At 40.7% G+C, this 72,089-nt stretch overlaps 1 long non-coding RNA gene across 1 annotated transcript; it reads right to left on the bottom strand.

Annotated features, from left to right (window-relative positions):
* Nucleotides 1-23,738: 23,738 nt before the first annotated feature.
* On the bottom strand, nt 23,739-24,273 carry LOC134203915 (uncharacterized). The gene is made up of 3 exons (XR_009977734.1): nt 24,165-24,273; nt 23,962-24,101; nt 23,739-23,852 (listed from the first exon to the last, which is right to left on the bottom strand). It is a non-coding gene; the product is annotated as an uncharacterized LOC134203915 (long non-coding RNA).
* Between the last annotated feature and the right edge of the window lie 47,816 nt (nt 24,274-72,089).

Here is a 72,089-nt window from a genome sequence, read left to right on the forward strand (position 1 = left end):
CAGCCAAATGTATAGGAAAATACACCTCCGTCACTCATTCGATCTGGAAATTGGTTCTGATTGCTCGCTTGACCTCAGAATTGCAAAAACGGCAGTTGGTATGCTACAGAACAATTTCACAGAACATTGCATGACGATTAAATGAACTTTTATATAATTTTCGGCTGGTTTGTTAGGAGCTGATTTGTGTATTTTTGGGTTTTTGATCGAATCGCATCAGCCGAAACCTATATAAAAGTTCATTTAATCATCATACAATGTTCTGTGAAATTGTTCTGTAGCATACCAACTGCCGTTTTTGCAATTCTGAGGTCAATCGAGCAATCAGAACCAATTTCCAGATCGAATGAGTGACGGAGGTGTATTTTCCTATACATTTTGGCTGAAATCCCCATACAAACTTCAAATCAAATGCGCCAGCTTATGCAACAAGCGATTGAGCTGAAATTTTCAGAGTTTGATTTTCTCACCCAAAGACACAATCCTGGGGGGTGCCCCGTGGAATTACACAACTTTTGTTTCCTGGGCCAGTCTAGTGTCCAATTTACCCCACCACCCTTAGGCCGTCTTCAGATCCTCGTACTTGACTCGAGTGCCAGTGTTGATATTTTTTTTTGTTTTTACCAGGGACAATGACTACTAAACTAAATCTCAACGGATTTATTCTGGCCACTTCGGTGAGAATACTGTGGAGAGGGAAAAGGTTTTTAAAAAAATGCCAGAAAAGCAATAAGGATTTTCCTTGAGACAATATGCCCTTTCTGTTTACCTCAGTTCACGAGAAACGCACAAAACTTGTTCTACCGTCAGATAAACGGGTAAAAATTCCGTTCCACCTCGGGTTCTGGATCCGATTGCCGGGTGTGTCACCAAAATCTTAAATCTCAATCGCTTATTTGCAAAACACACGATAATTCTTTCCTTTATTTTGTGAATTAAATTCAACTTCGCAAGGCGCAAAGAACCGGGTTGAGTAAACAACCAGCGGATAAAAAAAAAAGGTTGCTCATGAATTTTCGCGATTTTATTCTACATTTCGAACGGTCGGGTGTTTGTGACGGTGTGTTGGGAGAACCGCGAGACCTTAAAGATCCGAAAGGACAGATACGTCTTTGTCTCGCGTAGCCTTTCGCCATCCATCGCGGGGTCGAGCTGGCTGTCGGCGTTTAATCAAAGGGGACATTTTTCGAGGGTTTACATGTGTTCTTTCGCACTAATGTTTGGGGAAATAAACTTTCAAAAATGCTGCCTCCCGCTCAGAGGTGTTCCTCGCCACGCACGCTAATCCTGCCGGAGATTTTCACGGATACTTCAAGCGAACGGAGGGAGGTTCAGATTCGACGAGATAAATTAGAGCACCTCGAGCAGCTTCGGCCATGACGACGGAGGCACCAAGCGAGCTAGCCATTCGGGCAGCAGCGCGATGAGCGCGCTTCGGGAATTGAAAAGAATGGACAAATAATTGAATGCAATTTCCGATTGTTTCACATTGGGCCCGGAATGGGAACAGAAATAAAGTCGATTTGCTTGAGAATTGTGTCCTCGTGCGACGCATATCATGACTACATTAAAGAAGCCTCAACAAGTTCGGATTGTTCGGATTGTTCGGACAAGAATGCCAGATTGAACTAATTTTCCTGCAATTATTCGGAATGTTTATTCAGTACGAGTTGTGAACTGGAAGGTAACCGTGGAGAAGCGTTCTAGTGACAAACTATCTGAATCTATAAACAAATCTCAGAAACATGAAGTATGGAATGAATAAATTTCCAAAGAGCGGCGATGATAAATATAGGGTTACCGTTCCGTTTCTTCATCTCATAGCTCCCATATTCATCCTTTTAAAAAAGGAATGGAAGGTCATTTTATTTATTTCTTTTTTTCGTGATTTTTTCAGCAGTGACTACAAATGTTCGCCGAAAGAACGGATGAAATTGATGCTTAATTCCTCAGGACCTGGTTTGGGATGAGTTGAATTTGTCACAGTAAGATCGATAATGGAACGGTTCCTTTATTTTATTTTAATGGTGCAAAACATAAGTTCAAGTATATTGGATGGAACATCTCAGTTAGTTACGTTATCAGAAAGGCAGAGTGGCAAGAGAATTAGGATTTCAAGCAATTGATGGCCTAGAAAAATTCCAATATAAAAATCTTTACGAACTTCTTTCATCAATCAATAGGCTACTAGATTCAACTCTAGACCAACATTTGAAAAGGGCGGAATTCCATTAACATGAAACCGAGAAAATTGCTTGCCAAGTTTTGAGCTTATAAATCAATACCTGTTTATCAAATATTCAACAAAAAATATTAATCTATAATCGATGACGTTCATAAAAAAATTAAAGTTGTGTGTTGCTTCTATATTAAGATTGGTGCATCAAGGATGTTATTAGTTTTGATTCTTATTAGAAAAAACCCAGAGATGACCTCCCTGGAATATTGGAATAGTATCAATGAGCATCAAAGAATTTCTAACTCTGAGACAAAGAATAGAATAATTTTCAGTTATTTTTTTTTATTGTTCAACAAACTTTTTCCAAGCTTATTATATTCATTAGTTTGGATGCATAAAATGCTTGATGAGTCCCACTTTTGGCAGATAAACTCATTGCCTAAAAGTAATTTATTGGTTTTGATACATTTTTGAAAGGTATTAATTTAGAGCTTTTGATATCAAAGCCAATGGACAGAGTGTATATTGTATATTTTGTGGTAGAAGACAATTCGAAGCCTAAAACTTTTATCAACTAAGGTCTTCAATTTAAAATGTAGCATTGGTACAACAACTACATCCAATTCTTTTGATCCGAGCAATGCAGTCCTATTAAAAAGCAGCGATCATGAAAATCCACAAACCAAAGGTGATGCTTCTCCCGCTTTCCACCGTTCTCAATCCAACAGCATTCTCAAGCGCACCATACAACCAAAACCCTGAAGATTGCGCAAATGAGATATCATAATCGATATGCGCGCGGATTGTGTTTTATTTCACTCGTGCCTCAACGTCTCTTATCCCATTACTGGTGGATGCAGATCCCGCAAGCTCCACACTGTCTGTTCTCGCAGAACAGAAATCCCGGCCCCGTGGATCGTGAATGAATGAATCTGCTGCCAGCTAGTTTTCAAACCTCGGCCAAAGTCCCTGCCCGGCTGCTGACCGGACTGATGAATGGAATCCGGGAGGATGGAGCACAAGCGAAGACGACAAGACTCCAAACAAGCCGCAGCATGTTGCTCGAACGTTTGGCATTGGAAAGGAAAAGGATCGACCGGACCGCTGCACCACTCCCGGTTTCCATCAACCGGCACATGTGAGCCCTCCTCTTTGGAAGGGGGAGAATGTTTTCCAATAACAAAAATTAATTGCATAAATTTTATTTACTTTAACCGCGCCCGTGTACACTGGATCGTATCATAGCTGCAGGACAGGGCAAGCGAAGGGATGACGGTTCGGTGGCATTTCGGATCGTTCTGCTTTAGGGCACAGATTTTAGGTTTTGTAAGAACTGCAAGAGATATTTTACTTGAAGTAGTTTATTTAAATTGGGGCCCTCCTTAGCCGTGCGGTAAGACGCGCGGCTACAAAGCAAGACCATGCTGAGGGTGGCTGGGTTCGATTCCCGGTCCCGGTCTAGGCAATTTTCGGATTGGAAATTGTCTCGACTTCCCTAGGCATAAAAGTATCATCGTGCTAGCCTCATGATATACGAATGCAAAAATGGTAACCTGGCTTAGAAACCACGCAGTTAATAACTGTGGAAGTGCCTAATGAAGCTGTGAGGCGGCATTGTTCCAGTGGGGAATGTAATGCCAATAAAGAAGAATAAGAAGAAGAATGACAAACTCTCAGTACTTTTATCCGAATGTCTGCTTCATAACTAGTGTTGGTAGAATTATGCTCAAAACTCACTCACCAAAGCCTCATGCACGAGCTGACTCGCTTGCGATTCTGCATGGAGAGCATCGCGCATGAGTTTTTCACGCAGAATCGCATCGTCTCGCTCATTCGCTGAAAAATAATTTTGCTCCAAAAAGTGTTAAAACCCAATCGAAGCGTATTTTATGTTTTCGTATGGATTTATAATCTATTGTTTTAAGCAAATAAAGTTATTCCAAAGAATTTAACGAAGAAGAACACGCAAAATCCCGCAATGATGCAAATCGCGAGTCGAATCATGGACTCATGGCTGCTACTTCGTGTTTCCTCAAGTTTATCAAATTTTTGTGCAGGTGAACCATTGGGACTAATCTTATCTATATAAACATTCACAAATATAAGATTTAAAATAAGAAGAATCAATGTTAGATATCAAATCACCTCTCTACAGCTACGATAGGGAGAATTTTAGTTTGTTGGAAGGGGTAAGCAGTGGCACGATTCAGGATCCACCGTGGGGTATGTGATGCAGTCCATTTAATTATGAATTTTCAAATTAAGGCAAGAATGGCCTGCGCAATTGGTTACCTTTATTCAGCTCGCTCCATGCCTGAACATCGTCAACCACGCATCCCGCGAAGAATCAATTCTACCGAAATTTAACTACGTACAGCGTACTGCAGACGTTCAGCAATTCATGAAACAACAATTAGAAACATAGGCCGCCGGCAGTTTTTAGCATCATGCCGCCATCGACATTTTTGCATCGGCGCGGCTGTTCCACGCTGCTGATCTATGATTTTCCACGCCAGTTCAAATTCGCAGAAGTCTGTAGAATTTCCCGATTGACATCCCCCAAACATCCAGTTGAAATTTCGGGGATTTTTTGTGAATGTAAATACTTCTAAATTCCACGTCCACGTCCACGCTGGGTAGACACCTTTACGTGGTGTGTTACGGGGTAAGGTTTACCACGGTTACATTGCCAGCTACAGGCAAATCCTGACCCCACGAATACCTTCCTCATTATCCAACTCCGCTGCTCCGCCGGGGGCAGCAGGGACTATGTCCAAGGGCTTGACGATCCCTCCCCAGGCCGTCTGCGAGTTGTGGCGCCTGCCTAGGATATGATGGGGTTTGACAGTGGGCCCTGTTAAACCTCTATAAGCTGCATGAATCCGCAAGTAGGCTCCGCCAAAGCGACCGAGTGCCGCTCAAAGCGCACACGCCCAAGTCCCGGTGTTAGGTGGGACGCTAAACAGCCCTGACACGACGGCCCTCCGACGAAACAGGAGGTTTGCGCAGACTCAATAAGCCGCCTTTAAAAACAACCATTACGAACGATATAGAAGATAATACGAGTCGATACAATCGGCAACGACCTAGGCGACGAATAAAGGATCACGAATGGAAGCTTGGAACATGGAACTGCAAGTCGCTGGGCTTCGCAGGTTGCGACAGGATAAACTACGATGAATTACATCCCCGCAACTTCGACGTCGTAGTGCTGCAGGAAATCTGCTGGACATGACAGAAATATGGAAAAGCGGGCATTGAGCGGCTACCTTCTACCAAAGCTGTGGCACCACCAACGAGCTGGGAACCGGCTTCATAGTGCTGGGAAAGATGCGCCAACGCGTGATTGGGTGGTGCAAGCTGAGGATAAAAGGCCGTTTCTTCAACTATAGCATCATCAACGTGCACTGCCCACACGAAGGAAGATCCGACGACGAGAAAGAAGCGTTCTATGCGCAGCTGGAGCAGACATACGATGGATGCCCACTGTGGGACGTCAAAATCGTCATCGGTGACATGAATGCTCAGGTAGGAAGGGAGGAAATGTATAGGCCGGTCATCGGACCGGATAGTCTGCATACTGTATCGAACGACAACGGCCAACGATGCATAAACTTTGCAGCCTCCCGCGGAATGGTAGTCCGAAGCACTCTCTTCCCCCGCAAGAATATCCACAAGGCCACATGGAAATCACCTAATCAAGTAACGGAAAACCAAATCGACCACGTTCTAATTGACGATAAATTTTTCTCCGACATCACGAACGTATATTGAATCCGACCACTACCTCGTTGCAGTATGTCTGCGCTCAAAACTCTAGATATTCGATCCGCCATTGGAAGCACCGCAACTGCTGTACTAGGCACGGTGGCTCCGGATCAGAGAAACGACTGGTATGACGGCGAATGTGAGCAGTTAGTTGAGGAGAAGAATGCAGCATGGGCGAGATTGCTGCAACACCGCCAGCAGGAAGATCGAGACCGTGAAGAGACGGAGAAACTGTACCGCGCTAATAACGCACGAAAGTTCTATGAGAAGTTGAACCGTTCACCTAAGGGCCACGTGCCACAGACCGATATGTGTAAGGACATAAACGGGAACCTTCTTACAAACGAGCGTGAGGTGATCCAAAAAGGTGGCGGCAACACTACGAAGAGCACCTGAATGAAGATGTGGCAGACAACGATGTCGGTATGGTAATTAACCTAGGAGCATGCGCGCAGGACATGCGACTTCCGGCTCCGAATCTCCAGGAAATCCAGGAGGAGATTGGCCGGCTGAAAAACAACAAAGCCCCTGGAGTTGACCAACTATCAGGAGAGCTGTTTAAACACGGTGGAGAGGCACTGGCTAGAGCGCTGCACTGGGTGATTACCAAGATTTGGGAGGATGAGGTTCTGCCGCAGGAGGAGATGGAAGGTGTCGTGTGTCCCATCTACAAAAAGGGCGATAAGCTGGGTTGTAGCAACTGCCGCGCAATCACATTGCTGAACGCCGCCTACAAGGTACTCTCCCAAATTTTATGCCGCCGACTAACACCAATTGCAAGAGAGTTCGTGGGGCAGTACCAGGCGGGATTTATGGGTGAACGCTCTACCACAGACCAGGTGTTCGCCATACGTCAAGTATTGCAGAAATGCCGCGAATACAACGTGCCCACACATCATCTATTTATCGACTTCAAAGCCGCATATGATACAATCGATCGGGACCAGCTATGGCAGCTAATGCACGAAAACGGATTTCCGGATAAACTGATACGGTTGATCAAGGCGACGATGGATCGGGTGATGTGCGTAGTTAGAGTTTCAGGGGCACTCTCGAGTCCCTTCGAAACGCGTAGAGGGTTACGGCGAGGTGATGGTCTTTCGTGACTGCTATTCAACATCGCTTTGGAGGGAGTAATACGAAGGGCAGGGGTTGACACGAGTGGTACGATTTTCACGAAGTCCGTCCAGTTATTTGGTTTCGCCAACGACATTGATATCATGGCACGTAACTTTGAGAGGATGGAGGAAGCCTGATATCAGACTGAAAGGCGAAGCTAAACGGATTGGACTAGTCATCAACACGTCGAAGACGAAGTACATGATAGGAAGAGGCTCAAGAGAGGTCAATGTAAGCCACCCGCCACGAGTTTCTATCGGTGGTGACGAAATCGAGGTGGTTTAAGAATTCGTGTGCTTGGGCTCACTGGTGACCGCCGATAACGATACCAGCAGAGAAATTCGGAGACGCATAGTGGCTGGATATCGTACATACTTTGGACTCCGCAAGACGCTCCGATCGAATAGAGTTCGCCGCCGTGCCAAAATGATTATCTACAAAACGCTTATAAGACCGGTAGTTCTCTACGGACACGAGACCTGGACGATGCTCGTGGAGGACCAACGTGCACTGGGAGTTTTCGCAAGGAAAGTGTTGCGCATCATCTATGGTGGGATGCAGATGGCGGACGGTACGTGGAAGAGGCGAATGAACCACGAGTTGCGTCAGCTGTTGAGAGAACCATCCATCGTTCACACCGCGAAAATCGGACGACTGCGGTGGGCCGGGCACGTAGCCAGAATGTTGGACAGTAATCCGGTGCAAATGGTTCTCGACAACGATCCGACGGGAACAAGAAGGCGAGGTGCACAGCGGGCAAGGTGGATCGATCAGGTGGAGGACGATTTGCGGACCCTCCGCAGACTGCGTGGTTGGCGAAGTGCAGCCATGGACCGAGCTGAATGGAGAAGACTTTTATGTGCAGCACAGGCCATTCCGGCCTTAGTCTGGTAATAAATAAAAAAAATATCCAACTCCGTGGTACTTATGAGGGTGTTCCTAAGTCGGTGGCCTCTCGTTAAGTAAGTACAACATCATAACTGCCTTTCTCTCCTTAGTTACGGTGAAGATGGGCTTGGCCAGGAGTAGTAATCCTCATGCTTTTGTTATTTTTGTTTAAGGCTGGAAGCAAGGACCAACACCCTTCTTGATTTCTGAAAGCATTCTAGATAAGGATCTTAACAGTAAAACATGAGTATCACTAGTTTCCAATCTACGAATTACACCGTGACAATGCTAATGCTGATGCTAAAATAACGCCGAGTGCTAAACGAAATTAGTTACTAAAACGTGGTTACCGACCGGCACCTGTCACCGCTGTTGCAATGACTTCCACCTGAAACGATGAAATTGTAACTCGCTATTAAGTGCTTTTACACAGAAATGCTGCTATTTTTTGTTTTGGAGCTAAGACCTTTACTCCTCGTCGCCACTTTAAAAGACTTGTCTTAACCCCTTAACTTATTATATGGACTATTGATAAGTAGAGCGTGATGCTTCTTCAGATGGATTAGATTAAGTGTGTACGTCTGATAGGTTTAGACTGTCCCAAAACAAACTAACTTATTTTTCTTTTCTTCTCATTATTAGGTAAACGACTTCGTGCTGATCAACGGCACTTATTATTATTATCATTATTAGTTTTATAGAGTTTTGGCACTTCCTCAGCAAAAATGCTGGGAATTTTTACCTACCCCGGGCAATCTAAATGCCAAAGGTGATTAGGTTCAGTGGATCTCATTCGCCGGTTGACTTAAGGTGATTTTAGAATGAAGCCAGAAATCAGCCATTTTGTAAACCACGTGCTTCTCCAATATTTTTTTTCAAGAGCACGAGATGAAAAAACCATAACACGTATGAGGCTGAAATAATGGTTTCAGCGAAATAATGAGTTTCGGCACTGGACGAAAACTATTACGCCAGATTTGGGCTTTATGAAATGTATGTATATAAACGAGTGGTGAATTTGAATTTCATGGGCTTCACGGGCTTGAGGTGATTCAGGAACCTTCTCACGATGCTGCAAGTTCCAAGACCCGCTGTTTTTTGGATGCTATGGAGGTTATGAGATAGTTCCAACTCTCCTAAAGATCTCAGAATAGAGAATTCGGAACGATTCCGGATGCTGAGATAACAACAGGATTTTTAGGCACGTCCTCCAGGTGCCACATCTTTCTTGCCGGACAGTAAGGGTTAGATTGAAGATACACATACATACACACACACACGTCCTCCAGGGGCCACATCTGCTTCAACTTCTCCCCCAAGTCGTGGAACTTCGTTATCTTGTTGAAGAATGTTGTTTGGACATTATGATCTAGCGGTACAGCAATGTCGATGAGGGTTACCTGCTTCATCCTTTTGTCGTAGACCACAATATCGGGCCAATTGGCACGAATGAAGACATCCGTTACGATCTCGCGATCCCAGTATAGCTTCACGAAACAATTTTCCAGAACCGGGGGGTTGTTAGGCACATATTTGTAGTAGGCGGCAAACTGGTTAACCAAGTTGTGCTTTAATGCAAGCCGTTGGTGCACAATCTTGACGGCTTCGTTATGGCGAACGAAATAGGCTGAATCAGCTAAGGCTAAACACCCGGACACGATATGGTCGACCGTCTCTCCTACTGAATTGGACTTTCTGCAACGGTACTCCACGTGTTCGTGCCATATGTAGAGCCGATAGTAGTTCATCGCTAATACCCGTTCCTGGATGGCTACCACGAATCCCTCTGTTTCCGAGAAGAATTCACCCCGCACTAGCCACGTATTCGACGCCGCTTTGTCGATATATTCCAGCTCCAGTTGATGGGGGTGCGTCCCATGTAACTCCTTCTGGTTCCACGATGCGATCATCTCGTCGACAGATTTGATGTCGCAATTCAGCTGATAGTCCTCCTGCGCCAGATGCAGGGCACTGAATCCGTGGTCAGCTTCACACACAGCGCGATAGATTTCGTGGCGGTTCTGGTATTCCATACATGATGTACATCATGTATGATAGCTGCTATGATCTGTCGTGTGACTAAGATATGTTAGGCTGGTTCATATTATAGGTCTCTCCAATGCCACATATTTCTCATATTGCCTAAAAAAAAGCAAGCAACTCCCAAGCAGTATATTTGTCATAGGCAAATGTACAACATGAATCAAATAAGTGAAATGCTCCTTTTCCATCTCACTGTACAACTTAAATCAAATCATATATAAGTTGCTGCAATCAGATCAGTTGGTATTGTGTATCGGGCTTATACATCTACTTTCGACATATTATGTACAATTACGCTACTCTTTCAATATGCTACAACGGCCTCTTGCAGATAACGACAATATTCGTCATACTATTGATCTGCAAATGTCTCACTTCGTAATTGGAGAATAAATAGTCATGTGACACTAAATAAAAAGAAAGAAAGAATACACCATTATGGATGCCAAACCTAAATATGGAAAATTTATCTCAAGAGTTACTTACTTACTTACTTACTTTCTTACTTACTTACTTACTTACTTACTTACTTACTTACTTACTTACTTACTTACTTACTTACTTACTTACTTACTTACTTACTTACTTACTTACTTACTTACTTACTTACTTACTTACTTACTTACTTACTTACTTACTTACTTACTTACTTACTTACTTACTTACTTTCTTACTTACTTACTTACTTACTTACTTACTTACTTACTTACTTACTTACTTACTTACTTACTTACTTACTTACTTACTTACTTACTTACTTACTTACTTACTTACTTACTTACTTACTTACTTACTTACTTACTTACTTTTTTTTTATAATTGCCCGCCACTCACCCCCACACCAAAAAGCTCAATTTGAGCCTCCTGGTAATGGTCGCAACTAAAACTTTTGACAACGCATTTTCTAAGCTACAAAAATGTTCAAAAAATTTTATTTGCTATAATGTAGAGGTGTGGCATAGCTACATAATTAGTTACAACACACATACAAAAGAATCCAGTGGAAATCGGGTTTCCTTTTAAGGATTCTGTAAATAAACAGCAATAAGTAAATGTTATTCTATCTTATTACAGGTAATCTTCGATATAACGTACCCCCGATATAACGTACACTCGATATAACGTCACTCGATATAGCGTACATTTTTCCCCGTTATAACGTACACTTTGAAAAATAATTTTAATTTTGGTAGTTATTACAAAATAATTTACTAAATCGTTATGATCATTCATGTAGGGATGGCATTATTGTATGGAGTTTAATTTTATCAGCTAGAGGCATTAATTACTGTTTTCCCTACTTTGCACTATCCTCAGAATTCTCCCGAGGTATTGGATGATATTGAGTTAATGAGGTTTTAGGCATGTCTAGTTGATATTAGTCAAAGTCAGAATTGATGACGGGTTGTTTTCAGGTCTAAGTCAGCTAATGTCGAGTGAAGTAATGGTATTGTAGATCCAGGCTTGAAATGTGTACCAGATTATTTTAAAGTTAATTCTAGAGGAAATTCCTGGAGTAGCTCCCAAAATGATTTCTGGCGAATTTTGTAGAAGAATTCCTGCAGAAAAGAATCTCCGAATTAGTTCTTTAAAAAAATCTGATTGAATTCATGAAGAGATTAAAAGAAAATATTTTTAAGAATGTCCAATGGTATTTTTGAAGGAATTCCTAAAAGAATCTCCGAAGGAATTTCTTGAATATATTTTTAAGCAATTCCTAAAGGTATTTCTACAGGAATTGCTTCGAAATTCGTTCAGGAACTCCGACAATTCCCGGAGGGATTTCTCCAAAACATCCTCCGGAAATTGATGCAGTTAATTCCTTCGAAAATTCTTCCAGGAATTCTTTTCGAATTTCCCTTACACATTAGGTCAATACTTTCACATCGTATTCTTTCTTTAATTTCTTTCAAGAAAATCCTAAGACCTCCGGACCCCTTCGAAACTCCTTGAGCAACACTTTTAGAAATCATCCCAGGAATTTCTCAAAAATTCTAGAATAAAAGTGATGAGTGTTTCCGAGAAATTCTTGAAAACGTAGTCTAAAGCCTGTCCACTCTAAATTTCGGACACTGAGACAATGTCCAATTGATTTGTAGCCATTTCATCACTTTGACAATAATGAAAATATGCTCGAAGAATCGGAGAGATTCAGCTGTCATGTAAATAAATCTTCTCAGTGGTTTGTGAAAATTTAAAAAAATAGCATTGGCTGATGGGTGTCCGAAATTTAACGTGGACAGGCTTTAATGCGTTAATTATATCGTTAATTTGTTCATATTTTCTGTGAAAACTAAACACACACTTTGCATAATTTTGCATAACGTTTCGGCCTACTGCTTTTCAGCCATCAAAGTCTGTGTTTAGTTTTCACTGAAAATATCAACAAATTAACGATATAAAAGGGGCCCTCCTTAGCCGTGCGGTAAGATGCGCGGCTACAAAGCAAGACCATGCTGAGGGTGGCTGGGTTCGATTCCCGGTGCCGGTCTAGGCAATTTTCGGATTGGAAATTGTCTCGACTTCCCTGGGCATAAAAGTATCATCGTGTTAGCCTCATGATATACGAATGCAGAAATGGTATCCTGGCTTAGAAATCTCGCAGTTAATAACTGTGGAAGTGCTTAATGAACACTAAGCTGCGAGGCGGCAATGTCCCAGTGTGGGGATGTAATGCCAATGAAGAAGAAGAACGATATAAAAGTTCACGGTGACTCAAACCCTACCAAGTAATGCTTTAATTGTTTGTAAATGGCAGGTAAAACTCGTCTCGTAGGTTTTCCCAGTACTTTAGCAACTGCAGTAGAGCAGGGCATGATTAGCCTCCACCACCCTGTAAGACCGCATCCAACCACTCACCATAGTCCTCCAACCCAACACCAGAAGTACCTTCGTTAAGTAGCCATTAAGGGGTGGCGTAATTGGGTCGATACTATGAGACGAGGTCACTGACTTGAAAAAGGAGGTCATGAGCCTGGGATGCGGTCACTATTCCAAAGTATTTTGAAGCGAACGGATGTTACAAAGTTACCAAAGTTGGAAGTTGAAGAGTAGAGAGAAAGTACTTGGGACAAGAGAAGGCGTTGAGGACAACCCCACGGTCTTTACGTTGAAAACCCCAGCAAGAACCGCCGTAATTCCCTGGTTCCGTAGTCGGCCCAATCCGGCATTGTTTCCGCTGATAGTCGATCGCCCTTCTTATTGGTCGAGTTGTAACGAAGCAAGAAGCGAGGAAGATCTCCAAGCCAACCGGCTATACCACCGGTAAGCCCGCACAGCCACAAAAGGAAGGAAGGAAGAAGAGGAAGGAAAGAGTGGTGCAGTGCTGCGAGGAAGGCCAGGGCTCTAAAGACAGGTTAACTAGTTGGGATTTCTTTGAAAAATCATCGAGAAACAACTTCGGAAATAATTTCAAAAATTATTTTTATATTCCTCCTCAATGTTTCTTCGAAAAGAATGAATTTTAAGAATTACTTCAGAATCTACCTAATGACTTCCTTCAGAATTCAAAACTTCTTCCTGGAATTCTTTAGGAAATTCTTCGAATCATTCATTTAGAAATATATTCACAAATTCCTTTTAAACATTATCCGGAAAAACCTTCCGAAACTCCTTTAGAAAGATCTACGGAAAATATTTTAGTAATTCCTTAAAAAACTCCTTTGAAGATTCGTTCTGGAATTCCTTTACAAATTCCTTCGGAAAATTATTAAGGGTTTGAAAATTCGCTTAGGAATTTCTTCGGAAGTTGCTTTTTTTTAGGAATTCATTGAGGAGTTCCTTCAGGAACTCCACCGGAAATCCCTATGGAGATTCTTTCGTAAATACCTAAGGAAATTTATTCAGAAATTCCTGTTAGCGTCAAACTTAATTTCTGAATTAAAATAAAAAATACGTTAATAAAAATTAAAAAAAAAACAGAATTTTCTAAAAAGTCCTCCAGAAATTCGTTTAGAACTTTCTCCAGCAAATATTTCAGATCTTTTTGCAGGAAATTACTTTAAATATTCCTCAGTTTTTTTCAGCAACTCTTTCAGAAATTTTCAGAATTCTTCGGAAATTCCTATGGAATTTTCTTCAGAATTTCCAGAATTTCTTTAAACATTTCTCAAGAAATTCATTTAGAATGTTTTTCGGTAATACCAGCGGAAAATGCTTCGGCGAATTCTTTTGACTTATTATACATTCCTTTGGGAAATAGTTTGGAAATGCCGTTTGGAATTTCTTGGCATACCTATCCCTTTAAGAAATCTTTGACTTCATCGTTGAAAATTCAATCAAAAATTCCTTCAAACATTTTGTTGAAAATTCGTTCAAGGAAGTAATAAAATTTCTGGAAGAATACATCCAACAAAATATTGGATAGAATTCATGTATTTTGTATGATTCAATTGAAGAATGGAATTCCTAAACGAAGCTCTGAAAAAATTATCAAAGGAATTTCCTATGCAAAAATCATAAAATTCTCCAGACTTTTATTCAGGAACTTCTCTAGAAATTCCAACGGAAATTTTGAATAAAATTGATAAAAATTACCCTGATACCAGCTATTTTTTTTAGGATAATGTTGGCGTATATAATTAAATATTCATGAACATATTCAATTTGGCGAGTCACGTGCCCCTTGTGGCAAGCCTTGTGTTTCCAGTGCCTCTTAGCCTCTTATTTCCTGTACTTCATATAGAAATAAAAGGACGAATACAATTCTTCGGGCCATTTTTCTTAGCAAGGAACAAGTTGGTAGGAATTGTTCACAAGAAAAGCTGTTTCATACTGCTAGCTGAGCATTATATAAAAAATAAAATTCACCTATAAAGTACATGATAGTACAACATTTAAGTAGTGTAAAATAAGAATGATTACTTATGCTTCGATATAACGTACAAACTTGAAATCGATATGTACGTTATATCGAAGTTTACCTGTAGTAAGTGCAAATAAATTATTAGATTGGAAAAAAAGTAATTAATCAAACTAGAAAATCATGAATCTTAGCTTTATAATGTTTGTTTGCCCGAAGCTTGTTCGAGCTCTAGATTGTTGCAAGTTATTGGCTTGTCGAGTACCATGACCGTGACTTATAACTGGAATTTCAAAATTGTTTGTTTCTATTTTTTAGCAAATCGTACATAAACAAAGATGATTGCATTTCACATAAACAGCGTAACGGTAAGGCACTATGCATTGTATTAGAATAGAGGCGAACAGTTGAATATAGTAGTGGATATTTAAATATGATTTTCAAACATCGATTTTGTAATACTTGTTTTTTTTTTAAGTTTGGATCTACTTGCATGACTTCATGCAATTATAAGATATTGCAACTGTGAATTAACGCAACCGTGATAGAATTTCAAAAGTGCTTGACGGGGAACAAATAAACTGACGCGATAAATTAACCCACACATTGGTGCAACCTTACATTCTAAACTTTTTATATGACTATCCCAGGATTGTGTTGAATCTAGATATAAACCTGGGAGGGAGAAACAGATTCAAAAATGTGTGTGTCAAGCCGAGCCGAAATCTAGCTGTCATGACATGTCAGTGCGAGCCGAGAACAAAACTCTCGACAAGAAAATTTTCTAAGGCAATATAACAACAATAACACTCAAAACCAAATTTAGTCTTTTTAGGTGGCGCCTACGTTGATTGTTTATTCTTGTAAAAAATTTGCTTGTTGCCTGACGACAGTATTTGTTTATTTGATGTGTAGTGTCGAGAGCTCCCTCCCAGATATAAACCAAGATATTTCATCGAATGAACCTTTTCAATCGTATTTGAATCAGTACATGGATCTCTATGGTTAGCAAGTTTTTTACGTGGACTGTGGAACACCATGTATTTAGTTTTTGATAAGTTTATAGATAGCAAATTAGTGTTGAAATATTCTATCAGTATTTTTAAATCCTGTTCAATTTGTGAAATTACAGAAATTGAATTTAAATGGGGATAAAAGATAGCTGTCTGAAAGTCTGCGAACAATCGTGGCACTCCAGTTATCGGTAGATTACCAATATCATTGATGTACGTTAAAAAAAGTAAGGGTCCTATATTACTCCCCTGAGGGACACCAATATTGACTGTACGTAGAGAGCTCTTACCGTCGCCCTCAACCACATACTGTTTCCTATCCAACAAATAGCTACGAATAATGTCGTTAGTAACACCTCGTATCCCGTTGAATTCTAACTTTTTTAAAAGAATATTATGATCTAAGGTATCAAAGGCCTTCTTCAAATCAATGAAGAGACCCCCAACAACACATTTAGTATCAATTTTATCTATTAAAAAGTCAACTAATTCTACTATTGCAGTAGAAGTACTGCAACCTTTACGAAATCCATATTGGTATTTATAAAGCACTCCATACTTGGCATAAAATTCAGTTATTCTGTTGACCAGAAGCTTTTCAAAGATTTTGTTGAAAACAGAAAGAGTAGATATAGGACGATAGTTGCCAGGATCATTTGAATTGCCAGATTTGTAAACTGGTACTACTTTAGCTATTTTGAGGCAGCTAGGATAATCTCTGGTACATAATATTTGGTTGAACATATGAGAGAGTATAATTGAGAATTTATTAATATTATCTTTCAAAGAACTTGCTGGGAAGTCATCTGGACCGCTGCTTTTTTTAACATTAATATCATTAATTATAACAAACACTTCGTTAGCACTTGCAGGCCGGAGGAAAATTGAATGATTCAACTGACTCGTAATATTCAATGGATTTGAGCCATTTATTTTAGGTATCGTTTCAGCAAGTTTTGTTCCAATGGTAGAGAAATAATCATTAAGCCTTTCACAAACCTCTGCACTGTTTCTTGTTTCTACACCATCAACAATTAATTTTATTCTGTCTTTTTTTTTTAGAACGCCCCATGAGCTCATTAATGTTTTTCCAAACCTTAGAATTGTCAGAACATTCTAAAATATGTTTATAATAGCTAGTTTTGCATGTCTTTTTAGAAATTTCAACTTTTTTAGATATGTGTTTTAACATACCTTGTAAATGCTGATCAGTTGGATTTTTCTTAGACTTTTTTAAATACTTATTTTTTAGTTTTATGAGTTGCCAAAGATCATAACTAAGCCACGGACAAAATTTTGCCTTTGCATACACAATTTCAGTTTTTTCAACTGTGCAGCGAGAAGCCATTTCACTATAAGAATTTACAATATTAAATAAAGCACAATTAACATCACCATCATCAAAATGAAAATTATTTAAAAAATTTCCAAACCTTTCCTTTAATTTGTTTCTATCTATTATTTTTTTGGTAAGCACAATGCATTCTTTCGCCATGTGTAGTTTGAAGGATGAGATAACAATAATATCAATATAAATCGTATCATTACGAACGCAAGAGACATCATTCTTCCTACTAATAAAATGATCGAGAATATTTTTACTTGCAGGGCGAGTAACAAACGTGTTTGAGCAAATGAAATTATAACATTCAAGAAGGCTTTTGTATTGGAGAATGATATTGTTGTTATCCAGATTTATCGGTATATTCATGTCTCCTGCAATAAACAGGGTTTATTGTGGCACGAAGACAATAATTGTTCTAACACATCTTGAAATCGACTAAAATCGAATGAAGGAGGTCTATATATACCAATAATATCATGTAACTTTCCGCTGGTACGTAATTCAATTTGAATTAAGTGGAAGTCGTCAAATGTTTCATTTTTTATAATTTTATATTCATTCGTACTTTTTATAAACATTGCTAGGCCTCCAAATGAAGAATCTCGACATGAAAATACAGCCTTGTAATTAGGTATTTTATATGAACTAGTGTTTGCATGTTTAAGCCATGTTTCTCCAATTACAAAAACATCAATCGATACACTACAATTATCAAGGAATAGAACTATGTCATCAAATTTTTCCATGCCATTCATCCCTCTCACATTCCATTGAGCTATTCGCAAACATCTGATGTGTTTTGTTCAAGCCACTCTGAAACAGCTCATGTGGGCTAAACGATACTACTCAACAGTCGAGTCAACAGCCACCCGTTCGGTCCGGTTTCGTTAAATCTGTTTATTCCAACCTCAGCCGTCAAACTTGCGTACAAGCTATTTTGTGATAGTTGTATGAAGTCGCACACAGCCCAGAACCATTTGTATGTACTACTAACGAACGTACTTCAGTACCAGTTCTCAATATATCTTTCGCATCACTTAGCACCACTACTAAGCAATAACACCAACAGCAATAGAGCAAAACAACAACAACAGCAGCAGTCTGTTTTTTTCTAAACTTCCCTGAAACGACTCATATGGGTTAAACGATACTACTTAGTTGACGAGTTTTATTGGCCACCCGTTCGGTCCGGTTTCGTTAAATCTGTTCATTCCAACCTCAGCTCGTAAACTAGCACACAAACTATTTGTTGATAATTGTATGCAGTCATACACAGCCCATGCCAGACAGAACCACCACCAACAGAGCAGCCTACAACAACAACAGCAGCAGCAATCTATCGGTATTTTTGTTCAGCACCAACACATTTGCAAATCAAAGTTCAATGAGGTTTCTATCCAGACGATCGAGGCATGAACACTAATAACAAATCAAATTATACTGAATATAATTGAATTATGAATATATGAACCAAGCACCAACAGAGCAGCCTACAACAACAACAGCAGCAGCAATCTATCGGTATTTTTGTTCAGCACCAACACATTTGCACATCAAAGTTCAATGAGGTTTCTATCCAGACGATCGAGGCATGAACACTAATAACAAATCAAATTATACTGAATATAATTGAATTATGAATATATCATCAGCCTTAAACAGTCAAATACAATCAATAGACACACATAAATCTAAACGAAATAATGATTAGCCTGATGAACATGAAAAATTAATCACTCAAAATCTCTTGCACTTGAGACACAGACACACTAACAGTGTTGCCAAAAGTGATGTCAACCTTGATGTCAACCCATCGTTTCGTACTCATCTACAAAGCTGACTACACGGATCTCATCTGTAAATGTCTGCTGAGTAAGTGAAGAGTCCATAAAACCCTGGGAAGATGCAGACTTGGTCACAATGGACGGGGCCGCAATGGACATCTCCGCCTTCTTTTCATTAGAGAAATTCAACAACTTGTCTCAATCCGCCCACTACACTCGTATTCCTTTTGGCAATACAGCACCACGTCTATCCTCGGCAACTGCTTTCAAACCGCTCCACGTTTCGAAATTTCCTTCATACCATTTGCGCATTTCCATTCTGATCCAGTCCACACACAGTCCATCATTTCGCAAGAAGCGAGTCTCTTCTATTATCTTCTATTCCATAGACCTCAACCCGCACACGCCGTTCTCGATCGCAAAATATTACTAAAGACAATATTAACGTATGTTATTTGATTTTTTTAGTTGGGGTTTCGCTAGTTGGGACTAATGGAAAGTTAAAACCTTATCACGAACGTTATTTTTTCCTAATTTGGAGCACCGTAACAATTGTTAGAAATGTACAAACCAAACACATGTAGGAGGAAATATTGAAAGGACAGACAAACTAAAACACGAGCTCATTCTCAAGCACACAGGACTGCTCTACCCATCTGTACCACTAATGGCGAGATTATTCCTTTCAATTGAATTGAATGAAGATATGGTCGATCTCATACAACACAGCACGGCCATCCCGCTCGCTTTGGCTTTCGGAACGGCCTGTTGCTCTCAGGAATCCAAGTGACAACGCGTACATCGACGTAGCAGCAAACATCGAAACTGTTCGCAAAATGCGACCAATAATTTAAACCAAAAAAATACGCCAAACAGCAACTCGAACCACCAATAATGCGTATCTGTATTGAAACACAGATTAATCCACCTTGCGGTGGGGATCTTTCTCGTGATTTTAGAACATAGGGCAAAATGGCAAATTTGTTATAGCTGCCACACTTGCTTCATACAGTTGGAACTCACAGCTATAGTCATCTCTGAACAGTTGTGATTTGAAGAAAAAAATAAAACTCCCCCCCCCCCCCCAGCACCTTCTTTTTTAGTTTTCTAACGATCATACAACCTGTCAGTTTAATAAGCGTAAAGAAAGGATAAAACCCAGAGAGACTGTTGGGCGCTATCAGGTGAACCGAATCGTTCAACCGAACGAGGTCTCCATTCACCGGAAATGGATTGAGAATCGCGCGCGCGGTCAGCCCGGAGTATGAACGTGGGTACTGTAAGTGAGTCACTAATGAATTGCTGCCTGTTTGTGCGTCGTCGCTTACAAAAGGCTTGGTGCTTTACCGAAATATCAAAAGATTCGGCAAGATTAGGTGACACAGAATGCGAAAAAAAAAGTTGTTTTTCCATTTATTCAAATGAAAAGGAGTTGTAGTTGTGTTGATTGGAAAATTAACTTCGCAGCGCAAGTTGATCGCCGGCTGCAGATTATTGTTTTACACTGAAAAAAATCCGATCTGGTAAAAATGTGCTCATTCCAAACCATAATTGAGAGCTTTCCATATAGATTTGTATAAAAGTGCATCATTCTTGTACATATAATGGTCTTAATCAAAATTATAAGGAGATCTTACACTCGGTACACGGTTGCAGCAACAGCTGAGCAGTAACTTTCCTCCGTGTATCAATTCAGCGATTGAATTATGTGGCAGTTAAAATGCACCGACAGGACCCTCCTTGCCGGTATATCGCGTAACGAATGCCTGTTTGTACAAGACAGCGACAAACCGCACTTTTAATTAGCTTTACCAACCATTTCCACGACACTCACGGCCAGTAAGTGCGCGTCTTCTTTCTCGCGTTCGGTAGGCTTTTATTAGGACAGCGACAAACTGTCTGACGAGCAGATGCTGCAGCGGCATTCCTTGTGAAGTGATTCTTCATGATGGCGATGATGTCGGCCGGAATGGAAGTTTTTAAAATTAATTAACCCACAAAGTGAAGACAGGCAGTCTGGAAAGATTCGAGAACTACCATCATCCGAACCGTGGAAATGCAAAGACAATTTCAATTCAATTTGTTGTCGGTTCGTCTTGGATTCACACAATTAGGGTTGAAATATTTCCACTCGTAAAATTCCAATCAATTAGGTAAAGCTCATTTGAATGGAATCGACCGTGGGTCAAAGCCGTCGTTTAATTGTGACTAATTTAGAATATTGTCGTTTTCTCACATTTAAACCTGTTAAATTAAGATAAATTCCAATAAAATCGAACGTTCACAACAAAACCAAAACTGGCAAGCCGATATCGGGAAGGCGAATTTGAAAACGATAACGGACGACAAGAAAAATTGAATGCTATTGTCGATAAGGCCCCCCCGATGGGAGCTTGGTGGTATGAGCAGAGCGGGCACCGCGGTGAAAGAATGATGAGGCAAATTAAGAGAATACATTTTTTCACACTCCGATTCACGACGTAGTTGGTGTGGGATGTTGGCTTATTTCGGTGTGCTGTTGATATTGGATGTAGTATACTACATGTTGGGCATAATTGTCTCATTAATATTAACGGATTCAATTATTTGGTCATTTGGAAATTAATAGCAAAGTTATGATCTTTGCAGACATGTTCAGTTTTTTGTCCATCTTATATTTACTCAAAAATAACATTCTGGAATAGATTTTTTTTCTCTATTGGCCTTGTGATCCAATCTTCTTAAATCCTTTATCCTTTCCTTTTTCTTCCTTTCTTCTTTAAATTATCTTTCTTTGTTTATTCTTCATTCTCATCTCTCGCTTCGTATGTCTTACTTCTCGCAATCCCTCTTATCGCTTCTGACCTATCATATTTCACATCTCACCAATAACTTCACACTGCTCATTTCTCATTTCCCGCTTGTCACTTCTCACTTCTTATTTACCACTACACACTTCTAACTTATCACTAAATACTCATTACTCACAACAAACATTTCGAATTCCTTTTATTATAGTGCCGTGTGAACTAGCTATCTCTAGTATACCAACAATAAATCAAGAACTAGAAGGATAGAGTAAATCTTTCCATCGTCATAACCTTGTTTTATCATGCCTATGTCCTTTGTAATCATTTAGATCCATTCCAATTCCTACAAGTGAACCAGTATAAATAACCCTAGCAGCACACATATTTCACATAGGTTACTGAAACTTATATGTGACCAGATACAGTCACAATCAAGTTGCTGCAATCGTTTTTGTCTAACTTGTGCTGCTTGGGAAGCTATCGAATGTAATAGAAAGAGTAGTTGTATCCAATCGTTACCAGAGAACAGACATCTTTCAGTGATTTATTTGTCCAGTGTACAAGTCCGAAGGGAGATTACCCATAGAAGCCAAGGTGCCTTCCAGAACCAGCAATCGTTAGTTATTGGCGTTAACAGATGCTTTGAATTGTTTTGTTTTGAAATAATGCTTGTATTAACTCACTACTCGAAGGGACATTATTGGTAGACTACATGATTTTTTTTATTATCTGCCTTTTCCACTTAACTTCTTAACCTCTGGGTCAGTAGCAAGATCGTTGTTAAGTAAGACAAACTACAAGAGAGTGCTCGAGAGCAAAAACAATTTTATTAGTTGTTTCTGCAGGAGATATAAACATCTCTTTAAAAGTACACTTTGTCATGCATAAGTCTAAAAAGTATACGCTTCCTTTTTCAATTGATGAATTTTCCCGGTATATGACAAGGGAAGATCCGATTTCTTATTTTAAATCATGCATTTGCCAGGCATAGCACAAGGGAGAATATGTATGGGTCTTATTCCCAATGTATGCAATTATTCAGTTCAAAGAAAATGAAGATATAATTCCTTCTGTCAAAGGATGCGTTTCATCGTCAGAAGGCAAAAACGATATGGTTCCTGCTTTATATTCAGGCATTTGCTCGGTTGAAGGCAAAGTAGAATATGACCCCTTCTTTCAAAGGATGCATCTTTCCGAAAGACGGCAAGTAAAGATATAATTCACGCTTAACTTTTCAAAAGGACCTAAGTAACATTTTTTCATTAATTAATTTGAGTACTGCAATCAAAAGCTTTCATGTTGTTCTGTTGATTGCGCTATTCATATTAATTCATGAAAAAAATGTTACTTAGGTCCTTTTGAAAAGTTAAGCGAGAATTCCTTCTTTCAAAGGATGCATTTGCCCGGCATATGTCAAAAAGCGATATGGTTCCTCCTTCCAATTCAGGAATTTGCTCGGTTTAAGGCGAAGGATTCTGTCTTTCAAAGGAAAGCATAAGGAACGGCAGAAGACAAAAGATGATATCTACACAGAAAGAAAAATCGTTATTGAAAATAAAAAAACCGTTGGTTAAAATAAAAAGTTGCGTTGGTTCTTTTTCGTAGAGAGTAGCGAATGTTCAAAATAAAAGTCCTTGAACTTTTATTTCAACTAAGAGTTTAACAGTCACCGTTTCTCCAGAATTAAAAGTTTGTACTTTTAAAAGTAAATTGCAGAACTGTCAGATCAATCATATTGTACTCTGTTAAATAAAAGTACATGATATTTATATTGAAAGCTACTACTGATGTTTTCAGAGGGAATTTTTCGAATAAAAATAATTCATTCACACATAAATTTTGAAAATGTCGTAGGCCTAAAGCGAAAGTATTTCCACTTTCTGTTTCGCCAAGTCGGAAAAGAAAATCGAAAAAAAACTTTTTTGAGACCTACGATCTTTTCAAAATTGATGTTTGTATTAGTCTGGCAATCTTACAGAAATAGTAAATATTTATTACACAACACTTCATTTTTATATTTTATCATTCTATTCATTCCTCACGGAATTGCCTTGTGGCTGGTGTAGACTGTAGATCGCATGACCCATCAATTCTGTTGACCCGAAGGCACCTGCTGCCAACAGCTTGGGCGAGGGTAAATAGTGTCATCTTTGCTGTGATTCCAAATGGCGTAACCTGATCGCAAATAATAAGTTATTAGGCGATTCCTTTGGCCGTATAATTTATACTCACCACTCATCTATATATTGTTCCTCCAAACAGAAAGGAAATCAATGAAGAGATGTGTCTGAACTGAATTTACAAGGCCATCATTGACACAGTCGACATCGCCAATGGTGGGATTCTCATAGCTCCACATCATATCTGGGGAGCTGAAATATAATGCATTTGTTTGACGAATCAACTTTGGGATCGTTTAATGCAATGTTACTCACCTCATAACCACTGTAATTAAGTATATTATTTAACGATAAGCGGACTGGAACTTATTTTCACTTACTATACGAATCAAAATGCGGGTAAAAGTATGTCAACAAAAAAAATCATTTTCTTTTCTTTCATTGATTCACATTTTTTTTAAACCCTTTTTAGTTCATATGCCACATTTCACAATTTGGATTCAGCCCCGATGCATAATATGTTTGCATTAAACAGATAACTTTCGATTCCAAAGTTTTAACTTTTATTTTAAAGAAAAAATATCACTTTTTAAAACGAGAGTGCAATATATTTGATAAAATAATGTTTGTTCTTTCTGTGTAGCGCATAGTTTCATAGGGGCGTAACTGTATAGATCGATTTTTCTTCGTCGATGTTTTATTTTTATTTTTGTACCGAATTGCGCTAGTTTGTTGATGCTTTGGTGCGATAAAGGATGATTGTATCTTGTACCAGAATCAATAATCACGATTGTAGCTTTTGAAACAATTGAGTTATTACCAAAATAAAAAATCGATTAAGAGAAATCGATCAATACAGTTACGCCCCTATGAAACTAAGCGCAATATATAGATCCTTCTTTCAATTCATGCATTTGCTCGGTTAGAGGCAAGGGAAGATGAGATTCCTTCATTCATAGGATGCATTTGCCCGGCAGAAAGCAAAAGATGATATGGTTCTTTCTTTCAATTCAAGCATTTGCTCGGTTCAGTGCAAGGGAAAATATGATCACTTCTTTCGAAGAATGTATCTTTCCCGCAGACGGCAAGACAGGTTGGTTGGTTTAAGGCGCTCAAAAATCTCGACGGTGATCAACACGCGACGGAGTGGTCCGCCGCGGCTAAACATTGGGCGGCTACAAGACGGTAGACAAGCCCAAGACAACGCGCAGCAGCTAGAAGTGGCACTCCCAACGGAAGAGCAGCTAGGCGCAGCATCTCTTGAAGATGGCTGGAGAGACATTCGATCCGCCATTGGAAGCACCGCAACCGCTGCACTAGGCACGGTGGCTCCAGATCAGAGAAACGACTGGTATGATGGCGAATGTGAGCAGTTATTTGAGGAGAAGAATGCAGCATGGGCGAGATTGCTGCAACACCGCACGGGGGCGAACGAGGCACGATACAAACGGGCGCGGAACAGACAAAACTCGATTTTCCGAATGAAAAAAGCGCCAGCAGGAAGATCGAGACCGTGAAGAGACGGAGCAACTGTACCGCGCTAATAACGCACGAAAGTTCTATGATAAGTTGAACCGTTCACGTAAGGGTCACGTGCCACAGCCCGATATGTGTAGGGACATAAACGGGAACCTTGTTACAAACGAGCGTGAGGTGATCCAAAGGTGGCGGTAGCACTACGAAGAGCACCTGAATGACGATATGTCAGACAACGGTGGCGGTATGGTAATGAACCTAGGAGCACGCGCGCAGGACATGCGACTTCCGGCTCCGAATCTCCAGGAAATCCAGGAGGAGATCGGCCGGCTGAAAAACAACAAAGCCCCTGGAGTTGACCAACTACCAGGGGAGCTGTTTAAACACGGTGGTGAGGCACTGGCTAGAGCGCTGCACTGGGTGATTACCAAGGTTTGGGAGGATGAGGTTCTGCCGCAGTGTCGTGTGTCCCATCTACAAAAAAAGGCGATAAGGTGGATTGTAATAACTACTGCGCAATCACATTGCTGAATGTCGCCTACAAGGTACTCTCCCTAATTTTATGCCGCCGACTAACACCAATTGCAAGACAGTTCGTGGGGCAGTACCAGGCGTGATTTATGGGTGAACGCTCTACCACAGACCCGGTGTTCGCCATACGTCAGGTATTGCAGAAATGCCGCGAATACAACGTGCCCACACATCATCTATTTATCGACTTTAAAGCCGCATATGATACAATCGATCGGGACCAGCTATGGCAGCTAATGCACGAAAACGGATTTCCGGATAAACTGATACGGTTGATCAAGGCGACGATGGATCGGGTGATGTGCATAGTTCGAGTTTCAGGGGCACTCTCGAGTCCCTTCGAAACGCGTAGAGGGTTACGGCAAGGGTATGGTCTTTCGTGTCTGCTATTCAACATCGCTTTGGAGGGAGTAATACGAAGGGCAGGGATTGACACGAGTGGTACGATTTTCACGAAGTCCGTCCAGTTATTTGGTTTCGCCGACGACATTGATATCATGGCATGTAACTTTGAGAGGATGGAGGAAGCCTACATCAGACTGAAAAGCGAAGCTAAACGAATTGGACTAGTCATCAACACGTCGAAGACGAAGTACATGATAGGAAGAGGCTCAAGAGAGGTCAATGTAAGCCATCCACCACGAGTTTCTATCGGTGGTGACGAAATCGAGGTGGTTGAAGAATTCGTGTACTTGGGCTCACTGGTGACCGCCGATAACGATACCAGCAGAGAAATTCGCATAGTGGCGCATAGTGGCTGGAAATCGTACGTACTTTGGACTCCGCAAGACGCTCCGCCTTTGACACAGCAGAGTGTGATTGATTCGTACTATATACAAATCCGCCCATCCCGTTGTTGGGGGCATAGAGTGCGATCTTCTCGTTTAATAAACAATGTGCACTAGCTTGACTGTGGATATACAACAGTAAAGCACATGTGAAGATTGGACAAATCAACCCGACCAGTTAGTCATAACAAAATTTTATCACAATTATATCAAAATGTGTTACAAATAACAATACTTGTAATAATTTTGTTATAAATTCTCTGTCAAAGATGGAGGAAAGAAAATTTCATTATCGTCATAACATGATTATAACATAATGTGTTATGTTTATTCCAACCGAAAAAAAATTGCCTACATTTTTGGTAGATAGGAATTGGAGAAAAAACGAAGGTACCACCTTCAGTATAACTTGAACCTACATTCAAACTTGAGCCAGCTGGACAAAGTTAATTGCCTACATTAAGGGATGATCATAATCTTTCCAATAACATAATTTGTTATAGTACAAGCTATTTTCACCACTTTTTATGTAACACATTGAGTTATATTTTTGTTCAAATAATAACATATTTAGTAATATTTTTGTTAAAACTAGAAGAGATTTTGTTACAATTTTTGTTATTTTAACTACTAATGGTACATGTTTTATAACAACCGCTGTTATAAAAAACTGCTGTAACAGAATAACAAGTTCTGATAGAAATCTGTTACTATCTACTGATCGGGTAAGTAATGTCCAAGTCAGGGTGACTTTGATTGAACTGAACTCGAGTTGCGTACTCTTGCCTACGGAATGCGGTCGGGTCTGAGCTTGACGACCAACTGGGAAATAGCACACTGAACCTCTACTCGATCAGCGCATTTGCTGATGAAGAATGTAATGCAGCTGTCAGACAATTTAAATAGGGGGAACTGGGGGTAGGACGCCCACGTTAAGGAAAATTTTTATCAATGAAAACCACCATTTCAGCCAGTTTTCATCAGCGCATACTGAAGAACAGCATATCTGCGACTGACTACCGATAACAGATATCTAATTGTCCATTTTATTGCACAGAAATTTGATTTTAAAAAGCACCCGAAAAAATGATTTTGAAACCATGCGGGGTGAGATGCGCCAGTGGATGGATTAAAACGCGCACGTGCTCATCGTACTGATTTTAATTTTAATTGCCTACATTAAGGCAATTAACCGAATGTTTCAGCTGTTTCGGTTATACGAAAAGAGCATGGACGTACTGCCTCACACCGACCTCAGAAGTTTGAGGGCCCATAAAATCGTATGAAAACCAATTTTGACGACGATTTCATGTGGAACATAAAGAATACGAGTAAGCAGCATGGCTGATGGCTAAATTCTTAATTTATGAATGTATAACAGTGATGGAAAGACTAAATTCCACCGAGCTAGAATTGCATCAAAACACGCAAAAATCGTTTTTTCGAGTTTTTCATGTATAACTAGAGAAAAATCATGAAATATATGTATCCAATGGCAATATTTTTCATTGCTTTATCGTATAGACTATTGAAAATAATCAAAATGGGGATATTTAACCTTATTCAGGGGTGGCGCGTTTTAACCCCTATGGGCGTGCTACCCCCACTTCCCCTACTCACGCTCCTCTAATGTGAACGTGTACTACACACATGTGGAAGTGTTGGCTTGATAAATTAATTGCAAGTGCTTCGACTATGCGTCCGATTTGGGAATCCCGGGTTAATTCAGTAGCCGCTAAATTGCGAAGGCCTACGGAGGCATTAGGCCAAATGGCGTTCGGTCGAATGACCATAAGCCAAACAAACAAAGGATAGAAAAGGATGTTGATCATAATATCATCCAAAGCATCACAAGTTTAGCGAAACTGGTTGCAACAATCTTATTGTGACTGAATCTGGTCACACATAAGTTAATTTTAGCTATCTGTCTAAAAGGAAGTCTTCTAAATTTACTCAGAAAAACTTTTACGAGCTTTTTTCCAATAGGCGTAACTGTATTTGACCTTGAAATTTGAAACGACTCATACTCTGTCTATTCAGTAAATTTCGTTCAACTGACGTTACTACCGGATAGTCCGCAATCTATTCTTTCTATTGGGTACGTTAGTTGACTAAAATAGTTTGAATTAAGAGCACAATCGTCGTTCGAAAAAACTAGGTCAGATTCAGTTACGCCCATTTGAAAAAAGTTCCTAGACTAATCTTAAATAGTTGATACCTATTTTTAAGAAAATGAAGAATATTTTCAATTTATCCAGAAATTTCTCCCTGAATTAGCCGAAACAAAAAAAATCGGAAACTCTTCTCAATTTCTCCAGATCCTGCGGAAATTATTAACAATTCCCAAAGATGCCTTTGAAATATGAAATGACTTTCCGTTCAATTTAGAAAATGTTCTTCGTGAACATTTAGTTTTATTTTCAGCGCAAATGCGGAATAGTTTCCTTGACCATTCTAAATAATTTCCTGTTAAATGTACACAAAGAACGTACAATTCGAATTCGAAGTGTGCTGTAATACGAATAGGACGTCAAAATTTTTCTCGCGTGTGCTCCGTTGTCAAAAATTTCAAGTTTCTTCAAAATATCAACGGCAAGTGAATCTTGATGGTTTACCGTCACTATCCAAAGTGTGATAGCAGTCAAAATATTTACACCGGTGGTTAAGGGATATCTGGGTGTTCAAAGGTCCAAGAATATGAAAAAAAAGTTTTGCCGAAGCAGAGAGCTGACATTGAGTGGCTGATCATGAAAAAATACGCAGAGCTGGTGCTGATTGCAGTCAAACTTATCACAAGCTGAAGAGTCATCTTTACACTGGGAAGCCAGTGATACTTGAACCCGTCTAGATACATCCGGTGAGCTGTTTCCAATTATATCGTATATCCTATTCCTTCATATATTTATTTAATCCAACCTTTAATGCCGTATTATGGATATTTGTCCCACGTTTAATTCCCATGTACATGAGAAAACTTAAACGTATAGTAAACTGCAGTTACTGTATATGGACTTTTATTATATTTATAATACAATTGCACTATATGCTATACTATTCTTAATATTTTCATATATTTTCGAAAAAAAAATTTCATGTTTTCATGTTCTTAATATTTTCATACATTTTCTAAAAAAAATTTCCATGTTTTCATGAACTGTCATACATTTTCATGTAAAGTGAACTTTGCTGATCGCATAAGAGAAGTAAACAGAGGATTAGAGGAGTTAAATAACACAACGAGTAACGTATAAGTACTGTACTGTACGAAGATTACTGTACATCAAAATCAGAAATCGTTTTCCATTGTTTTCTATTGAAAATCCGCCAGATCAGACTATGGAATCATGACTTATTCCAAAAAACGACGCTAACAAAAATATCACTCAGTTTTTTAGGCGTAAGGCGTAAACAACGCTAGGTGGATAAACCAGGTTTTTTTTTTTTAATTATTTTTACTGTATTCCACCATATATTCATTATGTTGCTTGCTATCATTTTCATAATATTCATAGTGGCCATAATATTCGCCTATGAAGTTGTGCTTCAACACAAACTGTCGGTGTACGATAGAGATAGGCTGAATTAGTTAAAACATAACATCAGAACGCAATATACTCGACTGTCTTTCTTACTGAATTATATTTCCTGCAACAACCCTCTACGTTCTCATGCAATGTAAAGTATCGTTGATTATTCGTCACAATTATTTGTTTATGATATTTGATAATAATAAGAACTACATATTCATTTGAACAAATCATTTTTGTTTCTAAGAATGCTATTATACTTATGAGGAAATCCAATACTAATCAAAATTTTAGTTTCCAGCCTTCGAATTCATTCCGAAAATGGAGAAAACAGAGCAACGTAGTATAATCGATTATTCTATATATTGCGTTTTTCATAATTTATATTTATATATTAATATATTTCAATTATATTTTATTTTATATTATCTCATATTTTACACTTTATTATTGTGCATCATTCATTTTCATTCATAAAAATTATATAATACAAACGGGTTGGGAGGGAGCACAAGGGCATCATTGTAGTTGAAACTGGAAGACAATGGAATTGAAGTACCTATCGGAGTCAAGAAGGAACTTATACCATAACACCTATGTAGAGTACTTTTCCCCACAGTTGTAATAGATTTGACGCACGTATTGTAAACCTAATTGATAGTCTGTTGGTTTACACTGTTGGAAGGAGATTCTTTCTATCCCGCGGGCTTCGCTAAGTTTCTCTGCTTACGGGTCAGCCAGCCCCATTTTTAGCCCTTTATACAGCAGTGCAAAAAAAAAAACTGTTAGGTATATCTATCCAAAATATTTTAAGACCAAATTTTCAAAACGACTTATCTGCTTTTGTAGGCAGGGATTCGGGCGGCGATTTGACGAGTCTGATGGCTCTCCCGCGCGGGCCAATACCATCAATAGGTAGGTGAAGGATTCCGCTACGTGTTGATGGTGTTGGTTTGCGTGGGGGGCTATCGGATTCGTCCGGTCGTCGTTTGGGTCTTTGTTTGCAGGGGCGGATGGGTCGTTTTGAAAATTTTGTCTTGATTTGTTTCACTTAATATCCTAGGTATTCGCTCACATGGAAATTCGAAACAATATTTCACTATATTACAATATTTCATTATATTATACTAGTTTATTTGTGGACGCAGTAGCGTCCGTGGGAAGTGTTTAGATCCTTTTCTGCATTAAAATTTTCAACGTCTGTTGTCTGTGATTTTTTTCATCAAATGCTGTGTCTGGTTGTCTAAGGTTGTCACTGGTTCATTTTCTGCATCTGATAGTAAGAAAGAATTGAAGTGTCAAATTTTTTTTTTTTTTGTGAGAAATTCCCCGCGTGCTGCGTCTGGTTGGCTATAGCCGGACAGACAAACAGGGCTATTTATATTATATTATATTATATTATTGTATTACGTGTTATTTAAAAAAAACGGCAATTTTTAATCCTGATCGCCTCGCAAAGCTATTGAATAATCTAAATATGTATAACTTATGAACTATAACTTATAAATTATGAATTTATACTCCTCACATAAATATATTTCATTTTATTTTTCATTACATATATTATATACTGTACATATCAAAAAAAAAATTAAAGACTGCTTTGCCATCAGGGATGATTTTTTCCAAAACACGCCCGAGGTCCAGTGATTCTTCAACTGAAACATCATCGCATTACGTTGTGCTCACAGAAAGTAGTTATTATAGCCTAAATTAACAATGAAATTGATGTTTCAGAGCAAGGTATTGGAGCACCGTAGCTTTACAGGATTCACCGATCACTATTTCATATATTCTCTACACATGCCTAAATTTCACTTATAATATTGCTGATTTGACTGTAAATAAAAAGGGGTTGGGAGGGTGCATCAGGGCATCAATGAAGTTACAACTGGACAATGAAGTGGTAGCCAATCGGAGTCAAGGAAGGAAAGTATTAGTCGCTTGCGGCTATTATCTTTATCTCCAACAGTTGTTAACCAGTTGACGCGCCCTTCTTCAAACAAACCATCCCGTGGAAAGCTTGATAAGTATTGCAAATTTCATTATTTTTTTCGTTGGATCATTCTGCTGGAAGGAGATTCTCATTTTCCCGTGGGTTTCGTGTAAGTGTCTCTGCTTACAGGTCCACCGCCCCCATTTTTGGCCCTTCATACAGCAGTATGTTGAATTCAAAATCATATTGAAATTTGACCTTACTGTCAAGTGGAACCGCATGCAGAGCAAGACTCTAGCCAGGATGTTGGCTTACTACATACATTCAAAGAACGTACAATTCGAATTTATTTGCTTCAGAACTTCAAAAGAGTTTGTGGGGAATATCTCAAGGTTTCCTCCAACACCTTGTGGAAATCCAGCTATTTCTCTGACAAAACATAATTCAGACTGCCATCCAAATTGTTTGCTGTAATCGCATATATTCTGCGATGATCGCGATCACCCCTCAAACAGTTTTTATAATCCGTTGATGATTTTGCGTATCTTAACAGGTTGATGGTCGGATAAGGGCATCTTTGGTAATGTAATAGTTCTTAGTTACACTTTCTCCTCGATTTACAGATTTTACAACTGTCAAAAATATAAAACGGGAAATGCATCTTCAGTAGCAGTTACAAACTGCACATGTTTCACATGCTAATTCAAATGCAAAACTGCTGTGATGTCGATGGAACTGATTGTTTTAAGGCTGATGAAGTGATCTACTTTTGTTTTGAACAAAATATGACTCGAGTAAATTCTGCTGCAAATTCCTGCAAAAATACAACTGAGCGGTGTGCTAGTTATAAATTTTATAACGAAACTGTTCAATTTTCTAAAATCACAACGTCTGTTGAAGATGGCATTTTTACAGTTTCAATTACATTTCCTAACTCCCATACAATTTATAATTCTATAATGCCCTAACCAAGATGAATACACAGCTAGGTGTTTCAATCTGCCAAGTTTATGGACGAGAAGAAGGCGGGGGTGAAAAATTCATTTTCGGTGCAAAACATAAACAAACCGGCTGGCTCTCCCATACTAAAATCCAAGATGGCTGAATCGTGAATTTGGCAGATTGGAACACCTAGTGGTGTATTCATCTTGGCCCTAACCACGATATACAGACCGTATGCCGTGGCCCTAACTAGTGACAATTGTCATTCAGTTTAGCAAGCACAGACTACTAGATAAATTGACAATCTGGCTAGGTGCTTTACTACCCATTTCAGCAAATGCAATCGAAAGGGAGCCATCCTGGAATTATAGATTCAGGCATAGATAAAAACCTTGATTAATCCATCTAGCGGAGTTTGTGCCTTTCTCGTACACTACACGGAGAAACACTTTTACTCATTAATGGGTACTTTTTCTTTGCTATCTCTTTCCCTCTGCTGAAAAATTTACCCATTTTGAGAGAATAAGTGGATCTACTCATTTAAATGAGTAAATCCACTTATTCTCCCAAAATGAGTAAATTTTTCAGCAGAGAGAAAGAGATAGCAGACAAAAAGTACCCATTAATGAGTAAACGATTTTTACCGGGTAGGTCTACTAAAAACTTGAGAAAATTTTTCTTAGTGTGTTTCAAAAAAAATCTTAATTAGGTTATGACTTAGGGTACAATCAGCAGTGATTCAAATCGTTCGGGGCTGTCAGTTTGAATATGAATCTGAAACATTCATTTTCCCAGCAGCTGTTCTAGATTCATTTTTTATACCAGTCAAATGTCAAAAAAAATAAAACTGGTATAACGCTCCGTTCCACTTTCTGCAGATTTGAATCACGAGATTCAAATATTTTCCAATTGTTTTGGTGTATGAATGCGTCATTTTATCTACGGATCAATCCACTTTGCAATTACGGCGCCTTTCTTGGCGCCAACATGATGATTTCATTTAATTGAAAATTTGAAAAACATGAATAGAACACTGCTGGGGATACCAGCGAGTTTGTTCTATTTGGCTTCAGATTCAAACTAGAATAGTGGTCGAAAATTTGGAATCAAACTGAATCACTCCTGATTTCACACCATGATCCCATAATTAGATCTGGAAAGTTGAAAAGGTAGCGGAGACGCTTTCGGACATGTGCTTCCACCAGCTTCTGTTTTCCGTTCGTGTCTCGTGATAGTGTGCACGGAAGAACTAAACTACCCAAAAGTGAGTTCAATCTACCCAATCTTGAACTTCCGTACTGAAAGTTAAATTTGAGTAAATGGGGTCGAAGAAGTTTGCCTTTACTTCCATGTACCTAGTACTACCTAAGTTCTATTTACTCAACCTAGTACCTAGCGTATTTACTCAAGTTTAGGTTTAATTCACTCAATATCGACCTACACGGTTAGATGACTTTACCCATTAATGGGTAAAGTCATCTAACAGTGTAGGGCAACAAACTCAAGGTTGGCTTCCCGTATCGAACTGGCGTCGATGCATTGTTTTGTTCTTTTGTTTTTGACGACAGAAGAAAGAGTTGATGAAAGAGAAGAGAAAAAGTAACTCAAAAGAAAGTTTAAAAATACTCAACGCTGGGTACTTTTTTTTCTTCCGTGTACAGAGCCTTTCTCGTTCGAAGTTTCAACCGGGTGTCCAGGACTTTGTGTACCGTCACTCCAGCTGCTGCTCGACATATACAAAGCGGTCTGCTTTGAATATTTAGTTTTGGAGTTAAATGTCGTTAATATCCACACGTTTTTCTCGATGATGAAATGAAAATAAGGTATTTATAAAAATGCGTGGTGGACTACTCTGGGTCAAACGACTAATCATCTCCAAATGATGCCTTCACTTTACCACCAGTAAACCATATCCGTCGGACACCAACTTTGTAATAAATTATAATCGTAATAAAAGTTTCGTACCTATATGGCGGGTTGTCGAAATTCGAGACTACCATTTTCCTTGTCCTAATGATTTGTGTCAGCCCTGTGTTTTCTCTATATAACGTAGTGCCTCATAATAGACCCTGACCAACTCGTGTTGCTTTTCAAGATTATGATCTAATTGGCTGCACCATAAAAACGAAAGAGCCACATTTGAATCACCTTTCTTTTTACGACTTCTTCGAATATTGTCTTTCCTCCAGCTTCCATGTTGTGCCTAAATGTCTCCAGCAGCTCACACAGATGACAAATGGAAAATAGGAACATGCTACCTGCCTTCTTCCAGTGCTCTATCATCATGGACTTCACGTGGTTTACAGATGATCACATTAAATAAAATCTGGAAGTGGTTGATTGGACGCACCTGATTAGTATTCCTTATTGCGTGCATTTCACAACCATCCTTCCAGGAGTTTAGGATGGTGACATTAAAGATTATTTTCCTGTTCAGTAAGATAAAGTTCTCTTCCGAGAATGATTATGAAACTACGCCAGACAGTAAGGAACCCTCTCTTAAGACGCAACTTCTGAGTTGCCCTTCAATAGCAAAATCAATTAACACCAAGCAATCATCGTAAACTGACTACCATTAGACTGAACGAGCACTTTTCGTTTGCTCGAATCAATTAATGCCAAGTGCTAAATAAAAGCGCATACTTCCTGCCTCAAAAGCCGATATTCCGCTAGTGTGGCGAGCTCTAATTAAAGTCATATGTGATTTCCATTAATAATATGTATTCCTATTTGCTGCACGCTTCCTACGATCTACATCAGTGTTTCCCAAAGTACTAGAAAATATGTTGATTTCACTACGATCAATGTTTAACTTCTGACTGATCACAATCAAAGCAGTTGATGAAATTACTATCTACGGTTTTAATTTTGCGGAGCCATAGATTATAAAATCTGTTGAATTCCAAAGTATGTGCTTGATCATGAGGTGTATAGATTTTCCAAAGTAAAAAGCGTTCGAAAAAACACTTGGAGAAATACTTTTTTATACGCTATGCTTTCGATCAACGATCAGCAGCTCTTTCGCCCCAAAGCGTTTGTGATTGATAATTAATTCAGGCCCACGGGTTGGAACTAAACTTCGTTTGCATATTCATGCACTCAGCGCGCAGTAATCTGGCGCGGTGCGAGCGCCAAATTGATGGTGTTTATTTTATGGACACTTTATGATGCTTTTCCTCTTCTCGGGCGCAGATTATTCGAGTCACAATTCGTGTCGAAAGTGATTTTGACGATTGATTGATTCGGGGTTCCCATTCGCAGGAGATCACATCTCTGTCTTGATGAGCGCGATGATGGTACGATGGTGTGGTACAAATTGACACGACTGTATCCCTAAATTTAGTTCGAAAGGGGAAATTTTCATTCCTCGTTTCGTCTATGATGATGAAAGATTATTTTGTGCGTCACTGGCAGTAATCAAGGAGTTAATAAAATTAATAACTTCAGCGAGGGTGAGTAAATCAAAAATAGATGCAAATGTTAAGAAAAACAAATCTTACTATTCTACTGAAATCATTTTTTACCGCTGTTCCGAATAGAAATTGAGAAATTTCCTAATATAGAGTATAGGGTTCTTCTTCTTCTTATTGGCATTACATCCCCACACAGAGGCAGAGCCGCCTCGCAGCTTAGTGTTCATTAAGAACTTCCACAGTTATTAACTGCGAGGTTTCTAAGCTAGGTTACCATTTTTGCATTCGTATTATCATGAGGCTAGCACGATGATACTTTTATGCCCAGGGAAGTCGAGACAATTTCCAACCCGAAAATTGCCTAGACCGGCACTGGGAATCGAACCCAGCCACCCTCAGCATGGTCTTGATTTGTAGCCGCGCGTTTTACCACGCGGCTAAGGAGGGCCCCTTTTGAGTATAGGGTTATGGATTGTATTCCCGGCACGGTCCAATTCCCGACACATGTTTAAAGACCAAGAATAGAAACATTAATTTGCCAAATTTTCTTCATAATCGTGTGTGCTCACTTGAAAATTGACGCTGCAGCTAGTAGAAATTGAACTTAAAGTTGCAATTGCGGCGTTACAGGGGTGTGCCGAAGCACAGTTGCCTGCCGGGAATACATGCCGATACCTTGTTGTGGTGACCGCTGTATTCTATAACGTGGCAATTGGGCGGACTTGGTGAGACAAACTGGACGACTTAGACTGACGATCCGGATTGTCACGCACAATAAATTCTTGAATAACGAGTTTGATGGACTAGACGAACTGGATGGACTGGACGGACTGGAAGGAAATGCTGTCAGGAGTCGGATGCCAGTACCAGTAATTTTAACTTTTTCGCTCACCTGTGCTTAAACGGTTATGTTTGCTAGTTTATTAGTCCTCTTAAATTTTTAGCCGATTTGGATGTAATATGAGACTTGTCACATATGTAAAGGATCGTTTCTTGAAGCAGTCCATAATCTATTTGAATACAGTCAACACATTGCCATCACAGAATGGATCCTAAGCTGAAAGTCAGTTGTTGTTACGAAGCGATCTGATTTTTGTGAACAAAATTATAAAGGAAACAGAACTGCTCATTATTGATATTGATATTATTACTTTGCGTGTTAAATTGAATTTTCCGCGATTCAGTATTTCCTTAATAACTTTTGTTGCCATCATCAAATCATTTCGCAACAAAGACGAACTTTTCCCTTGTCAAATTTCCTATGTTGCTAACGTATTGATACATTTTTAGAGCTTAATGAGCAATGATGCGGAACTGTTTTCCACACAAGTTACCGCTTTCATAGTAATTTCCATACAACCTTCAAACTCAGTTAGTGCTCAGTTAAATTACATCCAAATTAGCTAAACATTTAGGACGAATATAAAAATAGCAAATGTCATCATTTAAACATAGGGGGACAAAAAAGGCAAAATTTGGATCACTTCAATATCCACCCTGCTCCTTAATACACATACGTTTTCTCCGCTTAACAAATATCCGAAGTTCTCCTTCCGCCTGGTTACCACTATATCTTGTCTGCAAGCAAACTTTGATCTCCTCGCTCGGTCATTGCCCATGACAGGCACTGGCGCAGTATTGTGTCACGCCGCACGCGCCATTGACAGTCTCGTAAAACCTCCGCATATCGTTTCTATCCATGTTCTCCTGCGGTTCGGTTATCACACTCTTTTCTGGCTGCATTTTTTGCTGCGGTGGATTCTGTCTTTGCCTGTAGCGTTCTTATTGCATTGCATTGGGTAGCTGTCCAACGCTAGATGAGAATACGAAAGCTCTAAGTGAGCACATGATGCGGTCCTGGTTCAGCTTTTCAAAATTGGAAGTGGGCAGCTGCCTCAATCGATCCACCACAGTATTCAAAGAATATGGGAGGATGAAGAATAGCCTATCGGCCGGTTGGATGACCTCATGTGCCCGATCTATTAGATAGGGCACGGACTAGAGTGTGCTAATCTTATTACAGAAAAATCTAACTTCCGAACTCGACGAACAAGATTCTATCACTATGTCTGAAACTCGATTATGCATATCCACAACATGTGATAGATTTGATTCGGAAAAGGTATTGGAAGGTAACCGCTCCCTTCAGTGGGGTTTGATCCCACGAAACCTGTACGCTAGACAGGTGCTTTCCAAGATTATGTCGCGTATTTGGTTTAACAGACTGAGACCGCTTAAGCAATTCTTCGTCGGCAAATGCCAGGCAGGATTTCCAGGTGGCCAATCAACGACGAATCAGATATTTAGCCTGTGGCTAATCTTTGGAATACAAACTGCCGTTACCATCTGTACATTGATTTCAAAACAGCGTACGATTCAATGAACATAAACTAGCTGTGGCAGATAATGTCTGAACATGGTTTTCGGGCGTAACTGATTAGGTTGATACGTGAACATGTAGCGCTTGATTGCTAGAAATTTTTATATAAGGCCTTGACGTAACCGCCGGAACCTGTTACAGAGTTACTTTACGGAAATAGACGAATACCATCACGCGGCACATCAAACTTCATGATTCCAAAAGTTATGGCATTCTATAGTATTTTTGTGCTTTCTGGACTATATTTGAACCGTTTGGAACCGACAGTTCCTTTGTTCGAGTAATGATTCATGGGTCAGTTTCGGCACAGTTTCACAACAAATACTTTTAAATATTCAACGACGTGTAAAATTGCAGCTAAACCCTATGAACGAATTAACATTCGATATTCAATTAAATTTGACTGAATTGTACAAGCAAACATAGTTTCCATTTCATTCGATTTAACAGAACAGTAAGATCGATTGAATGTTACGTTTATTTGCATGCTCCAAATATGTGCATGAAAATACATTTAAAATTGCAACATATTTTTATCTGTGTTATACATCTTCTCCAATCAAAAACTTAAGTTTTTTTTAGCACAGACAGAAGGCAAAAGAATGTGCTTGTTCAGCTAAACTTGTTTGTTGAGGTAGCTTTTGACGTAAATTACCCCTAAGGGGCAGACTCGGATAAAGGGTATAAAATGGAAATACCCGAATAGGGGATCGCCACGAAATTATGTAAAATTTTGAACGTTAATATCGCCTTTATCCTGCTATGCATTTTGCCAGTTTGATTGAAACTTTTTATTATCAACGTGAATCTTTTAAGAATATAAATTCTCTCAAAAACCAGTAAAAATTTAGAACCGAGTAATCCCGTTCGTGCATCCCCATCAGGGACATCAGTTTGATGGTTGTAACTTGTAAGTTGCGGACCGTGTTCCACGCGTTATTTTTGTTCGAGATTTCACGGAGAGCCTGCGGGTCATCGATGGTGGGGCGGCGAATCATTAGCGGTCGGGCCGGAAGCAGTATATTCAAGTGAAATTTTTCGCATCGGGGCATTTGCAGAAGAAGCAGATTTGTAACGTAGGATTCAAAGAATTGAGTGGTTGCTGATAGTAATTAACGATTATTGAAGCTAAATCGTTTTTTAGGACCACTATTATATTTAGAAGAAAGTTAAGAGGATTTTTTTTTCACAAAGTACAACCGCTAGTAACTGGCAAATTCCTAGCATCCAGAGAGATTTTCTTGCAAAATTCCGAGTTTAATTATGTGCTGTTAGTAATGAGCGAATATTCTTTTCGCAACTAATTCGCAGCGAGCGTGCTCATGGCCTGCCACGAAATCGCCGGCTCCTATCCGGTTTATTAGGAAATCAATTGTTGTCCGCAAAGCCATCACCAATAGGGCGCAAAGCAAAGCCATCACCACTGCACGGACTGCTTTATCTCTTTTCCATTGCAAAGGAATTAGAAAACAACCAGGTCATTATTATTATTATTATTTATTCAGACTAAGGCCGAAGTGGCCTGTGCGGTATATAAGAGTCTTCTCCATTCGGCTCGGTCCATGGCTACACGTCGCCAACCACGCAGTCTACGGAGGGTCCGCAAGTCATCTTCTACCTGATCGATCCACCTTGCCCGCTGCGCACCTCGCCTTCTTGTGCCCGTCGGATCGTTGTCGAGAACCATTTTCACCGGGTTACTGTCCGACATTTTGGATACGTGCCCGGCCCACCGTAGTTGTCCGATATTCGCGGTGTGAACGATGGATGGTTCTCCCAACAGCTGATGCAACTCGTGGTTCATTCGTCTCCTCCACGTACCGTCCGCCATCTGCACCCCACCATAAATGGTACGCAGCACTTTCCTTCCGAAAACTCCAAGTGCGCGTTGGTCCTCCACGAGCATCCTCCAGGTCTCGTGTCTGTCGAGGACTACCGGTCTAATGAGCGTATTGTAGATTGTCAGTTTTGTACAGCGGCGAACTCTATTCGATCGGAGCGTCTTGCGGAGTCCAAAGTACGTACGATTTACAGCCACTATGCGTCTCCGAATTTCTCTGCTGGTATCATTTTCGGCAGTCACCAGTGAGCCCAAGTACACAAATTCTTCTACCACCTCGATTTCGTCACCACCGATGCAAACTCGCGGTGGGTGGCTCACATTTTCTTCTCTTGAACCTCTTCCTATCATGTACTTTGTCTTCGACGTGTTATTGACTAGTCCGATCCGCTTGGCTTCCCATAATATCTATGTCGTCGGCGAAGCCAAATAGCTGGACGGATTTATTGAAAATTGTACCACTCGTGTTAATCCCTGCTCTTCGTATTACCCCTTCCAAAGCGATGTTGAATAGCAGACACGAAAGACCATCACCTTGCCGTAACCCTCTGCGGGTTTCGAAGGGGCTCGAGAATGCCCCTGTGCTAGTCGACGGCATAAAAATTTGGGAGAGTACCTTGTAGGCGGCGTTCAGCAATGTGATTGCGCGGTAGTTGATACAATCCAGCTTATCGCCCTTTTTGTAGATGGAACACACGACACCTTCCATCCACTCCTGCGGCAAAACTTCCTCCTCCCAAATCTTGACAATGACCCAGTGCAGCGCTCTAGCCAGTGCCTCACCACCGTGTTTAAATAGCTCTCCTGGTAGTTGGTCAACCCCAGGGGCTTTGTTGTTCTTCAGCCGGCCAATCTTCTCCTGGATTTCCTGGAGATTCGGAACCGGTAAAATTATGTCCTGCGCGCGTTCTCCCAGGTCCATCACCATACCGCCATCTTAGTCTGCCACATCGCCATTCAGGTGTTCTTCGTAGTGCTGCCGCCACCTTTAGATCACCTCACGCTCGTTTGTAAGAAGGTTTCCGTTTACGTCCTTACACATATCAGGCTGTGGCACGTGGCCCTTACGTGAACGGTTTAACTTCTCATAGAACTTTCGTGTGTTATTAGCGCGGTACAGTTGCTCCGTCTCTTCACGGTCTCGATCTTCCTGCTGGCGCTTTTTCCTCCAGAAAATCGAGTTTTGTCTGTTCCGCGCCTGTTTATATCGTGCCTCGTTCGCCCTCGTGCGGTGTTGCAACAATCTCGCCCATGCTGCATTCTACTCTTCAATTAACTGCTCACATTCGCCGTCATACCAGTCGTTTCTCTGATCCCGGGACACCGTGCCAAGTGCAGCGGTTGCGGTGCTACCAATGGCGGATCGAATATCTCTCCAGCCATCTTCAAGAGATGCTGCGCCTAGCTGCTCTTCCGTTGGGAGTGCCACTTCCAGCTGCTGCGCGTATTCTTGGGGGGCTAGTCTACCGTCTTGTAGCCGCCCAATGTTGAGCCGCGGCGTCCGACTTCGACGCGTGTTGTACACCGTCGAGAGTTTTGAGCGTAGGCATACTGCAACGAGGTAGTGGTCGGATTCAATATTTGCACTGCGGTAAGTGCGGACGTTCGTGATGTCGGAGAAGAATTTAACGTCGATTAGAACGTGGTCGATTTGGTTTTCTGTTTCTTGGTTAGGTGATCTCCATGTGGCCTTGTGGATATTTTTGCGGGGAAAGAAGGTGCTTCGGACTACCATTTCACGGGAGGCTGCGAAGTTTACGCATCGTTGGCCGTTATCATTCGATACGGTGTGCAGACTATCCGGTCCGATGACCGGTCTATACATTTCCTCCCTTCCTACCTGCGCGTTCATGTCACCGATGACGATTTTGACGTCCCGCAGTGGGCATCCATCGTATGTCTGCTCCAGCTGTGCGTAGAACGCTTCTTTCTCGACGTCGGGTCTCCCTTCGTGTGGGCAGTGCACGTTGATGATGCTATAGTTGAAGAAACGGCCTTTAATCCTCAGCTTGCACATCCTTGCGTTGACTGGCTGCCACCCAATCACACGATGGCGCATCTTACCCAGCACTATGAAGCCGGTTCCCAGCTCGTTGGTGGTGCCACAGCTTTGGTAGAAGGTAGCCGCTCGATGCCCGTTTTTCCACACTTGCTGTCCTGTCCAGCAAATCTCCTGCAGCGCCACGACGTCGAAGTTGCGGGGATGTAATTCATCGTGGATCATCCTGTCGCAACCTGCGAAACCTAGCGACTTGCAGTTTCATGTTACAAGCTTCCAATCGTGATCCGTTATTCGTCGCCTAGGTCTTTGCCGATTATATCGAGTCGCATTATCTCTTATATTGTTCGTGATTATTGGTTTTCCAGGTGGCTTATTGGGCCTGGGCAAACCTCCTTTCTGGTCGGAGGGCCGTCGAGTCAGGGCTGTTTAGCGTCCCACCTAACACCAGGACTTGGGCCTATGCGCTTTGAGCGGTACACGGTCGATTTTTTGGGGCCTACTTGCGGATACATGCAGCTTTTTATAGAGGTTTAACAGGGCCCACTGTCAAACCCCACCACATCCTAGGCAAGCCCCACAACTCGCAGATGACCTGGGGAGGGGTCGTCAAGCCCTTGGACATAGTCCCTGCTGCCCACAAACAACCAGGTCAGTAAATATCAAATTTCATGAAGAACCTAGGGGCCATGCACAAAGTACGTCACGTACATAGGGTGTTCCGAGCAGCGTGACGACTCATACTAAAAATTAAGAGGTTTAATAAAAAGTGTGTCAAAGAGGGGGGGGGGGGGTGGTCTAAATTCTCCAATTTTTGCGTGACGTACTTTATGGACCTTCCCCTAGGCTAACGGCTGTATTTTTTTGGATCGGCCTCATATTTTGGACCACCGAAAAAATTAGCAATTATTTTCACGCATTTACCCATTCGGGTGTATTAGACCAAAACCAAGACGACATTGTAAAATTGAAAACAACTATCAAAAGCTGTAAGTTCATTTGTACATAGATTTGAAAAATGTGAATTTATTAAAACCTAATTCAAGCAGTTTCATATCTCGAGCAAAACATTGTAAGTTTAAAAACAGTTTTCTTAGGCGTGATTCATTTTCCATTGAACCGAACATATTTTCTACATATCTTCTTTTTTAGTTCTAGATCTCCTAAACTTTTGTGTTTACCAACCATTTGTTTCTCTAGTATCAAACCATTCATAAATTACTGTTCAAATAGTTAGGAAAGCTCCATGACAAGAACCAAACTTTGCTAGAGTTCTCCGTCTGTGTTGCTTGCCAATGCAACAGAACTCCGCGTACTACGATTATGTTTCGTTTGGAAAACAGAACGTGCAAGGAGTAACCCAGTCAACATTCAACATCTCTGGATATAGGTTATTATATAAGAACCAACTTAATCGTACATAATGCACAGATTGGCTATATACGTACCAAAGTGGAGGCGATATAGGTACATACGAGTTTTATTATACGATTTTTTCCGACATCATAAGAACAGTATTACGATTATACATAAAAATATGAAAAATAAAACAAATCTTACCAACACCAAGTCTCGAACATGCGATCTTTGGATTTGCAGGCGGATACTCTACCACTGCACCATACTGCACATCTTGAAGTAATTCGGATTTTTGTCCAACATAAGCTACACAATTTATATCTTTACAACTGCTTGAAACTTCTACAAGCCATTTGGACTGAATTGGTTTCGATTGTATTACGATTCACATAGACATTCATTCGCACTGATATAGGATAGTGCAAGGAGTATAAGTCATTACGAGTTTTTATTCACACAATTACGATTGATTTTCACTACGGTAAAAATTATCGTATACGATGCATTCAATACAACATCCTTCGACAATAATCTGACAGAGTTCGATATACAATGCGATTCAGATTTTTGATGGACGTAAATGCGACTTTATTTGCTGTTTGTTATACGATATGTGGTTTACTGGGAAGGAAGAACCGGGCTATCCACTACTATCAATGACGAGAATGGAACATATCTGGCAAACTACATTTAAAATTTGACAGGGTTGGAGTAACCGGGTACATACATCACGTTTGTTTTGCTTTGATGATGCTGTACCGAGTGGTACTGAAATTTATATTAGTTTCAATACCCTAAGCTGGTAGATACTGTTCTAAGCTTTTGAGAACTTATAAAAATGTATTGCTTAACAAGGACTTTAAGGATGAAAATGTCGAAAACGCTGTAGATCACTTATTAAATCTAATAGTAACATAGCTTTGCAAGCAATAACAAATTATTCGAGTGGTCCAAAATTGTTCAATAGCTGGTCCAAAATAAAAACAGGTCGTCCAAATTAAATCTAACATATTTTCAGAATTTATGATAGTTTTGTTCTTTCGGTGGTATTTACAACATTGTTTCCAACAAAACCTACCTAGCATTCACCACTTTTTAGTTGCTTAGGGATTTGATCGAGCATTTTTACAAAATCTAACTTTTATTCGAATAATTGTTTGGCCATCTCCTAAAGTGGTCCAAAATACCTCCATTACCCTAACTCCTATATGGCACTGCACGGACTGCTTTGTCTCTTTCTCGCAGTAGAGAAATTAGAAAACTACAAGGCCAGTAAACGTCAAAATGTATAAAGAACGAAAGAGAAAGAGATGTTTCCGTGCAGTGCCCTATATGAAACCGATATGATGTTATGGCTACAGCAACCTCATTCCATCGTCATTTTTGTTGATTTTTTATTTTTTTTTATTTACGGATCCTGTACACCTCCGGTGGTGCAAGGGCCGACTTGAAAGATCTCCATCCTGAGCGTTGCCCGGCTATCGCTTTAACCTGTTGCTAGGTTAGATTTCGGTCGGTTTCTTTTATTTCTTTATCGAGGCTTCGCCGCCATGAGCCATGTATTTTAGTGCGTTCATTTATCCACCTGTTTATCCAGATATTTCTTAAACTCGCAAAGGCAGCCCTTGCTTTTTTTGATCCGTGCGCCTATTAATGTTGAAATTGGTAACGTCGTCTGACGCCATTTGGCTACCAAGATATTGGAAGCTTTCAACATTCTTCACTGGTTGCCCGGCTACTGTGAAACTGGAAAGAGTCACCGTGTTTACATCCAACGATTTGGTTTGGATGACGTTGATGACTAAACCTGCCGAGGAGGAGCGCTCGGCAAGGTCGTTGAGCTTACTCTGTATATCAGAGCGCCGTTGCGCGAGGAGTGCAACGTCATCAGCCAATTCGAAGTCGTTTAGGTGCTCCATGGTTATAGGCTGCCATAACAGCCCGCGGTTTGGTTCACGATCAATCGCATCTACCAGAATCTCATCGATTACGATGAGGAACAGTAACGGTGATAGGATACATCCTTGCCTCACACCAGCTACGACCCGGATAGGGTCGGACAGGACCCCATTGTGCAGCACTCTACACGAAAAGGCCTCGTACTGTGTTTCGATGAGGCCGATGATTTTCTCAGGAACCCTTTTGCGTCTCAGGGCACCCCACATATTCTCGTGATTGAGACGGTCGAAAGCTTTTTTGTAGTCAATGAATACCAAGTAAAGGGTCTCTTGGAATTCGTTAACCTGCTCCAGGATGATGCGGAGCGTGACAATATGGTCCACACAGGATCTTCCGGCACGGAAACCGGCTTGCTGCCGCCGGAGAGTCGCATCGATCTTCTCCTGAATACGAGCTAGGATAATTTTGCACAGAACTATGAGAACGGTACACAGCAACATAATGCCTCGCCAGTTATCGCATACAGTCAGGTCACCCTTTTTGGGCACCTTCACTAAGATACCTTGCATCCAGTCGACCGGGAAAGTTGCGGTTTCTCAGATATTACGAAATAAACGATGCAGTAGTTGAGCGGATGTCATGGGGTCAGCTTTGAGCATCTCGGCTGATATGCGATCGACTCCTGGGGCTTTATTCGATTTCATGCTTTAGATGGCTGTTTGAATCTCTAGCAGTGATGTAGATTCGGTATTGACGCGTGTTATACGTCGGATCCTAGGCAGATCATGCCGAGGTGGTGATGGCCTGGCTGGCACTTGAAAAAGTTGTGCGAAGTGCTCGAACCAGCGTTTCAGCTGGTCAGTTGGTTCGGTCAATAACTGATCATTAGCGGCTTTCACAGGCATCATTGCATTCATCTTCGCCCCGCTTTAGCGTCGTGAGATATCGTAGAGGAGGCGAATGTCCCCGGTTGCGGCGGCTCTCTCTTCTTCGTCGGCCAGAGAGTCTGCCCTCGCTCGCTTGTCCCGTCGACATGAGCGTTTTACTTCCTTCCCAAGAGCCGAGTATCGTTGACGGGCCAAGACTTTGACTCCTCTGGTTTTTGATCGCTCTATCGCGGCTTTGGCTTCTCATCGCTCCTTTTCCTCCAGATCTCATCGGTGATCCATTGTTTTTTCTGGATGCGTAGTTCGCCCAGATTGTTCTCGCTGGTGGCGATGGAGGAATTCTTGATGGCGGTCCATTGGCCTTCCACGCTGCCACCTTCCGGAATATCTGCAGCACTCCAGTTCTTCAACGAAGGACCGTTTCACCATGGCATCTTCCAGTCGGCGTGTGTTCAACCGTCGTCCAACTCTTTCCTCCTGCCGACGAATCCGCGCAATGCGCAGGCGTATTTCGCCGACGAGGAGGTGGTGATCAGACATGATATCGGTACTACGTTTATTCCGTACATCAAGAAAGCTCCGTTTCCATTTTCGGTTGATGCAGATGTGGTCGATTTGATTTTCTGTAAAGCCGTTACGGGAGACCCACGTGACCTTGTAAACCGGTCGATGAGGGAAGAGCAATCCATGCCATGTCATTATTACCACAGAATTCTGCGAACAGCTCTCCGTTTTCGCTAATTTCTTTGAGACCATGGCGCCCCAAAATGCGCTCATGGTTGGAGTTGCCAGATCCGATCTTCGCATAGAAGTCGCCCATACAGATCTTGATATTACCTTTTGGAATTCTATTTTTGACGGAATTGAGTTGACTGTAGAAGTTCTCTTTGTCTTGCAGATCGGCAATTTCAGTTGGCGCATAACATAGGATTGTAGTAAGGTTTCGCACCCGTGTTCTAAATCTGGCAACGATTATCCTTTCATTTATCGATTCCCACTTCATAAGCGCAAAGTGTGCCTGAGCGCTTAGTAGGAAGCCAGCTCCGCGATGCCGGGGAGCGTGTTCACCTCGTAAACCAGAGTATAGCAAAACTTGTCCCGACGGCGTTCTGTGTTCTCCAAAGTTTGGCCAACGGTCTTCACTCAGTCCCAGAATCTCAAGCTTCATGCAGCGTGCCTCATTGACAAGTTGTGCCAATTTACCCTGCTGGGCTAGGGTTAAAACGTTCCATGTTCCTATTCGTGTCCGCTGTTTCGCGCTAAGAGTCGTCGCCGTAAAATCAGTCCGTATTCTTTCATTATCGGATTCTCGAACAAATTGATGTTTCGGGAACAGTAGGTTGTTGGCTCAAGGTTCCCTATCCACCGGGATGGGGCTGCCATCGTAGCTTCCGGGGAATAGCATTTCATAATCAGCCGCTGGATGCCAGAACAGACGCTGTTGGAGCCGCACCTCCTTAGTGGAGTGAGGCTCGATCAGTCGGGTCAAATTTGTTTAAAGTCCCACCCAAAACCAGGACTAGGCTAGTGCGCTGTGATCGGCACACGGTCGCTTTGATAGGGCCTGCTTGGGGACACATGCAGCTTTTTATAGAAGTTCAACAGAGCCCACTGTCGAACCCCACCACATCCTAGGCAGACCCCACATGACGCACTCTCTCACTCTAGCTGATGTCAGAAGGACAACAGTGCCCAGGCTACACTACCAGCTAAGTACGCAACCCTTAGCTAGCGGTCAATTGTCATCAGAAGACCCGTGGAAGCGTGAGTATTGGAACTTGTGAGGACCAGAGCTATGTTAGGCGCCTCTTCCCGGATGTCAACTCACCATTTCGCAGCCCATTTTTGTTGATACATTAGCATTAACCTATGCTTACCGAGAATTTTCACAAAAAGTGAGTTAGGCGTATATACACCCAATATTTTTTTACACGGTTGGTATTTCTAAATTTCTCGGTTAACCTGAACTTTCACAACTTTTGAAATACCCTTTGAATTTTCTTTGATTTTTTGTGAATTTTTTCGTGGGGTGAACTCACAGTTTCATTGACGCTAAAGGTCATAATCGACTAAAAACCCAACCGTGTAAAAAAAGAACCGGGTGTAAATGATTAATTGAAAAAAAAATATCAAGTAGGCACGATTTTCGTTTATCTTCACGCAGAAAAATCTCTTGTAAATTCAATAATATTTTATGTAAATTCAACAAGAATTTCACATTGTTTTGGCGGTAATAAGAATTATTGTTGTTTCAACAATCCAATATTGTTATTTTTATATAAGCTTTAAAAGCTTAAACTTCAACGAGCTTTTACGAAAGTTTAGTAAGATTATAATAGTATTGTTGTTTCAATAAGCATTCTCTGTTTATTTCAAAAATCATTATTTTTATTTTGAATTGCTTTTATGTTTGAAATATTGTATTGAAATTGAGTAAATATTTTGTTTTTCATTTGTTTTTTTTTTATTTATAACATGTATTTTAAACAGTATTTCACAAACTTTTTTCGTAGTAATAATTATAAGTATAGCATATTTAGATTGATACGGATAATTTTCAGAAGTTGAACCGCCTGGGATCCATCAGTAGGGGAATGATTATCGATCTGAAATAAAATGTTATTGAAAATTCGAAAGTTTTCAAATTTATACTACATACCTTGACAACTGGTAGGCTGGATTAACAACATATATTCAGGCACTTGAATGCTACTCACAATAACCAGGTAGAAATATTATTTCTCAACACTTGCGATTGCGAAAAACTTTGTTTTGGCTTCCAATATCCCACGCTTGTTTACCAGTAAAACAAACCAAACATTTGATATTGCCCCATTGTTTTTGGATTTTTTTTGAAAACATATTTGTATCATAATCAAATTTTTATAAACTTTTTTGTAAATGCGCGCCTACAAAAGGAGACCATCTCAAGCTAAATGGATAAATTTCGTTTCGATCTCGAAGTCTCTGCACAAGGCTCATCATACACATATAATTTTAGGTCGAAGTTAATATAAGAAAGTGTTTCATGGCAGTGCCCAAGCTAGGAAATAGGATTATATAATAGATGTTTATTACCTATGTAAAGCCTGTCCACGTTAAATTTCGGACACCCATCTGCTAACTAGATTTTTTAAAATTTTCACAAACCACTGAGAATATCGATTTACACACAGCTGAATAACTCCGCTTTATGTGATACATTCAGCATGTTTTCATTCTCGTCCAAATGGATAGAATGGCTAAAAATTATTCGGACATTATCTCAGTGTCCGAAATTTAACGTGGACAGGCTTTAACTAACTAAACTAAATAAACGAATCCAAGTAAAAATAAGAAGAAGACACACGACGGTGTTAACTTTGACAGATCCTACAGCACAGCATAGGAAGATAATTTTAAAATGCTATTATAAATTCTAGACAAAATGTAATTAAATTCTGATTCATGTACGATACGGAAATAGTTCTGAACTTAATGATAAACACATTTTTGTAAAATACACAAAAAAATAGATAAACATCAAAATACGCACAACCACGGACGCCAACGTACAACTGTTCGACGTTCGAACTGCATTACTGCTATCGGGCGGCTTTCACTAAGTGAAACGTAAGCATTTTGCATTTTTGAAAGGCTTTTGTAATTTTCAAGGAAGAATATTAAATATTTAATATTGTCCACAAAACCCTACTGAGGTTGTTTTCAAATGTATACGTTGACATCATAAGAGCTTTTTCAAAAAGCTCATTCCCAATAAGTATTGTTGAAACAACAATATTTTGTGATTGATGTTATCTTAATAAATCTTGTTGGAACAATAAATTTCATATTATTTTCAATAAAATGTGACGATTTGAAAACAACAATAATATTTTTTGGTTCAATGTTAACAGTTTTCTGTCCGTGTTCATGGTTTATTCTAGAATTCTAACTGACACTATATTAACGACTGGTATAGCTTTTCTACTCCTTCTGTTCATAAAAAATACCGAAATATGCTTTTTTGCAATTCCTGATCATAATATCTGGTTTACAGTTTGTCTTTGAGTGATAAAAAGGCCTACTTTTCCATACCAACGAAATGAGTGCTTTAATGAACATTATGCAACTCAAATGGGTTGCATAATATTCATTATAGCACTCATTTGGGTTGGGTGCTATAATGAAAAACCAACGTTGGAACTGTAGTTACATGACTACATTTGGCTGAATAAGCTTGGGTAAGTGTTCAAATAATGTTTTCTCTGCATCGCGTAATAATTTAAATAGTTTGATGGACATGACATCAAAAATGTTCAAAGGCAAGTACATCTGTCGTTTCACGGCTTATCGAACTATGCAATGTGGCACGGAAACATGGAATCTGATTGTTCTCTGCAGCAACATAATTTATTGCCAAGAATGATCATATGGATTAAATTAGACTGTACAATTTTGGTACAGATTTATCAAATTAATGTCCATTTGTCGTCATTGCAAAAATAGCGTGTGCAACTCGTTGCAAAACTCGTTTTTTTCAGCACTCGTAGTATTTATCCAACTCGGCAAGCCTCGTTGGATAAACGTACAACTCGTGCTGAAAAAATCATCTTTTTGCAACTTGTTGCACAAACTACTATTTTAGTGCTCTTCGGCGGGATAATTCCTTAAAAATACGAAACATAGAATTATAATTCTGAATACGCGAACGCAATGTATGTATTAAATCCTTCAACAAATGGTAATAGAGACGTCATACATCAGATACCATTCGTTCTACACTGCCATAGCTCTGGGTTCGGAGTTCCCCCACTATAGGAAAAAAGTATGTGTGCGTACGCCCGATGAGCAAAATCCAACCGTGCGAATTGATGGCCGTTTCGAGGGATTCATCAAATGATGGAAGACTAACAGGGGAAATAAGCACCACCGGGTCCCGGTAGCTCTATTATTATTACCGTTTGCCGGTCGGAGTATAATAAAATGGCAGTTTAAATTGAACGAATCCGTTTTCCCCCTTCTAGTGTTGAAGGTATTTGATTTCAACAGGCAGGCGATGCGATGGGGTGAATTTAATTCCGAGGGGTGAATCGGCGGCATCGTTGATGGTGGCGTATGAATGTGCGAAAGGGACGGTTGGCTCTTTCTTGGTTGAGGTGACCCAAATCTGCGATGTAATTTTGCATTATTCATGCTACTTAAGTTAAATGAAGCTACGTTATCGGGGCACTTTGCAAGCGGGGTTTCCTTCGGGAGAGAGAAGAGTCCTTGGAGATTCTGGTAATCGTCATCTCAGTCAACGCATTGTTGTAAATGGTTGTAACCGAACGTTTTTAGGGACAGATGGTAGTTAATCAGAGTGGTTATAATGCGGTTGATTGCAGTTAATCGATCATCCAGGAATAATGGGCCTGGTGACAGCTATATTTTACGTGACTTGTGTTGCGCTTGGAAGAGCAATCCATTTGATTCGCTACAAAGTAAATTGTACATGACGGCCCATTTCGATGAGATTCGTCTATCACGATCACGATTGAACTATTAAGGAGTTTAACTGGCAAACACCACTGGCTGGCGACGATAAATCTCAATCCGATCCAACAAAAAGTTCGCTTCTCAAATCAATCAATTTCATTGACGGAGTCAGTCACCAAAAGCGTAAGGGCCACAGGAAAATAGATTCAACATTGGTTATTATCTATGTCAATATGTTGAAATCTGAATGAGAGATAGTTTGAATTGATCGTTTATTAAATGTGTAACGTCGCATTTTAGATAAAACGAAACTAATTAGAAATAATTTCATTTTATTCGATGTTTGAAATCTAAATTCTTTTCCATCACTTTCCTGTTTAATGGGACACAATACCCCTTATAACCATACAGCATACCTCCACCAGTGGTCAACTTTCTCTTCCTTTGAAGTAACTGACTCCGGGATCAGAAGCAATCAATCACACCCGCCAATTATCACATTATAAAATATTCACGCTCAGTAAATAATTGTGATCTGAATTCGTTGCCTGGCCGTTACCAGTACACCCCCAACCCTCGGGGAGCAAAGCAAAACAAAGCCAAAGCTAGCGTAAGGATCGATCTGGTAACGTGCCAGTGACCCCGCAGGGGCAGTAGCTGTTTAGTGTTTGGTAGACAAACTGCCTTTACACACTCGCTCAGCTAACATAAACTCTCCATAAACGGGGAGATAGTAGATACACACCATAACCGCACGGTTATACTTTGCTACTCCCGGGTGATGATTTACATTATTCATGAGTCCATAATTTGCATCAAAGTGCCCGTTCACGATCCAGCTGCTCGGCTCCTGCTGCACCCCCAACGGTGGCGGTAGTCCCCATTAGGGCACAAAAAACAGTTACAGTTGACTACGTCAGCGTAACAACTTTGTAGCTGGATTCCTTCGAGATCTTGCCCGCGCTGCACTGTGTAGAAAGTGCAGTTATGGATGGTTGGGAGCTGCAATAAACGATTCCCTCTGCAGCAGCTTCAGCACCTTTAATTAGGGATTCACTATTATGGCAATTTCCTAAAATTATAGCGGCACAGCGATTGTGATCAGCCTGAATTTGTGAATACGGCGCCATTTCCAATCGATGACGATGCTGAATGTGCCACTCATAAATGTGGCCTAATGGTTGGAAAGCCAGGTCGTTCTCGTCTACGACTTCTTGAATGGGGTGTCATCTAACGCTGTAAAATTATTTTTGATTAGTATTGCAATGACACATTCATATTTTACTTATCAGGTATCAGTAAGTCGGCTCGGGCGGCGCATTCCCCTACAAATGAAATATTTGAGCCTCGCCTTTATCATCATTGCATACCAAATGGACAAGGATATAAGAATGGGTATGTAAAAGTGAAGTATAGAGAAAGATTATCAAGTTATATTTTTGATTTATTATATTTTTGTATTACTTTATTATCTTCGTGACGATATACACAGCTTCGAAATAGATTTTTTGGACTACTAAATAACAGAAAGTTTGCATACTCGATATTCTCTAAGTCGAAGATATTTCCCAATACATTTTAACCTCGCTAACTTGATATTGTCAGAATCAGTTAACATGCACGATATATACGATGTCGGGCCATTCGACCGAATGCCTTTTGGTCGAACGCCATTTGGCCGATTGCCGTTTGACCGAACGGGTCAATTGACCGAATAAGTTTTGTTGGGTCAAATAGATAAAAAAACTTAGATTGCGAGTATTGAGGAATGAGAAATGAGTAGTGAGAACTACGTGTAGTGTACAGCGTAGCGTACAGAAATAAGACTTGGGAAACGTAGAAAGTGAATTGAAAATAAGAAGTAAAAAGTGAAAAATGAGAATGATGACAAGTGCGAGGTGAGAAGTTAGAAATGGAAATATTAAGTGAGCAGTGAAAAATAAAGTGAAAAGTGAGAAGTGAGTAGTGAGAAGAGTGAGTGAGAAGTAACAAGTGAGGACCGAGGAAAGACAAATGAGGCGTGGTAAGTGGGAGGTGAGATATGAGAATTACGCATTGTTAACTAAATCCTTATTCCTTTCATCTTCCTTATTACTTATTCTGTCTTCTTTCTTCCTTTCTCTCACTCTGAATTTGTTGTATTTCCTTCTTCCTTCATTCTTGTTCTTTCTCTTCCATTCTTCTTTCATCCTTGTTCTTTCTCTTCACTTCTTCCTTCATCCATATTATCCTTCTTTCGTACCTTTTTATTTCTCTTCCCTTCTTTTTTCTTGCTTCTTACTTCCTTTTTCTTCTTACTTCATTTTCGCGTCTTTATTCTCCCTTATTTCTTCTTCTTAATTCCTTTTTATCTCATCCTTATTCTTTACCTTTCTTTTTTCCATCTTCCTTATTCGTTCTCTTACTTTCTTTTTTTCTGTTTTCTTCTTTCTTTCTTTTCTTTTGAAGAACTCATTTATCGCTGCACCTAATAAGGAAACAAATTGTAACTAATCGGCCAAACGGTATTCGACCAAATGGCCGTTTTGTTCAAATGGCATTCGGGCTAATGATCCTCAACCATATTTCTACATGATATGCAAAATGTTTGACATTTTGGATGAAAAATATACTTGTCATAAGACGAGTTTGTACAATTCCATTGAATTCCACCACTTAATTGTATTTTGACAGATACGTATTTCGATCTCAACAGTAAGGCCGTCTTCAGTGTCTCGTACTTGACTCGATTTGAGTCGGCCTTACTATTGAGGCCGAAATACGTATCTGTCAAGATGCAATTAAGGGGTGGAATTCAATGGGATTGTACAAACTCGTCTTATGACAAGTGAAGACATTCCACTAAAAAGTTCAAATTAATTTTCTTGAAAAATATAAATAAATTCTCTATCTAGATACCCCCCTAACTTGACAGTCCCTTCAATATCGAGTGAGGGAGAGTTCACTGTATTTTCTTTTTAACGAGATTTTCGGCTCTAGGTCTGTTTATCTCGTTTCTATTAACTGAAAAGATTACTCAATTGTTCATATAAGAAAGTTCTAATGTATTGAGCATCTGCCAAAACTCTTATTTGACCGATTTTTTTTAATCAGTATATTTTCCCGTTAAAGATTCCTCTCCTTAAATTCAAAAGTTGATAATTTAAAAAAATATCTTTACACCCCACCAGCGATTGTGAGATTTTCTAACAATTCTCGTTTCGCTTTGACACTAACCTTCCAAAACTTGTATAAGAACGAAAATGCTAGATTCTTAAATAAAAAATGTAAGCTCATAAACAAATATGTATTGTAAGTAAAACTTGCAAAACGGTAAGATCTCAAACAATGTTTGTATAAGAATCAAACATTTTCGCATATGCTCAGTTCTTATACATGTTTGGTAGATGATGAACTTATTCTTAAGACAAAAATCACGTAGATAAAGTTTTAAAAAATCTATTATCTTTATTACCGAGATTTTTAGCCCATTTCTGGTTCATCTCGTGAAAAATAATTATTAATCATTAGTTAAAAAATTAAAAACCTATTTCCTTAAAAAGTAAGAGAGATGACAAATTTGTAGCGCAACGTTTTATTTGCAACTAACTGGTTGTATCAACTGATCTACGGTTACATTGCTAAATACGAATATGCTGTGATTCCTCGGCCCCCATGGTCGATCTCTCAGCTGGCTGCTGCTCACTTGTACCTCGAGTTAAGCGAAGGGGAAGGTGAGTGTAACACGTTCTACCGATAGTTCTTCCATTAGCTGCTCTAAGACCTGGGGTTTGCACTGGAAACATTTGGTATGTGCGTGAACTACTCGACGAGAAAGATTCCGTATACGAAGCGGCCAAACCCGTTCCCGTACAACAGCTGCCAGAAGCTACCGTCTAGCGTGTAGGAGTTTCCGGTAATAGTGCACAATTACCATTTCTGTGAGACGATGCTTGTCCGGCAGAATCATAGGGTGGCGTTGGTCGTACGGAACAGTGGCGTGGCGTAACCGGCCACCTACGCTGATCACACCATCTACGAGTATTGGGAACAGCGAGAATTTGACTTAACTTGTCCATTTCAAGAGATTTCCGCCAAGTCTTGGGCGAAGTGTTCCTGTTGAGCGAGTTTGACGAGTAGCAGGGTAGCATCCTTGATTTCCGCGGTCGAGAGGAATCCATTACGACTTTATCTTTGGCTCTTGCGTTGTGGGCAAATCTTTGTATCCACGAGCTTAAAGTATGTGGAATAAAACAAAAATAACTCGTTTGATGATTGTATTTGCACAGGAAGCGATACCGTTCGTTCTTCAAGCTCTTCGGGACTGAAATTTCGGTTTGTCGGCCGCCCCAGTGGCGGCCAAAATCGTGATAGTTGCTATAACCAATCTGGTCCATGCCGCCAGACTGTGTAGTTTTGCAGCTGTTCTGGACACATTCCTCGGGAGATTATGTCTGCTGCCCAGTCAACACAAGATCGTATATGATGTTACACATGATGCTAAAGTGGAGGCGATATAGGTACTTCCCCATACAATATGTAAGTATATCGCCTCCACTTTAGCATCTTATGTTGCATCATATACGAGTTTGTGTTGACTGGGCGGGTTTTCCGAGCCAGGAACATGTGACCACATGCCATCCGCTGTGATACGCTGGATTTCGGAACACCTGTTTGCGACAAACGTTTTCCAACGTGAGGGACTGGCTGTAATTTGGTAAAGCGTGATTTCCGAATCCGTCCAGAAGAAGTTCTCTGTCTTAAGTTTCAGACTGAACTCGACCTTCTCGAACTAGTGGCTTAGTAGCAGGGCTCCGCACAAACGTGGAAGACTGACGACTCCTGCTCTTTTGTCTTTGCCATTTGGTGCTATCTTGGATTTAGCGGTAAGCAAGATTGACATGGATGCTGCCTGTCGACGACACAGCACGGAGGTATATGCAGGCCCCGTACGCTCTCTGCGTTGCATCGGAGAATCCATGGACTTCCAAACTCACGACTCCGATAGTTGCAATGACCCATCGAGGGATTCTAAGGGCCGCCAAGTGCTGAAAACTGTCCCGAAGGTCCAGCCACTGATCTTGACGATCTTCGTTTAGCGGTTCCTTCCAATCACAACCATCTCGTCATAGATCTTGGAGAAACAACTTTGCTTGTACCAGCACTGGCCCAGCTAGACCCAACGGATAAAACAGGCGGGCGATATCCGAAAGTACTATCTGCTTGGTTACTGGCCGTTGTGTGTTGTAATTTGGAACATTAATCTGCAACTCATCCGAAGTAGTGTCCCATTGTAATCCTAACGCTTTTATGGGAGCAGCAGCAGAGTCGAGTTCGAAAAGGGTGCGCTCATCTCTCATGTGTGGTGGAATGACTGCTAAAACAGCCGCGCTGTTCGACGTCCATTTCCGCAGGGGTAGACCAGTGGAATTAGTCAGGTCCATTAGCTGTTGACAGAGCTCCTGACCTTCTTCGATGCTATCTGTTCCAGTGAGCATGTCATCCATATAAAAATCACGCCTAAGAACCACTGCTGCCGCTGGATGACTTTCTGACGCATCTTCAGCTAACTTCTGAAGACATTTGGTTGCAAGGTACGGAGCCGAAGATGTTCCGTACGTAACCGTTGTGAGTTGAAACTTTCGCAACGGTTTGGTTGCGGAATCTCTCCATCGTATCTGTTGTAATGGATGATCAGACATCCTCACCTTGATTTGACGGTACATTTTTTCAATGTCGGCGATGATAGCAAACTGTGGAATCCGGAATCTCAGAACGATGGACAGCAAATCGTCTTGGATGACCGGACCAACCAGAAGCGCGTCGTTGAATGAGACACCGCTGTCGGTTGAGCATGACGCATCGAAAACCACACGTGTGTGGTGGTACTATCAGGTCTGACAATGCAGTGGTGAGGCAGATAGTACGATGGAAGTGTATGGGTTTCGCCATCCGATATTGGTTGCATATGTTCGAGCTGCACGTACTCGTGTATGAAAGCAGTGAATGTTTCCTTTAGTGTAGGAGTAGCGTTTAACCGACGCCCAAGCGAATAGAAACGACGATCTGCAATATCTTTAGATCTCCCAAGCATGGAAATCACCGACGACTTCGTCGGTAGAGCGACGATGAAACAACAAAACGGATCCTTTTCTACTGTTTTTTCGAAAAACTTCTCACATTCAGCTTCTTCTACGGAGTGAGTGCTAAGCGTGCGGCACAATTCAATTTCCCAGAACCGTGCTAATTGATCTTCAATCGTTGGGCTAGGTGTAACATGTGCAAAATTCGAAACCGAGGCAGAATTTAAGGCACTTTTGCTTGAACCTTTCCGGATACTACCCATCCTAAGGCAGTATTCTTCAACACAGGATCTCCGCTTCTATTCTTAATTTGACAGTCTCGTAGAAGGTCATAGAAAATGCCAACGCCGAGAATCAGATCGATTCTGCCAGGTTGATCAAATGTGGGATCTGCTAATTCGACGTCTGACGGCCATCTCGATCGGCAAACATCAACAGCTTGATTTGGCAATTCCAATATCAACTTTGGAAGTACATGGAACTTCCAATTGTCCTCGAAATCAGCACAGTGAGACTGAATGCGTATGATGATTATGTATTTGGAGGAAGTAGATGAGAGGCCTACACCGCTAATTGGGACGAATTCCTTAGACCGATGAAGATTTTGAACAATATGTTCCGAAACGAATTTGAGCTGCGATCCGGAATCCAGCAATGCGCGGGCCCACAACTAGGAGCCAGATGAAGAATATACTTTCACCAGAGCTGTCGACAGTAGAACGGTAGCAGGAAGGATATGCTCGGCATCGGTGAAGGGCATCGAAAAGTGGCTGGTTTGGGGGCAGGGACCGCGGTGGCTTGGGTTTGGCTTTCCGGTTGCAATGACTGTTTGCTCGACGAAGCAGACTGCTGACGATTGTTCGGAGTGTACGAAGACGAAGTATGTGGATCTGTTGGTTTGGTGGGTGGAACCGATTGGCTGTTTGGGACGATGGGTCTTTGATGCAGCATGGTATGGTGTCTTTGCTGGCAGACGCGACAAGTACCACTCGTACAGGCCTCGACGATATGCGAAGGTGACAAGCAGTTGATACAGAGAGCGTTTTTCTTTGTGGCTTCAAATTGTTGAATGGGAGTCATTTTACGAAACACTTCGCGTTGATATGGTGAGTGGGCCAACTGTTTACAGAAGGGGCATGATTTCTGAGTGGTAACGGCTGAATGCACTAGGTTCGGCTTAGCTGGGTGTGAGGGGAAGCGGTGTGTGGATAAGCGAAAAGAATCGGTTGATCGACCTTTGGAAGCGTCAAGGGATTGCAGGACGAGACTATGATTGCGCAGAAAATTCACGAGATCGGTGTAGCTAGGAACCAGCGTGGAGTTCCGGTGGGTCTCCCAATGGCGGTTCCAGGATCCAGGATCCAGACGAGAACTGAGCATAAACACCAGCAAAGTACTCCAGCTTGCCGTTTGCCTTTTCTAGCATTTTCAAATTTCGCTCGTTGTTGTCGTTGTCGGTCGAATCAATTTAAGTGATATAAAAAACAAATAAAGTATGTGCGAAGTTTAAAAATTGAAACTGATCGCGAAAAGAAATTATCGCATCACTTATGTGTGGACAGTGGACTGTACATTTCTATTCCGAACAATTCGTGCCGCGTAATGTGTGGTGGTTGGTGCTAGCGGTCGCTGATAGTGGTTAATATTAGCCATCTATTAGCCATATATCGATCAAGCGATTCAAAGACTCGTGACACTCTCTTTAAATTGGATCAGCTGTGAAAAGCGCTTCGACATACGACTTTACGATTAGATATTTATTTTCATAACGCTTCTCAAAAAGTTCTCACGCCACCGCATATTTGGCGGAGGTCGCTTCTATCACCTTGACTACACGCTTTGCCTCCTTCAAGAGGGGTGAAAGGAGATACAAAAAACTTGTCCACGTCACTAAGTTGCATGTTCGAAGCAATTAGTGACTGAAAAGAATCCCGAAAGGAAGGCCACTCTTAAATAGTGCCATCGAAAGTGGGCAGTTTGACCCGCATTTGCTGAATCGGAACATGTGCCAATTCCCTGGGTGCCTTTGCACGAATTTTGGACAAAATGAATTGAACAAAATAAATCATTTTGGAAGTCATTTAATACCTCCAATTGCAATCGAGTGTCTTTATAATCCTCAAATATCTCTTCTAAGCGCTTCTTCCACCCCTCAAGCATGACATTGTCTCTTGCATCTTGAAACTCGTCAACCAGATGGGCCAGATTCCGCAAAGAATCTCGACAGAAACGCTCACCTTTTGCCAATCTTCGTAAGTTGGGAGCCATACTGCACCCTAAAACAATCGCTTTGTAGTCTTACGTGTGTGCCAAGTTCCACCCAAATTACAAAAACTTCTCTATTTGGTCCCAATCAGATCAAGCAAATTCACAAAAATCAGCGATATGGATTATCGGTTCGCATGCAGCATGCAATACTTACAGTCATCGATGTATACCCAAGCCAGCCCGCGCGGTGATGTCCACGCCACGCTTGCTCGGTGTATTCGATTTGGTGGTATATAACGCCATCAACAAAAGCGATCCGCTACAATTCCAAAATCTCTGGCCGAGTTTCACAGTCAAACGGCTCCTTTCTTTTGTTGAGCTGGCTATTATTAACCACTATCAGCGACCGCTAGCACCAACCACCACACATCACGCGGCACGAATTGTTCGGAATAGAAATGTACAGTCCACTGTCCACACAGAATTGATGCGATAATTTCTTTTCGCGATCAGTTTCAATTTTTACACTTCGCACATAGTTTCTTTGCTTTTTATATCACTTAAATTGATTCGACCGACAACGACAACATCGAGAGCACAATTTCCAAGAACAAATCATCCGGTCGAAGGACCATACTTTTATGTAGGATTTCGAACTTAAATAATTGTGCTACGACTTTTGGATAACTAATTTCACGACAATTTTTATTCGCTCAACGGAGTATACACGACGATATTTCGATTTGAAGCGCTCAACGTTTTATTTGCAACTAACTGGTTGTATCGACTGATCAACGGTTATATTGCTAAATACGAATATGTTACAAAGATAGCCTGATTGCCTACTGATAACACATCATAGAGAGAGATACTATATGAGAGCTGTTCGTACAGTTCATTCCATACGGAACCAGTAATCTGATAATTATCGACTGAACACATTCAGAAAAATATGTTAAGCTCTTTTTAGTAGAGTGTACTCAACCGTCTAAGACGAGTTAAGTAACTCCATTTAATTCCATCAATTATTTCGATATCTTTTCAGTTACGTATTTCGACCACAGCTGTGTGGTCGAAATACGTATCTGCAAAGATATAGAAATAATCCATAAAACATTACTTGTATGAGATAAAATTAATATTATTTTAGCAAAAATACTTGGAATTAAATTTTCTACAACATTGTAGAACAGTACGATCCCCTAATTTGAAAGATTAAAAAGAATACATTCCAAAAAATTTGGCACAAAAGGGCTACCCTAATGAAAGTTTACACCAAAAATAGATCTTTTCTTGTAGATAATTTCGTCTGAAAACGTAAAAACTTTAGCGCTGATGGTTTTCGAGTTATCGAATTATGTCGTGAAATTTGACGAATCCGACCATTGTGCGCTGTCGCCACCGACGATTTTCGGACCGGCGCTCACCTCTACTGCCGTTCTACGCATAATTGTCCCATGTACATAGGAAATCTCAGCAAACATGGGACAAATATGCGTATGACGGCAGTCTAGGACAATTGTGATTTAAATATTTGCTCAGAAACACAGGATACCACTTGGTGCAAGAACGCTGCCTACTAGAACAATAGCGTGCATGCGACAATGGGTGGAACCGGTTTCACGGATTTCACGGAAACGGCCATATCTCAGGTTTTTGTTGTCCGATCTGTCAATAGAATCAACTCTGGAAGAGTTCTAGTTAATGTGAAAAATATAAAAAGAGTCATCATTTTACCAATGCAAAAACACAATCGCTCAAAAATAGCATTTTTGATATGCCCTCAAATAATCCGGATTATCTCCGGTATCCAGCGGTTTAAAACTTGATTAATTTTGCCGTCGAGTTATGGTCATTTGAATTTCGATAAAATTTGGCCTGTTTCGATCATTTTGTCCAACTCCTGTATATATATGCAGATATTTTATTGAAATGATTCATATGTTACTTCTAAATGGTGATTGACTGATGATCAACTCTGGACATGATATCGTAAAGATAAACATGTGTTCCATGCCAATGGAAAGAAGAACACAGAAAATCAAATTCCCATCAAATTCAAATAAATTTGACGTTAACATTAAGAAATGTTACCCTTGCACATTGGGTGGAATTTCCCGTGGAAACTTCGAACAATTTCCCACAGAAACTCAGAAATAATTTTCTTGTCAGTGAAACTTCTTATGGACTATCGCGTATACGCAGATTGATCCACTTAACATGTTTGATTGTTCCATACAAAACCAAGCATCATTTATTTTAAGTTAACTACAATTAAGAATCTTCCACCCAACATCAGCAATCAGACTTTGATTAATAGCAGTTCTATTAACATTCCACTCGTTTTCTCTGAACAAGGGTCCTTCATGTCTGGCGCAAACAATGCCATATTATAGAAATCAGCTCGTTCGGGGAAGGTCAACATTTTTATTGCCGTTGCCATCCTGCTGCACCCAGAACAGAAGCAATAAACGCCACCTTCCATATCGGATGCCCAGAACCAGGTTGACCCGCTTCTTTGTCTCAATTGTGTATAGGGGAAAGTGGCGCGAACACGCTTCTAATCATTTATTCAATTTTATTTTTCCCGGTTCATCATGTTTTGATATTAAACACATTGTTCCAAGTATGTAGTAACACAGCTAAAACACATTGCATAATTATGTAAAAAGGGCTGTTAAAATCTACAAAGGTTTGTGATCTGCATCAATACAAGGCGTCCCCTCTGTGCACCAATATGTATGGACTAAGTCGATCTAAGGAACGTCATCAAATATGTTCAAGTGGTGCATACAGTACCTCTTCCCTGTATCGCTCTATTCATCAACCATTTTTCGTAATCGATAATTTTATAGCAATCCCATATCTGTTAGTCCTTTCACTGGAAAACCACAAAATCCCTCGCAAGCTTGTATGTTGCTGATCTGTATCGCCTTCCAAACCGGACCAGGTGGTAGATTGTCAAAATTCAAAAAGTCATACGAAGATGCGGAACAGTAGTATGAAGAGCGAAACTCTAAATACAAATTAATTTGACTCTGATTCGGTCGATTGTTGACGCTTTTGTCTGTCGAGGGGAGGGTTCCAGTGCTGCACAAAAGCGGCCACTTCAGATTCTTCAAAGCGCTTAGGAAAAGCTGCCAATGGAACAGCCCTAGAATAATGTTCGGTTTGCTCAGCTGGTTCGAGTTTTGCAAACTGGTAAGTGTCGTTATTGTTTCGCTTTGAAAGTGATAAATTATCCGCCCGACGCAGTTGCTTCGCAACGGAGCATGGGTTGGGTATTTGTCACCTCCGGGACACAATCGGTCCTTTCGGTTGGGATCTTGACTCGACGATTCGATTTGAGGTACTCGGGAACAATAAATTAATAAATGATATTCCCATTCTCATTAAAACATTAGATGTGAGTGAATTTTCTGGGCAATGTCATGTTCTTTGTTGTTCGGGTCTCGGGTTCCCTTTTGTTGCCAGCCACAGAGCATAAGAGCGAACAGTGACAAACAAGAGGGGTCAGAAAATTGCTTTATTGTTCGATGAAAACCTTTGTTCGAGGTGCTAAAAAACTGGGAACTTTATTGTTCACAGAATTATTCTTTACAAAAAATACAATTAAGTCATCATTGGATGATACGGTTTTTTTTTTTTTTTTTTTTTTTTTTTTTTATTGAAAGTTAATACACAAACGCAATACAATAATGACTAAAACTATACTATACTAGTTAACAAATGTTTAAATGCCTGTCAAAGTGTTTCTTGAATGCTGCCCTATTTGCCCATCGGATTTCTCGAATGCTCTTTTGGAAACAAAATAGATTTCCAGTGCGAAGTTTTATGCTCCAACTTATATAATGTGTCGCTAACCATAAAGCTGCTTTCTGCTTGGAATTGATTTCATTTATTTGTCTACTCAAAATTTCATCTATTGTTTTGAACTTTACGTTTAACTTGGTCCTCAACACTGTTTCTGTCCAGTTACGAATTTCGTTGTTTTTGGAGCACTCGATTACACGATGTAAGTTTGTGTCTGGTATATCGCAAGTTTCACATTTCTCATCGGTTAATCTACCAATATTATATGCTACTAACTTTGATTTATTTGGTATGACATCGTTAATTAACAAAAATATATTGGATCTATGCTCTGAACACAAAAAGTTGAAGCTAATGTTTTTCCAAATTACAGCCCAATTTTCATCTGGATATTCGTTTTCTACCCTAACAGCAATTTCAGAACTATTAAGGAATTCATTTCGTTGTTTCAAGTCTAATATCGTTCTCTTGTTCAATTAATCGTAAGGCTGTAATACATTCTTTGGTATTTCTTGTAAGGCGACTACTATCAGTGAAATCTATCAAAAATGTCTCCTCTGCTGTTCCTAAACGGTTGATTTGGAATTGTGAAACATTCTCAATTTCAGGGTCTATGACGATTTTGTTTACGTTATTACTTTCGATGCGGTTTGTTAACGTTGATCCTCGGAATTTTATTTGCTTTACTTTTTAAATTCTTGATCAATAGAAACTAAATTGCTGGAAGGAAATTGACTTGTTGACCATCGTGGTATGGTAAGTGCATTAGAGATAAGTTGGTCATTTAGTGAGAGAGGTAAGGATTTGGAATGAACTAAGTGAGTAAACAATGTATAAGTCATCTTCTTCCCACCTTCTCTGTATGTTTATACGCAAATCAACACGGTACCTAGTAATATATAAGTTTCATGACTATATATCTGCAACGATTATTATTCAAATTCCCCTTGGCAAAGATTCGCAGAGGAAACACTGGAAAAGGCATCACCAAGTCCGAACAATCACTACCAAACCAAACGAACGAACGGGATCGTGAAATGCCCTTCCAAACCTTACAACGCCAGCGCGAAGATATCTTCATCATGATTTCAAATTAAGTTTGTAATAGCATGAAGCACTATTAATCTATTACCCCGAGCAGCATTAATGCACATAAATAAATAAAGTTAGTTAGATGTACGAGCTGAGCTGTCCGTTCGTTTGTCTTCGTTTCATATTTCTTCCGCGTGCGTCGTGATCAGGGGCGCGTTAGAGTTGGAAAACACGACCGAGTCAAAATGCTAGGAGGGTTCCTTGGTGTCTCGCAATGCTTCGCAATCAGCAAAACCTATGCTGCAAATTAGCGCCTTTCAATGCTTTCATAGGAAAAAAGTAGAAGTTAGCGGTGTTTTTCTACATACATTTGTGGATCCAAATATGTTAATCACACATATTGTTGGGCGTCCAGGCCGATTGTTGTAAAAAGTACAACATCTCTTAAAAAGCACGCTTGTTATTCACGAGTGCGGCGAGACTGCGTGTGCGATCCAGGCTCATGCGAGTCCCGAAAGGTTAATGCGCGGGACCTCAAACTTAAGGGCTCAAAAAATCATAACGCACGTCTGATCATATCTGATCATAAGAAATGTGTGTTTTCTAAAAAAGGTTTTATGATTGCCAACAACCTCCTTTACAACTATTTTGCATTCCTTGAGTTGCTTACAACCGATGTTTAGAATCCTTGCTCTATTAGATCGTTCTTACTGACTACAAAGCTTCATGCATGAGTTTGGGAGCCATTGACTGATTACGTTAGGATTTGGGCAGATGAGGTGGTCCACTTTTCCCCACACCGTACACAAACAATAAAAAAAACAATATTTACAATATTCCGAGAAATCGTCAGCGGCAGCGTTTGGATAATTTTGCTTCGCGACTGTAGTGACTTCTGCGTCACATTTAATACGCGGCAGCAAGAATCGTCGTGGCTGCTTTTTTATTACGTTTGTTCAAGTTTTTTCCGAAATAGTTTTTATTTTTTTTTTGGAGAAATTCGCGGAGTAGTGAGAAATGAAGGAAGAGAAAAGTGATTAGTGCGAAGTAAGTAGTGAGACGTCTCACTTCTCACTTCACGTCCTATTCGGCCTAATAACCCTTTCGGTCTAACGACCCTTACGGCCAAATAGCCCTTTCGGCCAAATGATCCTTTCGGCCTAATGACCCTTTCGGCCAAATGACCCATTCGACCAAAGAGCTGGGGAAGGGGGGTGTTTCGGGTTTCGGCCTAATAGTTTGGTCGGCCTTGTGGCATTGGGCCAAATGACTTTCAGCTAAATGGATTTCGGATACCGAACAAGGGTTCGCCCTACTGAATTGGGTCCTTGAATGAAGAATTAAATTGAAATTGAAATTTGTAAATAGATAGAAAATGATTTCTCGACATTTTCGCTTTTGTTTGACGTACAAAAATATGTACTTACTTACTTATGGGTCCTGTATACCTCCGGTAGTGCAAAGGGCCTACTTCAAAGATTTCGATCCTGAGCGATGTCCAGCTATCGCTTTTATTTCTTTATTGTGGCTTCGCTGCCATGAGCCTCTGGGTCTGGTTTTGCTGCGATGTATCGCTGCGTTTCAGTCTAATGCTTGTTAACAGATTTTATTTTCTTCCCTACCTAAGGTATGGTCGACCCAGCCCGACTTCTGATCCCGAATTTCTGTTGCTATCGGCTTTTGGTGACAACGATGATGAAGCTCAGTGGCGTAGCCACGGGGGTGGTTTTGGGTATAAAACCCCCCCCAAAGACAAAATTTTTGGAAGAAATTTTTTTTTTTCGAAGAAGAAATTCTTCAGAAAACCCCCCCCAGACCAATTTTCTGGCTACGCCACTGATGAAGCTCATTGTTTGAGATCCATTCGTAAGGCCACCAGGCCCGAAATATATACCGCGAGCATCTGTTGATGAACACCGTTGAGTATTCTCCACGTATACAGCACAGATTTCACGTTAGAGTTGAAAATTTGTATTTTGGTGCGTAAGTGATGCCAATTCAATCAACCTGTTTTCCAAACTCGCAAGGGCAGCCCTTGCTTTCTTGATTCGTGCGGTGCGCCTATGTACCGCCGTTTGACACCATTTGGCTACCAAGATAATGGAAATTTTCAACATTCTCCACTGATTGGCTGGCGCAGGGATTGTCGAGTTTACATCCAGCGATTTGGTTTTGTTGAAGTTGATGACAACCTGCCGAAAAGGAGCAACCTTCCCGTGTGCGTTTGCGGTTTTGCTGGAAATCATCATACGATCATCGTCAGCATCGACAGCGCTCAAAGAATTTGTTTAAGAATCTTTAAAAAAAGCAGATTTGCCGGTAGCGAGTGAAAATGAGAGAGAAAATTGCACTTGCATAATTCTGCTGTCACCGATGACAGCCACTCAAGATTTACTGCGCGCCATTCACTATCATTATGTGAGAAAATTTATTTACGGTTATTTACAGCAAACTGGATCTGCAGCAATCGCCAATTACGAATCTCCGAAGAATCTCGAACTAATGCGTTGAACCGGTCTCTGCAAAATCTTGAACAAAATTTATTAGTATTAGCATTAGCATTAGCATTAGCATTAGCATTGAACAATTCGCACAAATTCGTAGGTGGTACAAGCCAAGACTATTGTATGAGAGTAGCATCACTTTCATCCGTTACCACAGATATTGATTTGGGACTAATCACTATCTCTTAGATGGAAGCATTGCACTCTCCAATAGTCGAGATCTGTCCTGGCCACGTCCTTTCATTCACGTCCTTGCGAATGCTGAGGAAGGGGAAGGATGGTTAGTTGGACACCTACTTAAGAAAGATGCAGAGAACTCTACGACCTCTCATAGGTCCCACGGGAGGTTTTGGGATTGTGTGGAAGATTATAGCAGTAGAAATCGTTTTGGTAGAACGTGCAACACAGAAATAACTAAGATAGAAATACTAAGTAGGAAAAGGACGAGCTTGGGAATTGAACCCACGACCTCCTGCTTATAAGGCAGAAGCGGTAGTCACTAGACCACCGAGCTCGTCGAAAATCTTGAACAAAATTTTATATACATAAAAACGAAACTACTGAACCGATTGGCGTGAAAATTTGTATACAGAGGTTTTTGGGGCCGGGGAAGGTTCTTAAGATGGCTTAAGACCCCTTGACCCTTCGGAAAGGGGGACTCCCATACAAATGAAACAGAAATTTATATACATAAAAATGAATTTCTGTCTGTCTGACCCTTAGGGAACGTCCACAAATTACGTAACGCTTAGAGGGGGGAGGGGGGGTTGAGTGAAGTGTGACGATCCATACAAAATTTTCAGAAGCTTCATACAAAAAGTGTGACATAGGGGGGAGGGGGGGTTGAAAAATTCCAATTTTTGCGTTACGTAATTAATGGATCTTCCCTTATAGACTCGGAAACTACTAAAAAAAAATGAAACAGAAATTTCTGCATAACTCGAGAACTAATCAGAGAATAAATCAATTTTAGGCGAAATGAAGTTTGTCGGGTCTGCTAGTGGAAAATAAAATTTGCGCCCATAATGAATAACAAAGGTGCGAGGCTGATTGGCTCACTATATTGAATACAAGAATGTAGCTCTCCCGCGCGCGGTAGATATTTTGTTCGGGATTACACGGAGGACGGTCCCTGCATCAGCATCAGCGGCCAGCATCGACATCGGTGGTGCTCGGCGGCTTGTTGCGGCAGAACCATCGTCGTGTGGACTTCATCAGCAGTACTCAAACTAGTTTTTCTCCAAACTATGGAGAAGCATCGAGTGACCATTCGCAACAATCGCCGGCGAATGTTTATCGCATAAGCCGGTCCTTTTCAAGACCATCATTTTAAATGGAGTTCAATGGATGTGTGACGAATATTCTTCATAAATATTTGAAGTTTTGACTTTCAGTCTTCTTATGCTCAAAGACGGGGTTTACATTTTTATCTGACGTTTCGGTTACATATATTGTACCCTTATCAAGCAGTTAACTAAGTCCCGTTTTATTGTTACATTGTCTTAGCATAGAACGTTTTGTCACAACTTTAGGTATAATCGCCTCCTCTATCTTTCGGTAGAGGCTGCGAAATCGCAGCCCCTCAACAACAACAACCACACCGCTACAACAGAGTTCACGCGGTAGAGGTAGAGGCAAACATTCCGGAATACGAAGCAGAGGAAGTAGAATCACGTGATACTTGGCAGCATTGCATCGATGATCTCATAGAGCAAGTCAACGCGCTGAAGCTGAACACAGAACTGGCAAACGCGCCGGGGAATTCCAAACATCGAAGCAGCATTGGACCACGTTCCTCAGCATCGATGGCATCCTAAACAAGCCAGGCGGGAGGAAATCCATTACGAGGATCAGCAAGAAATTCCTCTTGAGAAGGAAGTAAAACGCTCATGTCGACGGGACAAGCGAGCGTGGGCAGACTCTCTGGCCGACGAAGGAGATCAGTTATTGACCGACCCAACTGACCAGCTGAAACGCTGGTTCGAGCACTTCGAACAACTTTTTCAAGTGCCAGCCAGGCCATCACCACCTCGGCATGATATGCCTAGGATCCGACGTATAACACGCGTCAATACCGAAGCTCCATCACTGCTAGAGATTCAAACAGCCATCCAAAGCATGAAATCTAATAAAGCCCCAAGGGTCGACCGCATTTCAGCCGAGATGCTCAAAGCTGACCCCATGACATCCGCTCAACTACTGCATCATTTATTTCGTAATATCTGGGACACCGCAACTTTCCCGGTCGAATGGATGCAAGGTATCTTAGTGAAGGTGCCCAAAAAGGATGAACTGACTGTATGTGATAACTGGCGAGGCATTATGATGCTGTGTACCCTTCTCAAAGTTCAAAGTTCAAAGTGTGGACCATATTGTCACGTTCCGCATCATTCTGGAGCAGGACAACGAATTCCAAGAGTCCCTTTACTTGGTATTCATTGACTACGAAAAAGCTTTCGACCATCTCAATCACGAGAATATGTGGGGCGCCTCGCGCAACGGCGCTCTGATATGCAGAGTTAGCTCAACGACCTTGCCGAGCGCCCCTCCTCGGCAGGTTTAGTTATCAACGTCAACAAAACCAAATCGTTGGATGTAAACACGGTGACTCCTTCCAGTTTCACAGTAGCCGGGTAACCAGTGAAGAATGTTGAAAGCTTCCAATATCTTGGTAGCCAAATGGCGTCAGACGGCGATACCAACGTCGACATAGGCACATGGATGAAGACGGCCTTTACAAGTTTAAGAAATATCTGGAGAAACAGGCAGATTAGTGAACGCACCAAAATACGAATTTTTAGCTCTAACGTGAAATCTGTGCTGTTATACGCTAGCGAAACATGGTGTGTATCAGTGGAGAACACTCAACGGCTGCACGTGTTCATCAACAGATGCCTGCGGTATATAATTCGAGCCTGGTGGCCTCACAACTGGATCTCTAACAACTCCATCGTCGTTGTCACCGGAGGCCGATAGCAACAGAAATTTGGGATCGGAAGTGGGGCTGGGTCGCCACACTCTACGTAGGGGCGGAAACGAAATCTGTAAACAAGCATTAGACACTCCGCAGCTGCTTCACGTGTCGAGCAGATGCGGGAAACGGTCAATCGGGGAACTGACAACAGAGGGGAACAGTTCTCCGCAACCATTCGGGCACCCCTCCGAAATTCCAAAATTCCAGAACCTAGACTCAGTTATCGTCAATCCCGGAAATGACAACCGTCCACATGCAGTCGTAACGGTGCTGGGTGACTAGACAGCGAGGCAAACTGCTCCTTGCTTGAAGGAAAGATCACAGACAAACAGACATAACACTCGTCAAATTTTCATCGTTCACTGATTTACTGGTCGATTCAAATAATCATTAGTTGGCCAATCGATCACTCGTGGCGCGCGCATCGGATTTGCTCGAGTTTGACATTTGCTCACTATCGCCATCTGGTTCGTGATTTGCCCAACTAACTGAAATCAACAGATGTCGTTAGTGTTTCAACGACGATGTATATGATGAGTAAATGTTCAATGTGTTATGTCTGTTTGTCTGTGGAAAGATGGTCGACCTGGCAGAGAAATACGGTCTGCAGAAATGAACAGTTTTAGGCGAAATAAAAACAGCGGATGGCACGAGGCATGATATCTCCAATTTCGTACATCTTCCGATCGTGTACAATAACCGCAACGAAGTTTAACCAGTGTTATTGGTACCTTCTATCCCGGACTGTATCATCCTTGGAATGGACTTCTGGGACAAACGGTATGGTGTCAAAGCGGTATGTTGCAAGCTAGAAGCGGACAAAAAGGAACCAAGCGTTGGAGTGCAAAACGAAATGAGGCAGCTGTCATCACAACATAGAATGCGACTGCAGCATGCGATCCAGAATTTTCCTAAAGCGGGAGCAGGCAGGCTGGGACGTACGAGAATGTATGAACACCGCACGGTGGAGTAGCTAGAACAAATGGCTGGCCAAAAACCCTTTCTCGTTTTTCGAACTTTTGCATAGTATTATATTTTTAGAATATTCTTCAATACTATCTCCATTATGTGCCATTGAAAATTTTACGTTTGTTCCTTATTAGTATTATTGACAACCTATCGAAAATCATGGTAATTTGATGGTTTTTAGCGAGCCGTAAGACAAAGATCTGTTACCACTGCTGACTAATCTAAACAACACATATAATGTTAG

This window comes from Armigeres subalbatus, unplaced genomic scaffold, assembly GCF_024139115.2.
Source record: "Armigeres subalbatus isolate Guangzhou_Male unplaced genomic scaffold, GZ_Asu_2 Contig293, whole genome shotgun sequence".
Lineage (NCBI taxonomy): Eukaryota > Metazoa > Arthropoda > Insecta > Diptera > Culicidae > Armigeres > Armigeres subalbatus.